Here is a 72,089-nt window from a genome sequence, read left to right on the forward strand (position 1 = left end):
CATTTTCATCTGATTACCTGGATTATCATGTTTACAGCAGCGCAGGTTTTATCCACTTTTCTCCTCTATATGGTTTCTTGAATTGGTCTATGGGTGACCTGTGGATCTGCGGCAGCTGTTGGCTCTGATGAGCTCTATATGATTTGTGCATTGTGAACGTTCGGTGAGTGCAAACTGAAATTAATCTTTGAATTTTATATCGGATAAGACCCTATTTGCGCTTTCTTTCTCCTAGAAACAGTTTATGCACCCATTTATGCAACCCTGCACGTGAAAAGCTTTCATTCTTAGTGATATGGTAACACATTATGAGACAGTAATGCTCCTACATGGGCCTATAGTTCTAATTTTTACATCTTTAAGAGGAGGAGGAGGAATAAGTAGTCGCTTCTCGTAGTCTTCAATGTCTACAGTTCATATTTAACCAAATACTTATAAAATCCTCAATACTAAGCCATTAGAACTGTGTAGAATTTTGGCAATTAAATTAATACTGTTAAGAATGTTGCCTATATAAAAGGACAGGCCCGTTATTTTTTTGCTCCAGTTGGTTATATAAGAGCATCTTTTTAATAAAATAAAAAGAGAAACAAATAAACTCACAAATAAATAAGATATATGGAAGGTGTGCTCAAGGATATGTCAAGCAATGACAATGTGTTAGTCAGTACGCCTCATTGTAAGTCAATCTGTAGGACATTAGGGACTTCTATGTTACCAATAGGCTGTAGGCCAGCATGGTGCACTGTACGTACATCTGGTCACTGGCTCCTTACACAAGCCTTATCCATTTACAGCTATAAAACTAACCACCCACCATTGTGTTAGTGGTTATTCATTAGTATTTTGTACCTGGGCTACCTCCACTTCATACATCCTGCCATATATTGGTAATGTGAGTAGGTATTGGTAAGTACTGCTGGTTTTTGGGGGGGCAATATAGTTGAACTTCTACACTGCTGGGAGCTAAATGGTCACACCGCCTATTTACATTTATTTAAATGGATTTATACTTTTTTTCCTCTAGTCTTTACTGAATGTCCCACTTTATAGGGTCTTCCTTAAGGGCAGTTCAAAACCTTCTAACTGGAAAGGTGATCACATTGCTGGAGGTTCACAAAAAATGACCCTAGTGCCTGTATTTTTTTTTTTTTTTTTTAAAGTAGGGGGAGGTGTCCGCCCACTGAAATAAATATGGGTTACGGAGATCCACAAATAGGCTGATTTCTTTGACTTTTCAGAATAATGCCACCACCAGCTCAGATATTCGATATAGCTAAACTCCACCTGTGGTTGCACATGACAGAAAAACAGTTGACAACATTATCAGACCTCAAAAAAACAAAGGCTACAGACAAGAAAAGCACACCGATTTATGAAAATCTTCTCACACACCATACTTTCAAGAGATGTTCTGTAAGAATATTTTTGAGTGGCCTCATACAAAATCTCAGACATGTTATACTGCACACTGGGGAAAATAATTATTTGATACACTGCCGATTTTGCAAGTTTCCCCACCTACAAAGAATAGAGAGGTCTGTAATTTTTATCGTAGGTACACTTCAACTGTGAGACAGAATCTAAAAATAAAAAAAGAAAATCACATTGTATGATTTTTACATAATTAATGTACATTTTATTTCATGAAATAAGTATTTGATCACCTACCAACCAGAAAGAATTCTGTGTCTCACAGACCAGTTAGTTTTTCTCTACGAAGCCCTACTCTGCACTCATTTCCTGTATTTACTGCACCTGTTTTAACTTGATACCGTATAAAAGACACCTGTTCACACAATCAATCAGTTTCCATCCTCCCCACCATGAGCAAGACCTAAGAGCTGTCTAGGGACACAAGGGACAAAATTGTAGACCTGCACAAGGCTCAGATGGGCAATAGGACACTAGGCAAGCAGCTTGGCGAGAAGGCAACAACTGTTGGCACAATATAGACAAGCAGAAGATGACTGTCAATCTTCCTTGGTCTGGGGCTCCATGCAAAATCTCACCTCGTGGGGAAAGAATGATACTGAGAAATGTCAAAAAGCCACCCAGAATTACATGGGAGGACCTGGTCAATGACCTTAAATGACCTGGAACCACAATCTTAAACATTACCGTTAGTAACACACTACGCTATCATAGACTAAAATCCTGCAGAGAATGCAAGGTCCCACTGCTCACGCCAGCACATGTCCAAGCCCGTTTGAAGTTCACCAATAACCATCTAGATGATTCAGAGGAGGCATGGGAGAAGGTCATGTGGTCAGATGAGACCAAAATAGAACTTTTTTGCATGAACTCCACCTGCCGTGTTTGGAGGAAGAAGGATGAGTACAACCCCAAGAACAATGTCCCAACCGTGAAGCGTGGGGAGGGAAACATCATACTTTGGGGATGCTTTTCTGCGAAGGGAACAGTACAACTGCACTGTATTGAAGGGAGGATGGATGGGGTCATGTATCATGAGATTTTGCCCAACAACCTCTTTCCCTCAGCAAGAGCATTGAAGATTGGTTGTGGCTGGGTGTTCTTGCATGACAATGACTGGAAACACATAGCCAAGGCAACCTAGGAGTGGCTCCGTAACAAGGTCCTGGAGTGGCCTAGTCAGTCTTCAGATCTGAACCCAACAGAAAATCTTTGGAGGGGGCAGACACTCAATGTTGCCCAAACAGCCCCGGACCATAAAAGATCTGAAGATCTGTATGGAGGAGTGGGCCAAAATCCCTGCTGCGATGTGTGCAAACTTGGACAAGAACTACAGGAAACGTCTGATCTCTGTAATTGCAAACAAAGGTTTCTGTATCAAATATTAAGTTCTGTTTTTCTATTGTAGAAAATACTTATTTCAAGCAATAATATGCTAATTAATTATGTAGAAATCATGCAATATGATTTTCTGGTTTTTATTTTTAGATTCTGTCTCACAGTTGAAGTGTACCTACGATAATAATTACAGACCTCTCCATTCTTTGTAGATGGGAAAACTTGCAAAAATCGGCAGTGTATCAAATACTTATTTTCTCCATTATGGACATACAAAGGTAAGAACACGAAAAAAAAATTAAAAAAGGTAAGACAAAAGGGAATATATTTCAGAAAAGGCAGCATGTCTTTAGAACAACCATGTGAAAAGTAGAACTCAAAAAGAATAATGAAATATTCATCTTAATATAAGACATATGAAAAATAAAGATAAAGATGGTGCAAATTCTAATGGTTAAGAGTATTGAAATATAAAGATTACAGCTGAAGAACATTATTCAGTAAGAACATTTGGGGTAAACTTATACACTGCTATTTCTAGTACAGGGCATGACAAGGTGGTACATGGCACACGAATCCTCTCTCGGACGTGTGCATCGAATTCCTGTGCCAGACATTGCCCTGGATATAACACAGGGTATTAATTTTGCCCGAATGCTCCATTAATCTACATGAACTATTGTTATAGGTGGTAACTTTTAATTATAGAATTATAATTTGATATTGGTAATTGTACATTATAAGTGTCAGGCATATCTGCTCATAAATAACAAAAGGTTCATGGGTAAATATCCTATATTAGGGGTGTCGGCGGTTGCCCCATAGTCTAAGAACCTCCGGGTTAAGTGCCCGATGCTACGACATTATAGCAACAAGTTGGTCATTACAATACTCATGTACACCACACCAGCACCACAGAAATACATATTAAATACTATGTGTCTCACATGTTATTATTTCGATCTCACTTGCCTCATTTTTCTTAATACTGTTCAGCCCAGTGGTTATTAGAATACAGAAAATGGATAGCCCGATTCTTGAAAAGGCAAATTCTAGACATAGACTTGTCTGCATTTCAGCAAGGGATATCCTATGTTAGAGCTTCAAATTTCAAAAAAAAGTCCTAAACTTTATCTGCTGTGCGAGGGCTACATTTCCAAAATAGCTTTTAAGAGTCAATTAGAGCAGTCACACAAAGACGCCAGAGAAGTGCCTCAGGGGCATACCTAAAAAAGTGTCTGGCAGGGGGCATCAACAAGACCCTACTTTAGCCAGTGTCTTCAAAAGGAAAGTCTAAGGTAAAGTGTAAAGCAAAGCCCAGCTATGGTAGGGCTTCAAGACCATCTGCAGACTGGATATTGGGGCTGTTAAAAGAGCCAATCATTAGTGATGACCTCTTGATTAAATCAATTTTTTGTGTTAAATGTATGTTTTTGAAAATCTTAGAATTTATGTATCACAATCTGTATTAAAAAAAAAATACAGCAAGCTTGCAATTTTCACACTGGCCATTGGGGCTTTTACAGAGTATGCTTCCTTTTGTTTAAGGAAACAACATATGTACATAGACACAATGGTCAGACCCCAACCCCATCTTTTGTATTGAAGTGTCCAATGAGCCAGTGCATAGGTTATTGTGAAAGGAGAAGGAACAAGGGGAGTTGAGACATCGCCTTTTGTGATTTGTGGATCTTCTATTAACACCCATTGTAATTAATATGATATGAAAGCTCTTAGAAACTCTTCCTGAAAGAACAGAAAGTAGGAGTCTAAGAAAGGCTCAGTGGCCAGTGTAAAAATTGCAAGATTACTAATTTTATTTTATTTTTTAGAAATATCATGATATAAAAACAAACAAAAAAGATGGCTATTTTTTTTTTTTATAATACATGTGACACAAAAACCTGATTCCAACAAAAGGTCATTTTGTGATGAACCCTACCCTCAATATATTATTTTAAATTTACATTATGTCTTGGCTTGTTGATACTTATTTAAGAACCACTGAAGTTAAAATAAAAAAAAATTGCATTTCTTCAATACTAAAAACAAGTTTTGCAGGTTTTGTCCCTTTGACACATTGCCGACTCCCTCTAGTTAACACGGATGTAACAGAAGGTGGAAATGGCGGTGATATGTGAGTGAAATCAAGCCAGCTTTCCTTCTGCTTTCCTTCTTTAACAAGCAGTTGCAGCTCTCGCTTTTGGAATGTATAGATTGAGTTTTTATTTTTGTAAGTGCTTGTAGAAACCGAGGAATGAAAATACCCTCATTTGTTGGCATTTTAAAACTTGAAATGCTTGAATTCGACTTGTAAAGAAATACATCTGTGTTTATAAAGTGTCATCAAACCGTTGATAGAAAAAAGAATTTCCCGCGTTGTAAACATTAGAGAAGCCATTTGCAGGACCTGGCTTTACCGGCCCTAAGAGCTGGCTGATGAGCATTTCTGCGGCTGGGATGAGCAGGAAAGCTTTGGACCATGCCAGCCAAAACATTGGGGAGGAATGGACCTCATTATTAACTGCTATTAAGATTCACATCTTGTTCACAGTAAGTTGCAGAGAACCGGATACTTCAGTGCATGTTCTGCAGAATACAATACCTCCTTCGCCTTGTCATACATTCTTTGCCAAGTCAAGTAATACTGATAGTGATATTGTTTTAATCTTCCTCATTGTGTCATACATGTCGGATCAAATCTGAAGATGGGCTTTTGTAAAGGTACTTCCAAATGGCGTAATAATGCACAGCGGCTGCAAGTGCCACAAAAAGATGCCAAATGGCATGTGCAAAAGGGATGATTCCATCACTCTTGAAGAACACCACGCCCATGCAGTAGATCAGCCCTCCCCAGGCAAGTTCTTGTAGGCCGTCTGTGTTGTTCTGTAAAGTGAGACCAAGTGTTATCAATGATCATGGACAAAATAACGATCAAAAAACCAACACCACCAATTGAACACTAAATGCCCCAACGCACATTAGCAAAAAGTCAACTGAACCTGCAGATTTCAGCAGGACCAGCCAACAACTTGATGTGTACATCCTCCTTCCCCGATAGCGTTGGTGGAGAGAAGGATACGACAGTTGGAATTTTTATCACCAGATCCTAATATGTCCTCCACCTCACAAATGCTTGGCAGAGCCGAACACAAGTGCATGGGTGGAGTCTTGGAAGATCGTTGTCGGGCTAACAGCCATCTCATGTATATGGCCAGCTTAAAGTGTAATCATTATTTTAATTTGGATTTCATAAATAGTACACCTAAAATAAACGATTCTGTAATATATCTTATCAAAGAAATATGCTTCTATCTCCTCCCAGATTGGTCTTTTACTCTACATTTAGTGGTAAAATCCGTATTCGGTAAGGACAGATTTTCCCATTCCTGAGATAGGAGATGATAGTTGGTACTCAACTTCTAGGGAGCTGCTGGAGGCAGAGACAGATTTTGCTATCAGTTCTCCTAAATAGCAATTACAGTTCTCCATAGAATATCATATTTTTTGGGTACCAATTTCCATCTTCTATCTCAGCAATGGGAAAATCTGTATTCACTGATATTATACCCGAGGAAGGCGCCAAGAAGTCGAAACCGGTTGCATTTTAGTTTGAAATAAAAATCATCCTTGAATCAGAATATCGAGTTCCATCATCATCCTTCAGGAGCGCATATTGCTGGGAGAAATATTTACAAAGTGTTATCGCCTATGAAAGCACTGTTCAGTGCGCTCATCAGTTCCCAGATCTCTGCAGCAAACTGAATGGAAAGATGAATGGAGTGATCCATGGATTGGATCTATACGCAGTATATCAAGACACCAAAAAGGTGAGTGGATTCACACTGAGTACACACCTTTGGAAACTAACTGCTACACTCAGAAGTCTGCGCTTCCCATTTCTCTCCCTATAATTCCCTCTTGTTTTATATATAATCTAAAATCGGTGAAAAATATGGATAGAACACGTAAGTGAAACATGGATGTCTTAATGAAGCCTAAAAGATCACAATAATTTATCTAATACCTGGAGATTTAATTTTTGTAATTTATTTCTACTTTAGACAGACTAGACTTTAGATGTTACAGAAATGCCGACCTCCTGTGGGTCAGCCAAATCCAAGACTGAAGCGTTAAGTAGAATCTGTTTCGTTTTATTTCGCACGACTTTCAACTCGTGAAAAATAAGAAAGAATGCATTCATTCCATGGATAATATGTATTACGACCTCCGTGCCCTGGAATGGCAAATATGTGACTCCTGCAGCAGTGTTTTTATTGCTTTCTCCTATGGGTTTCTAACTTTTCTTGCCAAATTTTCGGGGAGAAAGGGCTTAAAGATGTGTAACAAATAAAAGACAACAAAAAACAAATGCAAGTCAATGATTGAAAATTTATGTTCATGTTTCTTTTGTTCCTAAAAATATCCACCAATATTGGCCCTATTACACAGCTATATCTGTGGTGTGTGAGTCAGCCATAAAACATCAATGAAAGGGTAAATGGAACTGGTCGCGTGACAAAACGGTATTTCAGTCACAGGGGTGGCGGTGGCATGGTGTCAGTTCCGCTCTGTGTATAAAAAGCGGAGGCTGTAACTGCGCCTCGACACCCCCTCCCCCGCAGCGACTGAAAGCAAGATCAGCATTACAGCCTGCTGTCAGTCAGAGCCGCTGGGGCTCTCTATGCACAGAGCAGTGACTGAACCCCGTGACTGAACACCAAACACTGCCTGGAGGAATAAAGTCTCTTCCTCAAAGTGCACATGTCTGACTGGTTCACTACGCTATTAACCAGCAGATTAACCCAATCTGCAGGTTTATAGCGTTTTTTTCACATGACAGGTTCCATTTAAATACAATGGGCAGCTTTTGCTCCTTAAAGTGATTTTCCACATCACAATTAAAAATAATCACACTAAAAACATAGTAGATAGTGAAAACACCTGATGCCATCTTTTTATTCTTTTCTGCCACTAGTCCATTAATTCCCTATCTTCTTTTCATGTATGTAAAATGGCTGCCGGCTTCCACTATGTACACTGTCCTTTTATGTCTGAGTCACTCCCCCTGCTCTGGACTAGTCCATCTAAAGGGGGGGCAGTCTCATACTCATAACCCAGCCTGAGACACTCCCCACTTGCTCTTAGTTGGACCAGTCCAGAGTACAAGGACTGGCTCCGATTTACAAAGCATTTAAAGACACTGGCAGGCATTTTACATAGGGAAGAAAGGACAAGGAATCCGGTCTAGTAGCAGAAATTACTAAAAAGGAGGACATCCTAATTATGCATTCATTGTGAATTTTCTCATGTCAGGTAGAGCGTCGTTTTAACTAAAAAAAAAGAATAAATAAAAAAATAAACCCTAATCTGCATCACAAAGATAATGGTTCACTAGATGTGGGAGGTTTTTTTTTGTTTGTTTGTTTTTTTGATACACTACCGTATCGCTCATATTTCATTTCTATAATCACTTGTCTAAAATATTCTTATTTTTCTGACTGAAAACAGGATTTCACATGAACATAGACATTCTTACCATTGATGTCACTACTAAAGCTGGAGAAAATCCCATTGCTAGGTAGAAGAGCAATTCAACAATCTTATACCTAGAAGAATGAAATACATTCTTAATGGCTCAAATGTAAAAAAAATAAAATAAAATGCCAAATCATGAGAGCATTCACACACAAATTAACAGTGACAATACCAAACCAAGTTAGGAACCACGTGCACTCTCAAAGGTTATATGCAACCTCCGTCATGGTAAGCCTGATTTGTAGACGAGTCTAGGTACCGTTTCTGCATTCCTTTTTTATTTGGGAGACCTACTCTTTTGGGTAAATTCCAGCTCTGAGATCAGAGGCCATTCCCATGAAGCATGATCTTACTCTCCCCTTTCCTTGTCCCACTGCTTTAGCCAAACAAATATGAAGACCGGCACTAAAGCAAGTTTCAAATCATTCTGGACTTTATTCCATGGATTGTTTAATACATCAAATGAATGACGCGTTTCGGCTTCTGCCTCAAAGATCCTATTCCAATATGTAGTAGGTCTAATAATAATAATATGAGCAAATACCTCCAAATAGAAATGTAGTATAGTTCTTCAGATTCGCTATGCCTCTTTCCTCATGTGTAGATATTGCAGGACCTTAGGCATTCATGGTCGCAACCATGGATACCTAAAGGTCCTGCAATGTCTGCCCATGAGGAAAGCGACATAGCGAATCTGAAGTACTGTACTACATTTCTAATTGGAGATATTTGGTAATATTATTATTCTTACTAAACCTACTACTTATTGGGATAGGATCTTGGAGATGGGAATGCCTCTTTAATGGGTGACATACGGTATACTATTTTAGGTGAAAGTCCATTTTAAAAACCTGCCAGTGATTTAGGCTTTAGTGTGTTTCCTAGGATGCCATTACAAAGCTAAAATAAATGTAAAATACTTCATATAATAGAAAAAAACTTCCCCTATAACGTTTTACTACATTTTAGAGTGTGCAAATGCAAACTACATGCAAATTTTGCCCATGGTCAGATGTCAGAGCCTCAATGGTGTTAAAGAGGGGGTCATGGATTAACCAGGACTATTTTTTTTATTTTTATTTTTTACAATGTGTCTAAGCACTAACAGGCACATAGTTGGCAACTACCTGCTTGCTACTATCTCTGCCAGCATAGAGTGGTCACAGACTGCTCCTGCCAGCAATTTAGCGGCTCTCACTGACATCACGTTGACAGAGCAGCAGCATTTCTTCAGGTATGCTGCCGGGGCGTGACTGCCGAAGTCATGCTGATTACCAACTGCAAGAAGCCGGCTGTCAATCAGCATGACACTAGCAGCCACACCACGGCGACAGAGCAGCCTGGAAGAAGAAGAGCTGCTCTGCTGATGTGAAGCAGCTGAATCGCAGGCACAAGTGACAGCTCTGAGCCGGCACTGGGTACAAAAGGCAGGTAGTTGACTCTGTTAGCAACTACCTGACTGTTCGTTTTTAGGAAAAAAAAAAAAAAAAAAACATGGACAATCCCTTCAACTGTTGAATACTATTGACATAAAAAGAGACAGACTGGTGGAGACAAAATACATAAAACAAAGAACAGAAGAAAAGGTACAACTTACCTTTCATGGTATAAAAACACATAAATAGTTCCACCTACAGCCATCAACCATATAAACCACCTCATGTGAGAGGCCAGGGGTCCAAGCTCACGTAGATTCAACCTTAATAGATGAGGAAACATTAATGGGTTAGAATTCAGTAGACTTCCGCCAATGACCAAATAATTATAGGTTACTAAAAACAAAAGCCAATAAAGTCACAATGGAAATATTCATTCAATTATGCAGAGACTACTGTCTACAAGAAGAAATTATGATGATGATTCACCATGAAATGTAGAGAATGTAGACAGCCATTTATATAGATTATATATATATATATATATATATATATATATATATATATATATATATATATATATATATAGAGTAACTTCTAGAGCAATGTGCCAGCCGGTGTGTCATCTGTGGTGCTTCGTGACATTAATGCATAGAAAATTTTGGATCACCTTATGGAAAATACTAGCCCAAGATACTAAAATAGAGGAACATGGATATTAATCCCTATGAGTGTAGTCAGTGAACTGATGTTTTAGGGAATACACCCTCATGATCAGTTATAAGCTCCAGTGGCTGGATGTTCACGGTGAACAGAGTTGTACACCACAGCTCCATTCCTAGAATTTTAACTTCAACTCATTCTAGGATTAAATATTTGGGCACCAGTGGCGCTTGTCAGGTGATCGCGACTGTAGATAAAAGTGCAGATATCCTCCTATGGACCATCCCTGAGGAAGGAATACGTTTATTCCGAAACGCGTTGGAATTGGTCTATTGCGCTATCCATAGCCAGTCACGTGTGCCATCACGTGACCGTGACGTCACGCAAGGTCCTGCACTGTCAGTGAACCGAGCGGCTATTCCACACATCTACTCCACGCTGGTGACATCGAGTGACGGCTTTGGTGAGTTCTGCCGCCAGCCGGGGCAGCGCTTACTACCTGCACTCCCCTCGCTAACACACCTGTTCCCATATCCGGATCCATTGCACGGAGAATCATCGGAAGAGATGAGGAGTGGAGGAGCTAACAGTCACAAGAGATCTAAACTGCTGAAAGCTTAGTGGGTGTTGGAAGATTGGGAAGATCTTACTGTGCTTCATAAGGTAAGTTTTAATATAGAACCAGAAATATCCGATAGATCATACAGGAGGTGCCCCTGATTATTGTTCCACTTTAACAAGAGGGATTATTTCTAGCGCAGATATACTACTATTATTCTAGGATTAGGAGTCCAGTGGGCGGTCCTACTTACGGATTGTTATATCTCTCTGAAAATACACAGTTATACGGAGAAAGCTGATGATCCCTTACTAGACCACAAGAATGTGGCTAATGTGCAGAAACCGCTGAGCGCCCTTCGCTCCGAGAATGTAAACACTCACTTTGGGGTTAGGAGAAGTCCAGTGGGTGGTCCTAACTTACTGATTGCTAGTAGTGATGAGCGAGTATACTCGTTACTCGAGACTTCCCGAGCATGCTCGGGTGTCCTCCGAGTATTTTTTAGTGCTCGGAGATTTAGTTTTCATCACCTCAGTTGTATGATTTACATCTGTTAGCCAGCATAAGTACATGTGGGGGTTGCCTGGTTGCTAGGGAATCCCCACATGTAATCACCACATGTACTTATGCTGGCTAACAGATGTAAATCATTCAGCTGAGGTGAGAAAAACAATCTCCGAGCACTAAAAAATACTCGGAGGTCACCCGAGTGTGCTGGGGAAATCTCGAGTAACGAGTATATTCGCTCATCACTATATATACCACTGACAAGACCATAAGAAGTTTAGTTCCCACGATGAGTTTTTGACGTTGTACATTTGTTTTTTGTATTTCTTACAGTTCCACCAAAGTGGAACTTTGACACATGGCATATAAAAAGAGACAAAAATCGTCAAAAAAAGGGATAAAACCACAAAACACCTCATTTACCTAATAGGAGCAGAAAATCTGCAACATCAAAATCTCACCAAATACTCATTGAGGGAACATAGCCTAAAAGGATATATTACAAGTAATAATCTATTCCCACAGTCTTTTTGCTCCACAGTGCAGTACCTTTAAAACATTGTAAAAGGTGTTTTCACCATGGTAGCATGCATTGTGCTTATAAAAGTGGTTAGGAAAAATCATTAACATTTTAAAGGGATTAATATGCTAAGGATAATATTCCTGAATACGGCATGCAGGCGACATACTTGGCATTAACACCTGCTAATTGGAATTTCAATACCCACCATGGTGCATAGGATGCCGCAATGAAAAAGTAGATGACCATTCTGTCACACATGTGGAAACAGTGCTCTACAGTTCTGGGAAGAAGAAAAGAAAGCTTATCTGGAGGGTTGTGGAAATGATCTGCTGTCACATAAATAATGCAATACATTAGGGAAAGTGGCCAATTGTTCTTCTGCTCGGTGACAACGCTCCAGGGAGCTCATTCACAAAGTCAAATGGGAAAGAAAAAAAAAGTGTGGTGAGCTCCATAATGGTATGCCAGCTTACTAGAGCGGTGGAAAAGCGACCGACCGTATGCTATGCATCATTAATGGAGAGGACACTACAGATCTATAGTCTGGAAGAAGTGATAAACCGAGGACAAACAATAGAAGTAGGTCAGAAAAACAAATGCAACAACTGGGGCTGTTCCGTGACCTAATCTGTCACCATGGTCAAGGCCTTCATATTTGTTCTCCACCATTGGGTGAAGCCCTAATGACTCATGTAAAGTATATGTCACGTGTAACTAAGCAGTGATTAAAGCACTAATTACAGCACATCAGCGACATTCAGCTAGACGGCTACTGACGCCGTACAAAATGGCCCAGGTAGTTGTATCAAGGTCCAAGTGAAAGTTAAAACATTCTTACATCTGTCTAGACCTTCAGAAGAAAACCTAGTTGATCTCTTTATTACCCGAAAGTGATGTTCCAGTAGAGAGAAATCGCATTTATAAGTGACTGGATGAGCATTGGGGTGTCACGATGCACTTACAGCTCCTCACACTCACATCCCTGAGGCTCAGCAGCTGTAAGTGCACCTCCACAAACAGATAAATACACACAGGACAATGTCATTTCTCATTGCTGGAGCATCGCTTTAGGATCATAAAGGGATCAACCTGACTTTCTTTTAAAAGGTTACACAGGCATATAAATGGTTTAGTGGAGCAGAAGTGTCTGACAGGCTTCGTTTATTCTTTAGGGCGACAATGGACTCCTCACAGAGAGGTACATACCTAAGATGACTTTTCTTCCAGGTGACTATGTGAAACACAGTGGACACTATAAAAAGGGCACACAGGCCCATTCCATAAATCCACGCTGTTATCTTTTCCCAACGATCATCTGACATGCGGTGTAATAAAGCACTTCCCACAATAGACGGGACGATGAGGAACTGCAAAAGAGAGACATTTGTAAAGGATCATGCACGGACGAGGCATAAGGCTTTTATCACCAGACTTTCACGGTGTATATGTACTTTACTAAAACTGTAAAAGGTTAGAGAAGTCATTATAACAATCATACTATTTCCACAGATTTCCATCTTTTCTGGAAATAAAGATAGCAAGCGTCCGTCTTGCTTAAAGCAACATTGATCTACGGCAGTGAAGGGACTTAGCTGCCAGACACCATTAATGGGAAAGAGTTGGAGGATTTCTGGGAAAGGAAATTTATATATATATATATATACACATACACTCACTGGCCACTTTATTAGGTACACCTGTCCAACTTCTTGTTAACACTTAATTTCTAATCAGCCAATCACATGGCGGCAACTCAGTGCATTTAGGCATGTAGACATGGTCAAGACAATCTCCTGCAGTTCAAACCGAGCATCAGTATGGGGAAGAAAGGTGATTTGAGTGCCTTTGAACGTGGCATGGTTGTTGGTGCCAGAAGGGCTGGTCTGAGTATTTCAGAAACTGCTGATCTACTGGGATTTTCACGCACAACCATCTCTAGGGTTTACAGAGAATGGTCCGAAAAAGAAAAAAAATCCAGTGAGCGGCAGTTCTGTGGGCGGAAATGCCTTGTTGATGCCAGAGGTCAGAGGAGAATGGGCAGACTGGTTCGAGCTGATAGAAAGGCAACAGTGACTCAAATCGCCACCCGTTACAACCAAGGTAGGCCTAAGAGCATCTCTGAACGCACAGTGCGTCGAACTTTGAGGCAGATGGGCTACAGCAGCAGAAGACCACACCGGGTACCACTCCTTTCAGCTAAGAACAGGAAACTGAGGCTACAATTTGTACAAGCTCATCGAAATTGGACAGTAGAAGATTGGAAAAACGTTGCTTGGTCTGATGAGTCTCGATTTCTGCTGCGACATTCGGATGGTAGGGTCAGAATTTGGCGTAAACAACATGAAAGCATGGATCCATCCTGCCTTGTATGGAGCATCTTTGGGATGTGCAGCCGACAAATCTGCGGCAACTGTGTGATGCCATCATGTCAATATGGACCAAAATCTCTGAGGAATGCTTCCAGCACCTTGGTGAATCTATGCCACGAAGAATTGAGGCAGTTCTGAAGGCAAAAGGGGTCCAACCCGTTACTAGCATGGTGTACCTAATAAAGTGGCCGGTGAGTGTATGTGTATATGTATATATCATATATATATATATATATATATATATATATATATATATATATATATATATATATATATATATATATATATATATATATATATATATATATATATATATATATATACACACACACAATCCCTTTAATACATTTTTTAATGGGTGTATTAGTTTTGCTTCATCTTTGGTAAACTGCATGGAACTGGCCAATTCAGTTACTTAAATGGAATCTGTCGGCAAGTTTTTTGCTATGTAAAAGGAGAGCAGCATAATATAGGGCAAGGGATCTTGATTCCTGTGATATATTACTTTCTGGACCACCTGGTGCAGTTTTGATAAAATCCCTGTTTTTTTTCTGCTGTAGCACAGCCAAGTCTTCCGTTCTGTGTATAACCCCGCCCACTCCCCTGATTGGCACATAGTGCATTGTCAGCCAACAGCCAATCAGTGGTGGGGGCGGGGCTACAAAAGTCGATAAAAGACTAATTGTATTGAAACTACATCACGCAGCTTAGGCTCTATTTCCTTATATTATGCTGCTCTCCAATAAACCGCTGACAGATTCCCTTTAACATACCTCCCTCCCCCATGTATATTCCTATTTATCATAATTCCTCTACGGGAATGTCAAAGATCTATATTACCCTGATAGCATTATCAAAATATTTATCAGGTCACTTTCCCCTTGATTCTCAGTACAAACAATGCCGGAACAGAAGTGACTTCTAGGAAAGTGGCAAAGGAAAATGTTTGCTCAGCAATACAAACAATCAGCAATGTACCCTGAACAGTGGAGCTAGATAAGACTATTGCCAGATGCGGCTCACCCCAGTAGATTTGGTATGTCAGTTATGGCTGATTACAAAAGTCAGAGAATTGAGGACCTGCGACATACTGTACAATGCAAAATACATACCCCTGTCCCTTGTGGGTCCTGCACACATGAATCTTACATTATAGGTTTTAATTATTAATTTCTGGGGTATTAGAACATATCTGATACAAAATATTCATAGATTTTGATCTATTCCTTCTAGTTTTCCAAATATAATTTTTGGTGTTGCCCATTATCCCGTTTCTAGCTATCGCCTAACACTTTACGATAAATTTACCATTTACCAATTTTACTATAGAGGGGGGGAGGTAGTGCTCAGCACAGAGTGAAGAATAGAGTGATGGCACAGTACAGGGAAGGGGCAGTGAGGGGGGCCACAGTTTAAAAAGGGGGCACAGTATGGAGAACTGCCAGCGTGTGTGAGGGGATAGTGTAAAAAGGATGCACAGTATGTAGAGGGGCAGTGTGGAGGGACATAGTGTGAAGAGGGGCTAACAGAAGTGGCCAGTGTGAAGATATGGACTGCATGAAGCGAAGACAGTGTAGAGGCCACAGTTGATAAAGGAGGCCAATGTGGTGGGTATAATTCATAAGGGCGGTTGTGCAGTGGAAAGAATTCATAAAAGACGACAATGTGGCTGTTATAATTCATAAGGGAGGATGATGCTGTGGTTAAAACTCATAAGGGAAGAAGTATGGCAGCCATAATATGTAACGAGGGACGGTGTGGAGACAATATTTTATAGAAGTAGATTGTTATGGTAGATGGCCTCCACAGAGTGTGGGGGTTATGTATTCATGCACTGATGGTGGTTCTTGTGATGCATGCATGTACTAATGGTGGTTCTGATCATGTAATAATGTAGATGTAGCAAACCTTTAAATTTGACAACAGATTATTATACGGTCAGTGTGCTGTCAGCAGCAGACATGGACAACACAAAGACATGGACAACTAGGGCAGCATGAACACCAAATACGGCCCTGCAGTTGAACAATACACTGTTTTTATGGGCAACCAAATAAGCACCCATTCACTTCTCGACATTTCCGTGTTAGTAAATGCTCATATTTCTTATGAAATAATGCTCACAACTCTGGCTTGTTCCTGCCCTCTGTCACATCTACTGGAAATGTATGAATATGATGACAACTGGGGGTTCTCTTTGTCAGTGGGATGTATTCTTCATAAGAGGTTTGGTGTGGACAGTGTCAGAGTGTTTAAGGAGAATGTTTAATTGCCAATCTGTTATACACATCTCCGGGAGAAATTAACAGAGGAGCAGCACATTGCAAAGTTCGGAGACGGAAGCGAGAATTTAAAAAATTTTGGGAAATGCAGAAGTATTTACCAACATGTCACGAGGGCTGACGGGTTCTTTTAAGTGTACATTGATCCGCCTGGATGCAAATAAACCCATTGCCCAAGCCAATTTGATAAATGAAGAAATGAAGCTACTCATCAGCAGTTTACAGTCCATTAGGTAAAATCTGAGTTATTGTTTACATGACTCACATATGGTCTTATTCCACAGCAGTCTGGATAAACAGTGTGTTGGAGTAAAATGAACAATATTCATTAAGAGGCACGAGTTTCTTAAAAGGGTTTTCCCACAAAGTACATTATAATTAATATATCTTGGAAAAAAATATGTTCCACAATTGGAGGAGTTTAAAAAAAAAAAATCTTACAAATGTACCCCTGCTTTGTACTGTGTAATGGCTGTGTATGACCATGTAGAGCTGCTCTAGTTCATGGTAATCACATACCACAGCTCCTGGCCAGGGGGATACATAAGTTACTTATAAGTGTGTATACAGACAAAACAGCAGGGCCTCAGAGATGCCGCTTTCTGAGGTAACACATTTACCTTGTTTTATCACAGAGATGAGTGTTTCTGCAGCATCACCAGTCCTGGTGAGCACATCACAAGTCAAGTCAGTGACATATAAGATCTCCTACCTCACTGACCGATTTATGATGAGCTCAGAGGTCTGGAGATGTGCAGAAACACTTAATCATGTGTTGCCTCAGGCAGGAAAATGTGTTACAGCAGAAATTAGCTGCTCTGAGCACGTCTGTATACTCACTTATCATAAAGGACATACACTTCCCCCCCAGGCCAGGAGATGTGATATGTGCAAACTATAAACTTGAGCAGCTCTGAATGGTCAGGCACGGCCATTACAGTGTACATAGCAGGGACACATTTATACAATTATTACAGAAAAGGACACATTTTTTCAACACATACAATTGTGGAACTTTATATTATTCCATTGATTAAAATGTACTTTGTGGAACAACCCCCTTAATAAATTTGGTGCATCTTTGGTGTGCAGCACAGCAAGAAATGTTATTCCAGGAGGAGACTGAAGCACATTTCTGTCGTAAAGTACATCACTTTCATGGTGTAAATAATGACTAGTTTCTCTGCCACACTTGGGAAAGCCCCATCATGGATAAGCCCTGCCAGTTGGTGGAGCCGGCCAGTACTGGTGTAAAACCCCCAAAAGATGCAGGTTTTTTTGCAATTTCAAGTTGCACAAAAAATTAGCACCGTTTTATGCTAGAAAATTGCTTGATGAATTGAGGGTTGACTGGTTTCGAATATCTGTTAGCAAATACATTATTGGTGTTACTCATTTTGGATCTCAATGAACAAAACAAGAGTAGAGAACAGCAACAAAGAAAATGTACTTCTCTCTGAAGTACCCAGATCATTTGGAGATTGCACAGACAAGGAACTGAACTCATATAATACCTTACTTCTCCTGCAGGGGCACTGTAGGAAACTGAACACCAGCTGACAAGTTCCCTCTTTGATTACCACTGATCACTTAAGTTCCCAGCTGGAGGAACATTGTGTAATCATTTTAGGTTTGAGTAATCTCTTCTCGGGCTGAGGTCCCAAGTTGTGTTTGTCCAAGTCACGGCTGTTTACAAAGCCTCTTCTAAAACCCCCAGCAGTTTTCCACTGTGTCATTAATTATCAATGGGAAATAATAGCAAATTGCTTGCTTACTGGTGATAGCAACGGGGTTTCTGCAAAATCTCATAAATTGGTAACTCTTCTAGTACTGCTGTTGTCTATTATGAGGATAGTGTACAGTCTCTGGCCTCCGTCCTGGCAGTATTCATCCTTTTCCGACAGTGTGCTCAGCATAGCGCACAGTATAAGTGTGTACCTACCCCAACAGCTAACACCTCAGTTGTCATGTTTGGTCTAAATTACTGACAGAAGCAAACGATGGCCGTTTGCTGGGTGGGTACAGCAAATAAATGCGTTATCCTCTCTCTTTCTGTCTGGCTCTGTCTACTGCACACAGTCCTCTTCATGAACCTCTGGCTGTCACATCAGATAAGAGCTGATCTTTCATCTGTTTGCATTGGTAACGGCTGATGCTTGCAAATTATATTTCTTCTGATGCGCAGCATTTTTTTTTTGCAATGGTCAAACGTGACGATTTAATTCTCAGCTTAGTCAAATCTATAGGATTTAGTTCTCCGCCTGTAGCGTTGGCAAAGGCTCAAGACTACAGATAAACCTTCAACTGTGCAAGTACTTTAGCTAATGAATTTCATAAAAAGTAATTTCCTAATATTTTTTTTAATTACAGATTATTCTTTTCTCTGCCAAATCTTTCCAATAATAACCTGCAGGGAAATGTAAACTCCCTGCATTTACCCTGCGAACCGTCTCTACTAGATGCAGCTTCACTTTACAGTCCACTAGCCTATCCGATTATTCTACTGTCCCAAAACATCTAAAATGACAAAAAAAACACCTTACAATAGTTCATAATTATGGCTTTTCTTCCATTAGAAAACAGTTAGCATTGCTTTACTTTTTCATGTATTTTATAAGTAAAAAATGATGCAAAGATGAACATTCCCAAAAGTAATCTGGAAAAGGGAAAACGTAGTATCTACTCGTGGTTCATGGATTGGCCATTTGATACAATTTTCCCATCATTACAGCAGGATTCCGATCTAGAACCACGTTTATTTGATTGGGGGATGAGGGGCCACACGTTGAGGTCATCTGAAGCATTCTATTTAGGATTACAATGTATGACTGTGACTTTCCAAAGCCTGATAAGGGAAGGAGAGGATGAGCAGAACACCTCTTTATTCAATCAATAGATGAGTCATTCTGGCTTCATGGAGGCAAATGTTACTTCAGCGGTCAATCCTTCTTATTTCTATTTCTCATGGGAAATTACAATACCTGATGGATTCTTTCTTCTTCAGTTAGTCCACACTTTGCAGCATAGTCATTTTTCATGATATGCTCAAAAAGCATAGAGAAGTGTACGGGGCTCATTAGAAAGTCTATTTTTATAAGCAAAGATCAATGATGATGCAGTTTCTTAACTGATCAAGATGACCTGTCACTTGATAAAAAAAAAAAAAAAAACTGAGATAAGGTCTCTGTAAAAATCCATTAAGCTCTCCTGGTTCTGCAACTATTTACCATTTTGCTTTGTGTCGCTCCATTGCAGAGATACCCATATTTGTCTCTTCTGGAGTGCATCATGTGAAATCTCTGCTTGTAATGCAACACGACATTTCTTCAGCTTGCTTTCATCCCTCTCTCTCAGACACTGCCAATCACAGCTCAGCAGCTTATCTAATAATCCAGCAGTCTCAGATGCTGCTGAGCTGTGATTGGCAGTGTCTGGCAGGGAGGTGTGAAAGCATACAGTTGTGGCCATAAGTATTGACACCCCTGCAATTCTGTCAGATAGTACTCAGTTTCTTCCGGAAAATGATTGCAAACACAAATTCTTTGTTATTATTATCTTCATTTAATTTGTCTTAAAAGAAAAAACACAAAAAGAATTGTCCTAAAGCCAAATTGGATATAATTCCACACCAAACATAAAAAAGGGGGCGGACAAAAGTATTGGCACTGTTCGAAAAATCATGTGATGGTTCTCTAATTTGTGTAATTAACAGCACCTGTAACTTACCTGTGGCACCTAACAGGTGTTGGCAATAACTAAATCACACTTGCAGCCAGTTGACTGGATTAAAGTTGACTCAACCTCTGCCCTGTGTCTTTGTGTGTACCACATTGAGCATGGAGAAAAGAAGACCAAAGAACTGTCTGAGGACTTGAGAAACCAAATTGTGAGGAAGCATGAGCAATCTCAAGGCTACAAGTCCTTCTCCAAAGACCTGAATGTTCCTGTGTCTACCATGTGCAGTGTCATCAAGAAGTTTAAAGCTCATGGCACTGTGGCTAACCTCCCTAGATGTGGACGGAAAAGAAAAATTTACAAGAGATTTGAACGCAAGATTGTGCGGATGTTGGATAAAGAACCTCGACTAACATCCAAACAAGTTCAAGCTGCCCTGCAGTCCGAGGGTACAACAGTGTCAACCCGTACTATCCGTCGGCGTCTGAATGAAAAGGGACTGTATGGTAGGAGACCCAGGAAGACCCCACTTCTTACCCAGAGACATAAAAAAGCCAGGCTGGAGTTTGCCAAAACACCTGAAAAAGCCGAAAATGTTTTGGAAGAATGTTCTCTGGTCAGATGAGACAAAAGTAGAGCTTTTTGGGCAAAGGCATAAACATAGAGTTTACAGGAGAAAAAAAGAGGCATTCAAAGAAAAGAACACGGTCCCTACAGTCAAACATGGCGGAGGTTCCCTGATGTTTTGGGGTTGCTTTGCTGCCTCTGGCACTGGACTGCTTGACCGTGTGCATGGCATTATGAAGTCTGAAGACTACCAACAAATTTTGCAGCATAATGTAGGGCCCAGTGTGAGAAAGCTTGGTCTCCCTCAGAGGTCATGGGTCTTCCAGCAGGACCCAAAACACACTTCAAAAAGCACTAGAAAATGGTTTGAGAGAAGGCACTGGAGACTTCTAAGGTGGCCAGCAATGAGTCCAGACCTGAATCCCATAGAACACCTGTGGAGAGATCTAAAAATGGCAGTTTGGAGAAGGCACCCTTCAAATATCAGGGACCTGGAGCAGTTTGCCAAAGAAGAATGGTCTAAAATTCCAGCAGGGCATTGTAAGAAACTCATTGATGGTTACCGGAAGCGGTTGGTCGCAGTTATTTTGGCTAAAGGTTGTGCAACCAAGTATTAGGCTGAGGGTGCCAATACTTTTGTCTGGCCCATTTTTGGAGTTTTGTGTAAAATGATCAATGTTTTGCTTTTTGCTTCATTCTCTTTTGTGTTTTTTCATTTAAGACAAATTAAATGAAGATAATAATACCAAAGAATTTGTGTTTGCAATCATTTTCAGGAAGAAACTGAGTATTATCTGACAGAATTGCAGGGGTGTCAATACTTTTGGCCACAACTGTAGGCTCCCAGAGGGGACTGTGAAGAAACACCCTCTTGCATTATATGCAGAGATTTCGCATGATGCACTCCAGAAGAGACATATAGGAATCTCTCTGCAATGGGGCAACACAGGGCAAAAAGCGCAGAATCAGGGGAGCTCTGGGATTTTTACAATGTATTTTACTCAATTTTTTTCAGCAAGTGACAGGTCCTCTTGTTGCTTACAATCTAGTTTCTCTAGTAAAAGATCAGTCTACAGCTAGTCACAATCATTGGCTAAGTAGCCACTGGCAAGAAGCTGCGGTGGCGCAGTGGTTAGCACTACAGCCTTGCAAGCGCTGGAGTCCTGGGTTCTAATCCCACCCAGGACAACATCTGCAAAGAGTTTGTATGTTCTCTCCGTGTTTGCGTGGGTTTCCTCCGGGTTCTCCGGTTTCCTCCCACATTCCAAAGACATACTGATAGGGAATTTAGATTGTGAGCCCCATCGGGGACAGTGATGATAATGTGTGCAAACTGTAAAGCGCTGCGGAATATGTTAGCGCTATATAAAAATAAAGATTATTAATAATAATAATAATAATAATAATAATAATAATAATATTATTATTATTAGAGGACATCTTATCACTTTGATTCGATTCTCTCAAGCAACAATCTCTTCCAGTAGGTCAGAGATCCCCAACCTGTGGCTCCAGAGTCACAGGTCAGGAATCCACAACCTGCGGCTCTAGAGCCACATGTGGCTTGCGGGCCCGTGATGTGCGACTGGCGGCTGTCTGCCAGCTTAGCACCAGGTGTAGCAAACCGCTATTAAGAGTAGATCTCTACATGACGACTTTTTTGAGTAGTCCTGCACAGGAGAGCAGATCTGAATGGTGGCAAGATAGGAAACCCCGGAGCTTGGCATACTGCCCCGGTGTGATTTCAGTGGAACAGCTTTGGCTGTCATTATACTGGTAATGGGGGCTCTGGGTGTCACTACAGTGTGTGAGGCAGGAGTAGTATGAGGCTCGCAACCCTCTCTCAGAGCTACAGTAAATGTGGCTTTCAAGGTGAGAAAGGTTGGGAACCTCTGAATTAGGTTGTCGCACAACTTTCCTTGCCCTACATCACTGGCTGTATAACTTTGCGACCAGGGCTTCAATATGTTATAGGAGCATGCATATAGGAAACATCATTGGGTACAGTTCTGATTTTAGGATGAAATATTCCACTGTACATCATATACAGGTTGTAGGTGCAGGACATTTTATACCAAGCGCCCCCGTAGGCTGGTGCTATTTGTTACCATAAATTGGTATTGCTACACTAAATGGGCCTACATTATGCTACGGATTCTTCTCTTTATTCCCTTGCTTTCTCCATCCTATCATTACAGAGGTCTTACAAGGAAGATGGAGGAGTCATCCACGTAACTCTGAAATTTTCCTTTTGCATACTGAAATGCTGTATACGGGCAGCAAATGAGTTTGTACGCTAATTGAACGCTTTCAAGATATGAACTAAATGATGCGTGCAAGTCTTGTTCAATTATTTACAGGGAGAAGGAAACTTTTAGCAATAATAGCGAGGACTTGAAATGCTCAATGCAATTACTAAATGTTCCTGTTGGCCGTGGTGTGACCACACTAAAGATTTATGACCCTGTTTTTAATCTGGATGAAGCACAACAACAGAATATAAAATGTTGGGAAAGGCAGAACTTGCAGCCTTTTACAGTATTTAGAGATATTTTCAGTTAAGAAATCATAGAATAAATGGGAAACACCAAGCTGGTGCCTGGAAAAGGAGGCTCCCATCGCCCGCCCAAGACCTTGGGTAACTGGGTCATTTTTTATTTCTTATCAGAAACCAAATAGACAACTGTGATCTACTTGTACCCATTCACTTGTACTGGAAACTGCTGCAGAATGCATACTACAAATCTGCAGGAAATTCTGAACATGTGAACACAGCCTTACCTATATGTAGCGATTGTCATGCTAAACGCTCACTTACTACTATTCATGAACCAGTTTAAGTCCACATTATTTGAGGCAGCACTTAAAGTGGACTGGTCAAGTCAAAAGTAATCAGATTTTTCTCTTATTTTATTCTTCCTACTTCAAGAATAGAATTCCGTTTTTGTTTTTTTTTCTTTTGTCATCTGCCATATGGTTCCAGAGATATGGGACTTTTTTAGTGTTGCTTTTTTCCAAAGGGGCGTTGTGAACAGGATAATTATGCAGAGCAGCCTAAAGACACACCCAAGAGGATCCTGTGAGCCACACCCCTTTAGTAAAGACAATAGAAATTAGCAGTTAATAAAAACACCCATATCTGGAATGGTATGGCAGATTGGAAGCAGTAGGAATAAGAAATAAGAGCCACTTTAGACCTGGAGACAAGTCTCGTTTAAAGCTCCACTACATGTTAGATAAAAGTAGAACCTACTTGTTTTGGCCAACCATCTAATGTGTAGGGGTGTCTCCGGACTTTTCCCTGACAGATGATATCAATGGAGAGAAGGATCCAGACATTAGAATGCAATTTTGTTAAGAGGAGGTAAACCAGTCAGAGGAGCCTGGCTTAAGAGAACAAAAACACAGAGTTCTCATGACATTGGTCCCATTAGTCACTAGGACTGATGTAAATTACAACAATCTCTGTACACTACTAATGATATGTCAGCGTTACAAGATAAGAATATGTTGACGTTGTATAGAAGGATTCTTTTGCCCTATCTGAATGTCTAAGACACATGGAGTGAGATCTAGCTCAAAGTGTACAGTGTCTTTAAGTTGAAAAGTCAGCCATTCACTGAACCATGCCATCGCCCTTCACACAGGAATGCTTGGGAAACCTTCTGGTGAAGAGGACACACAAGAACTAAGATCTAAACAAGCAATTTTATTATTTCCTTGCAGGTCCTGGCTGGCCCCGTGCCACAGCGATAAAGTGCAGAAAAGCGTTTAGTACTCTTCACTTTTACAAGGTGACTGAAAATACTTAATTTATTTTTGTGGACAACCACCATTACAGGTCATGTACCTCCTGAAGGAACCAGTAAAACGCTACTCAATAAAATAACGGAATAAATATTTTCTAGCATCCACAGTCGTTCCAGAACTCTCCAACGTCGACAAACAGGAATGGTGCGTGAAAAAAATAAAACTCCCAAATCATAAACCTCAAGACAGCTGCCTAAACACTGATGCAAAATACTGATGTGTGAATAAGCCCTGTCCATATCACCTCAAGGAAGTGCAGTGAGAAGAGATGATCAAACATGGTGAAACAGAGAAACCAAAAGCTGTGGTACAATAGGCAGGGCCACTATCCTCTTACTGGTATATGGGGCCCGGAGAGGAGGGGTGCTCAGTCCTGGCCCCCTTCCCACAGGGCAGGATTCGGCTGTTCAGTAACAGAGGACGCATGTTCAGTTGAAACCTGTTGCCATGCAAAACCCACCTTCTGCACTGCAATAGGAGCCACCAGCCATTCAGAGGCAACAGCTAACATTGGAGCGCACGTCGCTGGCGCATGACGTCACAGTCATGCGCCGGCATGTCAGCGCCTCAAAAGGTTGAGGAAGAGGACACAGTTGGACCGCAGACAGGTAAGGAGAAACTTTTTTTTGCTTTTGCACTGAAATCCGCAATATGGGAGGGCAGGAATGAGACACACGGCGGCCAGGAATGAGACACATGGCAGCCAGGATGGGGGAAGTTATTACAGGAAGGTGCCAGGATGTATTTTATTTTTGAGGAAAGTTTTCACTGTGGGGTGTGGAGGTTTTGCTACTGTTACGGGGCGACGGGTCGCTTTTTTCTTCATATGGCGTAGTGTAGAAGTTGGGGAAAAATTGGGGAATGTGCTCTAGATAACGGTGTTATTTTCTGCAGAGATGAGTCCTGACTGGAAGAAGTGAAGGCGGTCTGCACTGGATGAAAACCATAGCAAGGATGGATATCTTCGACTAGAGATGTCACTGGGAAGTCAATGTTACTTGTATACTTACACTATATAGTATATACAGAGCCCCTGTGTATAATGTCACTGGTGATCCCTGTATTATCTGTACACTGACACTATATACAAAGCTCGTGTGTATAATGTCACTGGTGATCACTGTATTAAAATGTCACCGGTGATCCCTTTACTGCCTGAACACGGATACTATATATAGGGCTCCTGTGTATAGAGTCACTATACACTGCATACTATGTACAAAGTCCCTGTGCATTATGGCACTTATGGTAATATTAGTATTCTGTTTTAATTATTAATGATCAGTATTGTAGTATCCAGTCACTATGTGGTAGTAATATGTGGTCTGACCATGGTGTGGTGATATTTGTCCCTTGTATGGGGTATTATTGGTCATTTAAAAAAAATGTATGTGACACATTCCCATGAAGAAAAAACAAGAAAAATATACCTAAAAAGAGAGTATTGGGCATGTTAACAAATGTTTAATAGGGTAGAGTAGAGTAGAGCCCTGCCAGAAGAGTCTACTAGGTCGCTTAAAAAAATATGTTGGTCAAAACAAAAGCTGATGGCTATGTGTGTGGCTTGGTGTGCGATAGGAACTGTTCGTGTGATTGGTGAGGACGTGGTGCAGAAGTGGAGGGTCCCCCCCCCCCCCCCCCCCAAGAGTGGTAGGTGGGACTGTGGAAGGTTTGCGAGGTAGAGGCGGAGCTGGGGTGGAGTCTCAAGGGGGCACGATAATTTTTCCAATATGGGGACCCGAAACTCCTGGTGGCAGCCCTGATACTAGGTTCTTTCTAGATTGGGCCTTAAACTAGGTGACAACAACCATGATGGTCATATGGATAATGGATGGAGGCAGTAGAACATTTAGCTTGGTTGAAAATCCAGCAAGTTGAGGAGCTGGAGAATTCGGATTGCAGATCGAGAAGATACATCAAAGCAATTTATTAATATTTTTAGGTGGAAATATACTTTTCTAAGATATATCATGGGACAGATTAGGAAGTGATCGTAATGTAGTTTGTCCAGCTTACATTTACTACAAGATTCCCATAGATTTAATGACAATGTCCACTTACTGCATGTGTGTAGCAGTTGGCAGCATGTTCGTAGCAGGTCGGCTTATAGCGGCTGTTTGCCGGGGCTCTGTGGTTCATGAACCTGGGAAGAAAGGAGGAAGTCATTTACAATCAAGTTTGCAGGAATCAGGAGAGCTGCGTTTTCTCTTCAAATCAATTACATTACTCTTATAGGACAGAAAGTGATGGCATCAATCTCAGCACCACATGACGCGGTTATATCGCTTCTATTTTTGTGCAAAAATCAACATAAATCAAAGTGACTTTAGTCAATTTTGAGTCAATGCTTTATTTTAGGCTTGCTCCTAGTGGTCCTTCACATTCCAAGTATAATCCAGAATACCTGGTGTTTATCCAGCAATGGTCACAGACACCATATGGATGACATACAGTACAGACCAAAAGTTTGGACACACCTTCTCATTCAAATATTTTTATGTATTTTCATGACTATGAAAATTGTACATTCACACTGAAGGCATCAAAACTATGAAGTAACACATGTAGAATTATATACTTAACAAAAAAGTGTGAAACAACTGAAATTATGTCTTATATTCTAGGTTCTTCAAAGTAGCCACCTTTTGCTTTGATTACTGCTCTGCACACTCTTGGCATTCTCTTGATGAGCTTCAAGAGGTAGTCACCGGAAATGCTTTTCACTTCACAGGTGTGCCCTGTCAGGTTTAATAAGTGGGATTTCTTGCCTTATAAATGGGGTTGGGACCATCAGTTGTGTTGTGCAGAAGTCTGGTGGATACACAGCTGATAGTCCTACTGAATAGACTGTTAGAATTTGTATTATGGCAAGAAAAAAGCAGCTAAGTAAAAAAAAACGAGTGGCCATCATTACTTTAAGAAATGAAGGTCAGTCAGTCCGAAAAATTGGGAAAACTTTGAAAGTGTCCCCAAGTGCAGTTGCAAAAACCATCAAGCGCTACAAAGAAACTGGCTCACATGAGGACCGCCCCAGGAAAGGAAGACCAAGAGTCACCTCTGCTTCTGAGGATAAGTTTATCCGAGTCACCAGCCTCAGAAATTGCAGGTTAACAGCAGCTCAGATTAGAGACCAGGTCAATGCCACACAGAGTTCTAGCAGCAGACATCTCTACAACAACTGTTAAGAGGAGACTTTGTGCAGCAGGCCTTAATGGTAAAATAGCTGCTAGGAAACCACTGCTAAGGACAGGCAACAAGCAGAAGAGACTTGTTTGGGCTAAAGAACACAAGGAATGGACATTAGACCAGTGGAAATCTGTCCTTTGGTCTGATGAGTCCATATTTGAGATCTTTGGTTCCAACGACCGTGCCTTTGTGTGACGCAGAAAAGGTGAACGGATGGACTCTACATGCCTGGTTCCCACCGTGAAGCATGAAGGAGGAGGTGTGATGGTGTGGGGGTGCTTTGCTGGTGACACTGTTGGGGATTTATTCAAAATTGAAGGCATACTGAACCAGCATGGCTACCACAGCATCTTGCAGCGGCATGCTATTCCACCCGGTTTGCGTTTAGTTGGATCATCATTTATATTTCAACAGGACAATGACCCCAAACACCTCCAGGCTGTGTAAGGGCTATTTGACCAAGAAGGAGAGTGATGGGGTGCTACGCCAGATGACCTGGCCTCCACAGTCACCAGACCTGAACCCAATCGAGATGGTTTGGGGGTGAGCTGGACCGCAGACTGAAGGCAAAAGGGCCAACAAGTGCTAAGTATCTCTGGGAACTCCTTTAAGACTGTTGGAAGACCATTCCCGGTGACTACCTCTTGAAGCTTATCAAGAGAATGCCAAGAGTATGCAAAGCAGTCATCAAAGCAAAAGGTGGCTACTTTGAAGAACCTAGAATATAAAACATGTTTTCAGTTGTTTCACACTTTTTTGTTAAGTATATAATTCCACATGTGTTAATTCATAGTTTTGATGCCTTCAGTGTGAATGTACAATTTTCATAGTTATAAAAATACAGAAAAATCTTTGAATGAGAAGGTGTGTCCAAACTTTTGGTCTGTACTGTATATACATCTCACTTTTAGAAATATAAAGTACGGTAAGTTGACACATTGCTACCATGGGAATTATGATGCTAAAAAAAAAAAGAAATCAATTTTTACTTGTTGCTATGACAACGTATAGCTACACAGGCAATGACTGTAATTTTGGTCCTTTCAGTGCTGAAGCACACCATAACATTTAGTACGAGGCATAATGTCCTCTTCTAAATTTAGGCAGCACAATCCATTATCCAAGATGTTATTTTCCAGGATCCATTATCCGAGCCGGCAGCAAGTAAACAGACGCGCAGACCCTCGGAGACTATGTGCGCCGCCAGTGTCTGCTGGTAACCTACGAATTCCAGAGGCACTGAAAATAAATTTAGGAGGCACTGGGAAGAAACATCATCTTCCTTATACATACATTAGGTGCAGTGACAAAAGCAAAAAAACACCCTGAACTTCAAAAACAAAATGCTGCTGAAATTAGAATCAGTGTGGTCTGAGCGCTGTGTAAAGCCTTGTTCAGACGTCCGTAAGCAAAAACCGGTCCGGGCATCAGCAGTGTTCTGGATCTCAGCGCCGGCAGTGTTTGGCCAGTGTCAGTTTTTACCATCAGTGTTTCATCAGTGATATATATAAAGAACTAAATGACAAAGCTTCTCCTATCCATGACATTGTTAATTGCGGACAGCACATGGATGCCATCTGTGTGCTGCCCGTGATTTTCACGAACCATAGACTAGTAGTGATGAGCGAATATACTCGTTGCTCAGGTTTTCCCGAGTATTTGTTAGTGCTCGGAGATTTAGTTTTCATCGCCTCAGCTGAATGATTTACAGCTAGTAGCCAGGCTGAGTACATGTGGGGGTTGCCTGGTTGTTAGGGAATCCTCACATGTAATCAAGCTGGCTAATAGCTGTAAATCATTCAGCTGCCGCAATGAAAACTAAATCTCCGAGCACTAACAAATACTCAGAGGTCACCAGAGCAACGAGTATATTCGCTCATCACTATAGACTAGTATTGGTAAATCTGATCCGTCACGGACATGTCTCCATGATTTTTTTGTAGATATGAAAACTGGACACTGAATTGTAGTGAAAAGAACTACCGTAATTTTATTCTGATAAATGCCATCCAGAATGAGAAAACGTTTTGGTCCAATAACCAGACCTTCAGCAGTTCACAGATTGACCAGAAGAAAAAGGCTTGGTTGAAGGTAGCGCTGTGGAGTATCTGCGGTATTTATCAGGGTGAGGGATGGAGAGTGGAGAGGCCAAGTGATAACTTTTCATATCTACATCATTACGGGTTAGGTTCCTACTTGAGCCCCTACAGTCCAGAAGTGCCGCATTCTGCATTATCCATTTTTTTGGACACACTGACGTGTCAATGACTACACTGGGTATGTGTTGTAACCACGAAAAGCTGGATAGGACACGTATGTGACTCTCTGACGTCTGAACGAGACCTAATAATTAATATGGCTGTCCATTAAATCACTCACAGGTGTTGTCACCAAGTTTACCAGAAAGTTATAAACTGCAAATCGGCCCAATTAACCACTTGCATAGGAGCAGTCTCCTTCGTACTTAATGAAGTACCATTATGTCATGGGTCTGGCATGGGCTCTCACAAGCTGAACCTGCTCTATACAAGGCAGATACCGGATATGTTACCAGCCAGCATCTGCCTCTCACAGCAGTGACCGGAGCTAGATCGTATCTCTGCTGTTAACCCCTTAAACAACACTGACAATCTCTGAAAGCATATTGTTATATGTACTATACTTTGTAAGGCTTTACGCACTCATCAGTATTTCTGGATCTCATCAATATTTGTATTCCTAAACCAGAGTTGACTGCAAAACACAGAACAGATGACAATCATTCAAATTATAGTTTTCCTCTAAAAGTTCCACATCTGGTTTTGGTATTCAAACACGGATGCAAAATATTGGCCAAAAACGGAAGTGTGAATAAAGCCCTAACACAGATGGAACGATTGTGGGACTGTAGTATGCAGTATATAGATAACGTGGGAGAGACATTTCGCAGCACCGCATCTGTACAAGTCTGATCTATCAATCAAAATACAACTGTTTAACCTGTATTGAAAATAGAGTAAAAACACATTTTTAAAAAGATTGCGTTATTTTGGTCAGTGCACCACCCACTCCTCCCAGTCATGTGACTTCAGCAGCCAATGACTGTGTCCAGCTGCTCTGCCGCTGTAGATGGCATAAGCCACTAAGCCCAGTGATTGGCCGCAGCGGTCACATATGCAATATACGATCAGCAGAAGTAGCATCGGAGATTGGGCATCAAATATTTTTAAACAATAACAGGCCAATAAGCTTTAAAACTTATAAATAGGAAACCTCTTTAATTCTGCAACGAGCTGTATACTCTGAAGCTAAACAATTTAACGTTTTCAATTAAATTCAATTGCAAAAGTATATAAGATCTACGGTAACGGACCCGAGGTGCGTTTTTTTCAAATCCGCAGCATGTCAATTTCTCCTACAAAAAACATGGGTATTATTTGCGCATTTTCTCCATAGACTTAAATGAGATAAGAAAAATCAAGAGAAAAATATCGCATATGCATTTGTAGCGGAAAAGCACAAGTAATCCACACATGACTGTATGAATAAAATTTTGTCAAAGCCAAAAAACGGGAAATTTTCAAAAAGTGGTTAAAAAAAAACCATCCTAAAGAGACAAATACTGCAGGAGAAAAAAAACAAACACGATAATGCTTACATAATAATAATTATTAAAAAAAAAAAAATCCTATGAACCAGCAGCGCTCGCACATGTATATTTAGCTGTATGTGTCTTTTGGATAAGAACTATTTGCATAAATCATCCTAAAGGCACAGCCTGAGGTCTACATTACCTACAATTGAATGAGTGCTGCACAGGAAGGCAGGTGCAGACAGATCACTCAGTGATCCAAAGACTGCAGGGATGCACCAAAAAACTGGTCTAGACAATTACTAGTCCTGAAGACGTCGTCTGCTGTTGTATAAGGGTTTCTTCCATTCCACGCAGTGTGGGCGATTATATAAAGGCATGAGTACACAAGCCCAAAAATGTTCCATTACCTACTGTTATCCTATGGATGTACTTACAGATAGAAGATGTACTGAGCACCTTTTAAAGGCAAAATCTTTTACCTTCATTGAATTGGAGCCATTTTGCAAAAAACAACTATGTGAAAAACATTCCTTATTATCATAATCGCTATTCTTTTTTCAAGTTTATTAGTGCTTGTGTGGTGTACAGGAAAGGCTTTTCACAATAATACATTTGGAGAAACCTAGTCCCTATACAGAAATGATAGGGGCCGATACAGCTAAGTGTTTACGCCTACAAACTGGCGTAAAACGCATTTGAAAAGCTGTGCAAAAATTTGGCGCCTTTTGAAATTTTCACGCCTGTCCAGGCCAATTTTGTCAAAGTGGTAGAGCATGGGTGGGATGGCGGTGTATCAGCGCCTACCCAATTCATGAAGACTTTAGTGGTAACTCACGCCAAAAAATTATATTCAGTCCCCAACTGGAGTAACATTTCTGTCGAGGTGTACAGAGGTGCACGCTACTGAAAAGATGCACCAAAATCATTGAGTAGAATGCGACTATTCATGGATTTGGTACATTCTACTCCAAAACACCGCTTCATTAAGCCTGGCATGTACGTAGGGCCCCTAAGCCTTTAATCAAAAAAGAAGCCATGTAAACACTAATCAATTTCTAAGTAAAACCTTAAACCGCACATTAACTCTCAATCAATCAACAAAAGGTTGAAGTTGAAAATCTTTACTAATATAAATTTGGTAGTTTGCTGATGGTATCTCGCCCGACTGTGAATGCTCCCGATGAGATGGCGGATGGTATCCTATCCAAGAATGTAAAAAGATGGACCCGCCATGTAATGAAAATGGCAGCCCGTGCTAGTCACGTGTCAGAATGAGCTGCAGTCTGAAGAAATACAGCTCTTAACACTTGTATCTCGGCTGGAGGTGGCCAAAACTGGAACAAAAACCTTACGTTGCACAAAGATTTTGTGACTTTTCAAAAAGTGTTTCACGCTAAATTTCTGGAAGTAAACACTTTCATGAATTGGTGCCTTTGTGCTCAGTCAGTCAAGATTTACCATATTTTTTTCTGATGTTGCAGCCCTTTTCCTTAGCTCATGGAGGTATGTGTGTTTACTATACTGGTCTTCTGTCAGTTGAGACAGAAGGCCTCAGCAGCAGAGGTTCTTCAGACAGAAGGCCTCAGGAGCAGAGGTTCTTCAGACAGAAGGCCTCAGGAGCAGAGGTTCTTCAGACAGAAGGCCTCAGCAGCAGAGGTTCTTCAGACAGAAGGCCTCAGCAGCAGAGGTTCTTCAGACAGAAGGCCTCAGGAGCAGAGGTTCTTCAGACAGAAGGCCTCAGGAGCAGAGGTTCTTCAGACAGAAGGCCTCAGGAGCAGAGGTTCTTCAGACAGAAGGCCTCAGGAGCAGAGGTTCTTCAGACAGAAGGCCTCAGGAGCAGAGGTTCTTCAGACAGAAGGCCTCAGGAGCAGAGGTTCTTCAGACAGAAGGCCTCAGGAGCAGAGGTTCTTCAGACAGAAGGCCTCAGGAGCAGAGGTTCTTCAGACAGAAGGCCTCAGGAGCAGAGGTTCTTCAGACAGAAGGCCTCAGGAGCAGAGGTTCTTCAGACAGAAGGCCTCAGGAGCAGAGGTTCTTCAGACAGAAGGCCTCAGGAGCAGAGGTTCTTCAGACAGAAGGCCTCAGGAGCAGAGGTTCTTCAGACAGAAGGCCTCAGGAGCAGAGGTTCTTCAGACAGAAGGCCTCAGGAGCAGAGGTTCTTCAGACAGAAGGCCTCAGGAGCAGAGGTTCTTCAGACAGAAGCCTGACACATGAGTGGGGTAAGGCTGTTGTTTGAAAAAGAACCTGTCAGCAAGATTGTACTCAGTAAACTACAGACTCTGCCAGGCTGGCGCTGTTATACTAATTAAAACGTAACTGGGTTCATGAAATACGTCTTGTGGTTGTGGTTTAATTTGTATTTGTAGTTTTCAGTTAATTTGATTCTTGCGCTCCAGTGTGGGTCTTTATGTGGCGCTATGTTCACATATTCATCCTTATGGGCTTATGACAGGTCACTGATCCTTCACTGTCCTGCCCCCTATTTTACACACTGCATATACTACAGTGGGGTTAGAAAAAAAATAACTTCATCAAAATTGTGCTGAAGGAGAACCCTGTGCTGTAGCGTGATACATGCTCATACACCTTTATGCTTTATGCCTATACTATTGTGGGGGTAAAAAAAAATAAAAAAAAAATTATTGTCTTCACTAAAATGGTGGCGGCGCAGTAGCATCTATCACATTCCGATAAATGCTGCTGTGCAAACGCCACAGCCATTTTGATGCAGACAAATTTTGTTTCTCCAGCAAAATGGCGCCGGCAGCTGGGCTTGCGCAGTAGCATCTATTGAAACGCGATAGATGATACTGCACAGGTGCCATTTTGATGAAGATAGTTATTTTTCTACCCCTCAATAGTATAGGCATAAAGCATATAGGCATGTATAGGCATAAAGCATAAATGCATACAGGCATATATCATGCTACAGCGCAGGGGCTGTAGCTGGCACAATTTTGCTCGCAGCAGTTCAGTCACCAGTTGTTCTCAGCCTGGACGGTCGCATCTTGGCACTGTCCAGGTTGAATACTGTTTATCCCCAGATATGGATTATGGCGTAAGACTGAACGATATTGTTATTTCTTTATATTTGTTTCTTCTTACAGGAGACGAGGGATTTAATGGAATGTGCGTTAGGTGAGTATAACTGTTTGTTATTTTTAAATAAAAAAAGTAAAAGTGTGTTTTGTTTTATTTCAAATAAAAGACTTTATTCTCGATGTCTTTATTTACCATGTAACTATAGGATTAGTAACGGATATGTGTCTTATAGACGCCTCTCCATTACTAATCCGTGGGCTTGATGTCACCTGACAATACAAAGGTGACATCAACACCACAAATATGAACCACACTTGACACCGCTACAGGGCAAGTGGGAAGAGGCGAGCAAAGCGCCAGAATTGGTGCATCTAATAGATGTGCCTTTTCAGGGCGGCTGCTGGCTGTTGTTTTTAAGCTGGGGAGGGGGCAATATCCATGGCCCCTTAACAGCCTGAAAATACCAGACCCCAGCTGTCTGCTTTAGCAAGGGTAGTTAAAAATGGGGGGACCCCATGATTTAAATGATTTAATTAAATAATTAAAAAAACCGTTGTGGGTTCCCATCTATGCTTGATAACCAGCCTTGCTGAAGCTCACAGCTGAGGGTTGCAGCCCCCAGCTGTGAGTTTTGCCAGGATGGTTATCAAAAATACAGGGGAACACACTTTTTTTTTTTTTATTACTGTATATACTCGAGTATAAGCCGACCCCCCTAATTTTGCCGCAAAAAACTGGGAAAACTTAATGACTCGAGTATAAGCCTAGGGTGGGAAATGCAGCAGCTACTGGTAAATTTCAAAAATAAAAATAGATACCAATAAAAGTAAAATTAATTGAGACATCAGTAGGTTAAGTGTTTTTGAATATCCATATTGAATCAGGAACCCCATATAATGCTCCATGCAGTTCATTATGGGCCCCATAAGATGCGCCATACAAAATACGCCCCATATAATGCTCCATACAATTCATTATAGCCCCATAAGATGCTCCATATAAAACTGTGCCACATATAATGCTGCATGTCAAGTTGATTATGGCCCCATAAGATGCTCTATATAACAATGTGCCCCATGTAATGCTGCTGCAATAAAAAAAAAAAAAAAATATGACATACTCACCTCTCTTGCTGCCCGATGCTCCTCAGCGTCCCGTCTCTCCGCAGTGACTGTTCAGGCAGAGGGCGGCACGCACACTAATACGTCATCGCGCCCTCTGACCTGAACAGTCACTGCAGAGGACGCGGAAGACTGGGCCCGTCGGTGGAACGCGGACAGGTGAATATGAAATACTCACCTGCTCCGGGCGCGGTCCCTGGCAGCTTCTCCCGGACAGATGATCTCCGGCGCCCGCAGCTCTGCCTCTGTTCAGCGGTCACTGGTACCGCTCATTACATAATAAATAAACGGCTCCACCACTATGGGAGTGGAGTCCATATTCATTACTTTAATGAGCGGTACCACGTGACCGCTGAACAGAGGAAGAGCTGCGGGCGCACGGAGACCATGGGACGTGCAGGGACAGCGCCAGGAGCAGGTGAGTATGTGACAGTCGTCGATCCCCCTCACCTGCCGACGACCATGACTCGAGTATAAGCCGAGAGGGGAACTTTCAGCCCAAAAAATTGGGCCGAAAATCTCGGCTTATACTTGAGTATATACGGTATTCATTTACAGCGCGGGAGCCGGCTAATAAATACTCCCATCATCCGCTCCTGCTCTCGCTGTTATTAGCGGCAGCAGGCGTCAGATGATGGAAGCAGTAGTCCCATTAGCTGACACTAGTAACTAGGAGGTAAACTTTATACCTCTGATCACTGCTGCACACTCACGCTGTCTTGACAGCGTGGGAACCGCGGCTCTGACGGGCGGGGATGATTTGACCGCCGATCAGAAGCGGCGTTTGCTGTGCTGTCATGCACATGAGAGTGCGGCAAACACTGGATGTTCAGGCCCCCATTCAAGTGAATGGGGTCCAGGTACTGTTCTGGTACCCAAACTTTTTGTAACTGTTCTGCTGAACTCGAACATCCAGGTGTATGCCCATCTCTACACACAGTACATCCACAGTACATCCACAGTATTCCCATTGTTCAACAGGTAGCAAGGTTCACATTCAAATGATGTGAATGCAAAAGCATGGCAGCTAACTGGACTTTACCTTATTTTCTGGAAATGCAAACTCGAGATGCTATGAACGGATTTACAATCGGCACACCCTGCAGCTTTACTTCCCCATCAGTGGGTATGCCATTCAAAGTACTGGTTCTGGATGAGAAGTAGGCTGCAAAAAAGCTCATAAAGCTTGGAAAAGTAGATGGACCATGTGTGTAGACTGTATTTTACAGAAGGTATAATGTCCCGGCAGCCATATCTGTGGGGACATTATCCGCTGACAAGGATTCACTTGTCATTTCATTAGTAAATGTCCAGGAGGAATAGTAGAGGAACAATACTACTCGGGGTACTAAAAATACTATTAACGATGTAGCAAACCGTAATTTGACATCGTTGGGCCATCGGTTCCTCTAAGCCTAGCAGTCTGTGTCCTGCTGAAAGGGCCTCAGCACGTTTTCATGGCTTGTTGCCCATTATTCTTTTACACTAGCCCAACGTCACGTCCACCTGGAGATATTCCTTGTCCCCAACCTTTTCAGGAATGGTCCACACTTTACTACTGAATTCAAGAAGGATTATTATGGACATAGAAAACAATTCAGTGGCCGCAGATCGATTTAATAGAAAACAATTGTGGAAATTCTACAAAGAGGACTTTGGAGATCACATTTACAAAAAATAAAAACCCAAAACTGATAGATTTAGGAAAGCTTGACTGACCCCCCAAACAGGTGACAAGCTGCCTAAAAAGGAAAAAAAAAGGAAAAATGGAGCCACACCAGTGAAACTGTAATGCATGAGTGGGAGTAATCCCTCACTGAGGAACGATAGGGAATATTTGGTGTAATCCTATTTATCTTTAAACACTGCTTTAGCTTAGCTTGTTTTTCGCCCAGCCAAGTAACTTGCTATATAATTATCTTCCTTGCTACTCCATGAGCCCTGCGTGCGTGTGTGTGGGTTACATCCCTGCGGCATAAAATGTTCCTATTTGACGTAGGCTTGCATAAGTGGGATGACTATACCTAAAGAGGACCCTCTGTTCTCCCGGCGGGTGCCGCAGTATTACATCTGCAGCTTCGTTTCTTAAGATGTCTGCTTCTGATGCTCCCCTTGGAAATGTAGGAGTAGATTGACAACTGGATGTACTAGCACCTCCTTTTTTGAAAAATACTCCTAAAGATTTAGAATATAATCATTTTATTTCTATAGCGCCATCATATTCCACAGCACTATACAATTAAGAGGGGACATGGACAGACAATAAAGACATCACAAAGTAACTCATCGTTCAGCTTCTAGGGGTCTATCAACCGGTTTACGGTACTGGTCAGACATGTGGACCTGGCACTGTACTTTTCCTTTTCCACTGCAAGCCATTTACAACATATAAGGGAGTTTATTGTAAAAACCTATTTATTCGGACAGCGCTGTAATAGGCCTTTGTTTTTTTCTGTGACAATGAGCAGCTAATTTGAGTCTGAACTTGGCATTAATTAACCTGAACGAAATCCCAAATCATTATGTGAATCCACATAAAACAACTTAAAGGGTTATTCAAACCATCAATCTTCAAGAGCGCACTGCTCCCCAGCCTCTCGGCTTCCTGAGGGGAGCAGTGCGCTCTTAAATTATTGGTCCAACACATTGGTTGTGGTGATGGTCTGAACTGTGTGCTGTCTAATGCTTCAAGCAGAATTAGAGGAGCACTGTGACAATGAAGACCTGGCCAGCTTCAGAGAAGTACTTACAAGCTCAACTGAAAAGAGCCGGTAGGAGATGCACCCCTTGCCTGGTAAACAGACCACCTCTGAGACTGCAAGGGTGGCCAGTAACCTAGACAAGGGGCAGAAAAGAATACAATTAAAAATCCCTCAATTTAAGTAAGTAGATTGCACATTACTTGTAAAAAACAAGCAACTATGCTATTTTAACCATTTCTATGGTTTGCCAGTTTAAAAAAAAAAACAACAACATTCTTTTCGACAACCTACTGGATTTTGATGGGTCTCATTCTTCTGCTGTGGTACTATAGGGAAACTGAATACTGATGGTCCTTCTACAGCAGTGCTCCCCAACTTTGGTCCTCAAGAGCCACCAACAGGTCATGTTTTCAGGATTTCCTTAGTATTACCAAGGTGATGGCATTACTGCCTGTGCTTGTGATGGAATTATCACCTGGGCAATACTAAAGAAATCCTGAAAACACGACCTGTTGGTGGCTCTTGAGGACCAAAGTTGGAAAACTGGTTCTACAGGTTCTATCTAGTAATCTCAGCAGTTGAGCACCAGTAAACCCTTCTGGAAAGAAAAGAAAAGCCTGTGCAAAGCACTAATGTACAATAACTTGTCAAGAATCTGGCAGTCAGCAAAAGGCATCAAAAGCAAGAAAGAAAACAAAAGAGAGCAGGAGATTTTCGAACAATATGTCTGCTGGACTCCCTAATCTGCGGTCACATTACTCAGGGACACGTCATTTCAACAGTTCTAGAAAAAAAATTTTAATAAACCATTCAGACAAACAGTCCACATATTCAGAAGAGAAATAAAAGAAGATCCATCAACAGCAGCTTGTTGACAGCTTTCTGGTATCAAGAGTATATTGGTCTCCCTCAAACAGAATGACAAACAAGGTAAGATGCTAGATTAGATGAGTACAAAGCCAATGGGAAGATGAAGCCTTACATAAAAATCATAAGTCTTTTATAAAGGGAAAAAGTCATGCACTTCAGATCATGCAAATCACAGAGGAATACAGAAGTTCTCTTACAAGAGCTGAATCCTGTGTCAGGTCTCAGTGATCCAAGTGTGCTAAAGGTTACTTGAGGTTGCCACGAGCCCTGGAGACGTCAGCTAATAGCTCTCCAGACACAAGAAACTGCTTCTCTAACACACATACCCGGCTTCCAACTGAGATGCCATTGCTGTACACAAGACATAAGCGCTAACTAAAAGCTCAAAAGAACGAACACATGTAAAACTACGTGCTGGTCACATGTTCAGGGTCTTCCTGCGCTTTAGAAGATGCCAAGTGATCGAGCAGACCATTCTTCAGGTGTTTTCAGCTCTGAAGATGCTCTGTACTCTGTTGCTTGAAAATCCATTAATTTCTTCATTGTCTGTCAGCAGATTTTTGCTACATAATCTGAGAGCAGCACAGTGTAGGGGTGGAGAGTCAAATTCCAGTGATGGGTCACTTACTTGACTGTGTGTTGCTGTCTCAATAAAATAAGTGTTTTATCAGCAGAAGGTTATCACTAGAGGACTAGTTGTCTCATGCCTCCTAGTCCAATGCCGCCCCCACCACTGATTTGCATATGCAGTGTACAGAGCTGCCAATCAGACCTGTGGGCGGGGTTATACGGAGCTCCGCATTTGTGTGCTGCGAGGTCTGCAGCAAAGAAAACAGTGATTGTATTAAAATGACAGAATGCAAGCCAGCAAATGACATCTCTGGAATCAGGGTCTCTGCCCCTACATCATGCTGCTTTCAGATTACATAGTAAATACATTGTGACAGATTCCCCTTTAAAGAAGAAAAAAAATACATAAGACGCCAGTTACAAAAAAAAAAAAAAAACAATGCTGGAAAATTACTAAAACAATCCCACCAACAGTAAAAAAAAAAAGCTCTCAGGAAATAACCAAAATATGCAAAAATTTAAAAATGAAAAAAAAAAACAAAAAACAACCCCCCCCCCCCACATTTCAGGTGTGTGGGGGGGGGGAAATGGAGACATTTCCTTAAAGGGAACCTGTCACCCCCAAAATCGAAGGTGAGCTAAGCCCACCAGCATCAGGGGCTTATCTACAATCCCTGACAGAAGTTATGTCGCTTATCCATGTTATGCAAATAAAAGCTTATAACATGATGTTAAATTCATCCATTGGTTGTATAAATTATTCTTTTGAAAGCTGAAACCCTCCTAAATGTGGTTTAGGTTAAGAAAATAAATTGACATCAATGCAGAAATATTGATCAGTTAATGGACACAGAATGGTCAGATTTTGGCAAGACAAAAGTTGTGTCACCTGGTCATATAATGCACTCAATCCTATTTACATCCTCACCTGTGCTCAGTAAATGATCGGTTAATTCGTGTGTGTGTGTATAAAAATAAACCCAGCACCACAAACATTCACTTGAACTGCAACTTGAGCTCTGACAACATGCCAAAAATCCACCCTACGACCAAAGCCTGGATTATCAAGAGGCTGAAGACCAGATCCACTGCAGAGGTGGCTGGCACCTTTAATGTGTCTCAGCGTCAAGTACAAAGAATTAAAAAATGATTTCAAGAGACTGGAGATGTGTTTGACAAGCCCAGGTCCGGCAGACCCCACAAGACAACTCCTCAGGAGGAATGTTTGTTGGTTAGAAAATCCAAAGGAAGCCCCTCTTCCACTGCAGCAGAGCTCCAACAGGCCTGGTCACCTAAAGTCCCTGTGTCAACTAGAACAGTTTGTAGGATTATGTCTCGAAATGGCCTCCATGGTCGAATCAGTGCCCAGAAGCCAGCACTAAACAAAAGGCAAATAAAAAAAGTGTGACATTTGCAAAGTCCCACAGCCTGCTAAATGGATGGACGCTGGAAAAGTGGCAGAAGGTGGATTTTTCTGATGAATCTTCAGTAGAATTAAACCACAGCCGCCGCAAATGCTGCAGGAGACCTACTGGGGCCCGTATGGATCCAAAATACACCCAGAAAACAGTTAAATTTGGTGGTAGAAAGATCATGGTCTGGGGTTACATTCAGTATGGGGGTGTGCAAAACATTTGCAAGGTGGAAGGCAATATCAATAGCCTAAAATATCAAGAAGTATTAGCTACCTCTTATATTCCAAATCATAAAAGGGGTCAATTCTGCAGCAGGATGGTGCTCCATCTCATACATCCATCTCTACAACAAAGTTCCTCCAGGCAAAAAAGATCAAGGTGCTCAAGGACTGGCCAGCCCAGTCACCAGACATGAACATCATTGAGCATGTTTGGGGAAGGATGAAAGAGGAAGCTTGGAAGACAAAACCAAAGAATCTAGATGAACTCTGGGAGGCATGTAAGACTGCATTCTTTGCTATTCCTGATGACTTCACTAATAAATTGTATGAATCATTGTTGAACCGCATGGATGCAGTCCTTCAAGCTCATGGAAGTCACACAAAATATTAAATATGACTCTAATAGCACCACAACTTCATTCACCAATGTTATGCAACATATATTTGTTAATTATTTGTTTGAATATCACATTACTTTCTGTGGGCGACAAAACTTTTGTCTTGCCAAAATCTGACCATTCTGTGTCCATTAACTGATCAATATTTCTGCATTGATGCCAATTTATTTTCTTAACCTAAACCACATTTCGGAGGGTTTCAGCTTTCAAAAGAATAATTTATACAACCAATGGATGAATTTAACGTCAGGTTATAAGCTTTTATTTACATAACATGGATAAGCGACATAACTTCTGTCAGGGAGTGTACAACATTCTGTAATGCTGTAGATAAGCCCCCGATGTATCCTGAAAGATGAGAAAAAGAGGCTAGATTATACTTACCCAAGGGCGGTCCCGGTACGATTCTGGTCTGATGGGCATCACGGTCCGGTCCAGCACCTCCCATCTTCTTACGATGACGTCCTCTTCTTATCTTCACGCTGCAGCTTCGGCGCAGGCGTACTTTGTCTGCCCTGTTGAGGGCAGAGCAAAGTACTGCAGTGCGTAGGCGCTGGGCCTCTCTGACCTTTCCCGGCGCCTGCGCACTGCAGTACTTTGCTCACACCTCAACAGGGCAAAGTATGCCTGCGCCGAAGCCGCGATGTGAATATAAGAAGAGGACGTCATTGTAAGAAGATGGGAGGCCCCGGACCGGTCCGCGACGCCCATCGGACCAGAACTGGACCGGAACCGCCCCTGGGTGAGTATAATCTAACCTCTTTTTCTCATCTTTCAGGATACATCGGGGGCTTATCTACAGCATTCTGTAATGCTGTAGATAAGCCCCTGATGCTGGAGGGCTTAGCTCACCTTCGATTTTGGGGGTGACAGGTTCCCTTTAAGCGTCTTCCTCTTGAAAAGCATGGCAGGTTCACCTTCCAGACAAAAACATGTGCACATCTAAGTCTGACAGATGCCATAACACACAACTCCTGCAATGATTAGCAGAAAGCAGGATAACGCACAAAGGAAAAGATCGCTTTTTCTTCTCTAGATATCACAGAGAAACGTAATAATTAGTGGGCAAATTATAACTGGTCCAAATTAATAAAGGGTTTGGCCCAGCTGCACTGGGGTATTTGTGTTTGGAGGGGGAGGTTGTCTCAGGTGTCTCATGCAGAAGTATTCCATTTTACTAATCCCTCCTTAAGAATATTCCAGGTACAGATGCCAGCTATTGCTCTCTAATCAGCAGCGTCGGGCATCTGCCAACAAGTCTCATTAATCTTCAAGTATTCAACCCGAATCAGACGCAAGGCGAGCTAATTGGGAGATTGCTTAGTCCAGCTAGTCATCACTTGGCACTTCATCAGATGTTCTGTAGAAAGCCAAACATGTACATTTACTAGAGTAGAACAGCCCTTGGAGGACTGCAAGCTGAGTGATGTTCAGATAATGTGAGAACGTCTATTATTTTTTGGTAGAGGCACACAATCTAGTAACAGGGGCTTAGTCCTTCTACAGAGCACCCTGGGGTGGGGAATATCTACAACAAATGTTATTTTCCTCATCTTCATAACATATATACTAGAGTATAAATCGACCCAAGTATAAGCCAAGGTACCTAATTTTACCTCAAAATCAGGAAAACTTATTGACTCGAGTATATGCCGAGGATTTAGGCAACACCGCATGATGTGGCTGGCCACGCAGCCAAAACTAAGCCTACTCGCCCTTTGTGGTCAAACCATAAAGTCACAGTCAAACATTCAGTATTTGGTCAGTATTTTACCTCAGTATTTGTAAGCCAAAACCAGGAGTGGGTGAGAAATACAGAAGTGGTGACAGTAACAGATTCCCCTAACAAACTCGATAAACTACAGTGTAGAATACAAAGCTCTATAAATAAGAAAATTCCAGCCACGTATCAGTATACAGGTCGGCTCGATCTCAGATGATCACCTCCATTTACCACAATATCTGCAAGGGAGACCTTCAAAGACCATTCATAGAAGTATAAGGAGTGGAACATTTACATTCTGTATAGAACGTGCACCCCATCTGAATTCACCATGTATTTCTATGTCTAGTATCCATTTTCCAGTGCAGATCTGCTCACACCTGTGCTAGGTCCTGTTTTTGATCAGGTTATCTTTTTTGGGGGAATGTAACTAGTAAAAATTAATAAAATAAAACGGAATCCTTATTACTATCATTGAAAGTTAAGCATCCATGAGATTCCAAAAGATACTGAGAAAATTAAATTTTTAGCCTCATCAAGACTTGGAGGACCACCAAGATTGTCTCTAAAAAGTTCTTAACCCTGCTATTCTCCTGGTTACCACTATACACTTGTTATCTTCCGGTCATTTTTGACCGGACCTAATAAAGTCTTGATTTTTAGCTAATTTAAGTGTTTTAATTGAATATTTTTTGCAGTATTATATTGTATGTGAACCTGGTTGTTTATAAACAAATGAAAAATGGAAAGAAAAACTTACTTTTTATTTTTTTTTGTCAAAACATTTAACATGGCTTTATTGGAATATTTATGCATATTGCATATTTGCACATACAAAAATGATGATTCATCCAACTGTAAACTATAACTACCGTATATACTCGAGTATAAGCCGAGATTTTCAGCCCAAATTTTGGGGCTGAAATTGCCCCTCTCGGCTGATACTCGAGTCATGATCGGCGGTGGGGTCCACACGCCGGGCGCCGCTCTGTCTTCCCATCCTCTTGCTCTGACTGTTCAGGTCAGAGGGCGCGATGACGTACTAGTGTGCGCGCCACCCTCTGCCTGAACAGTCAGTGCGAGTGCGGAGAGACGCCGAGACGGGACGCTGAGGAGCTGCGGGCAGCAAGAGAGGGGAGTATGTCATTTTTTTTTATTGCAGCAGCATTATATATTGCACAGCTTTATGTGGAGCACTCATGGGGCCATACTGAACGGTGCAGAGCATTCTATATGGCACAGCTTTATATGGAGCATCTATGGGGCCATAATGACCGGTGCAGAGCTTTATGTGGAGCATCTATGGGACCATAATGACCGGTGCAGAGCAATATATATGGCACAGCTTTCTGTGGAGCATCTATGGGGCCATACTGAACGGTGCAGAGCATTATATATGGGGCAGCTTTATGTGGAGCATCTATGGGGCCATAATGAATGGTATGGAGCATCTATTTTTATTTTTGAAATTCACTGGTAGCTGCTGCATTTTCCACCCTAGGCTTATACTCGAGTCATTAAGTTTTCCCAGTTTTTTGTGGCAAAGTTAGGGGGGGTCGGCTTATACTCGGGTCGGCTTATACTCGAGTATATACAGTAATAACAATAAATGTATGTGTAAATCTGCATGGACCAAAAGGACCTAAATAAATTGATAAATAGTAGTAGATGTAATATATAGTCCAAAATGAGATTATAGCTCCTTTATTTTACTCATAAAATGGCTGGAGATCACTATAAAAGGCTATCGGTCATTTTTGACCAAAGAGTACAAGTGTATAAAAAAAATTGTGGAGCAAAAAGTAAACAAAAAAAAAAATACCGTATTTTACGCTTTGTAAGACGCTCCGGATTATAAGACGCACCCCAAATTTTGAGGAGAAAAATAGGAAAAAACGTTTTTTTAATAAATTGGTGGGGCGTCTTATAATCCATGCGTCTTATTACTTACCAGGGGTTGTGGCTGTGGTGGATCAGGGTCCCAGGGTCGTTGCTGGAGGCAGGAGTGGAGCATTGCTGCAGGCTGGGATGAGGGGGTCTGCAGGGGGCTTCTGTGCTGCAGGGGGGCTCCTGTGCTGCAAGCTGGGATGAGGGGTCTGCAGGGGGGCTCCTGTGCTGCAGGCTGGGATGAGGGGTCTGCAGGGGGCTCCTGTGTGGCAGGGCTGTGTCCGATGCTGCAGGGCTGTCTCCGGTGCTGCGGGGGGCTCTGGCGACATTTTGTGAAAGGCCAGAGCCCCCGGCAGTTCGTCCATGCATTCCTGTATGACTGACTCCGGGAAAATGGCCGCCGGAATCTCGAGAGATGAGATCTCAGCGCTGAAATCTCATCTCCCGAGATTTCGGCGGCCATTTTCCCGGAGTCAGCCATACTGGAACTAACTCTGGGAAAATGGCCGCCGGAATCTCGAGAGATGAGATCTCAGCACTGAAATCTCATCTCCCGAGATTCCGGCGGCCATTTTCCCGGAATTAGTCATACTGGAACGCATGGACGAACTGCCGGGGGGCTCTGGTCTTTCACAAAATGTCGCCAGAGCCCCCCGCAGCACCGGAGCCTCCAGCATCACCCGGGGAAGCAGCGGACAACCCCGGCAGCGGCGGCGGACGACAGCGGCGGCGGGCGGTAGCGGCGGCGGACACCCCCCTGTAATGGTAAGCGGTATATCCGCTTTGTTAGACGCACCCACATTTCCCCCCACAAATTTGGGGGAAATAAAGTGCGTCTTACAAAGCGTAAAATACGGTATATATATAAAAATATGCATAGTAAGAACCCCTCAAATGAGGAAAAGTCAATCAACCACAAGTTTCAGAACCGCATCTTGAATTTTTTAAAAAATATTAAAGTTCAAAATCGGTCGTTTTTGACCGAAGACAACAGCAGGGTTAAAGCAGTTATGTCCTAACACTAATTAATAGGGGTCCAACTTTCCTCGCCCCCAATGATCAGCTGTTGTCACCAGAAAAGTCCTGGCTCCTAGGTAGCGATAGAGTATTTCAAGACAATCATTAAAATGAATGGTTGTCTATTAGGCTGCCGTCACACTAGCAGCATTTGGTCAGTATTTTACATCAGTATTTGTGAGCCAAAACCAGGAGTGGAACAATTAGCGTAAAAGTATAATAGAAACATATGCTCCACTTCTGTATTTATCACCCACTCCTGGTTTTGGCTTACACATACTGATGTAAAATACTGACCAAATACTGCTAGTGTGAGTTGATCCTGGTCAAGCTAGATAGCTAGTATTCTATGGCTATCCTCCTCTTATCTGCCGTCATCCCCATCACCTCTCCGAATTGGTAGACCTGGGGTAATGTTTTGCCGAGAAGATGATGTTGCATCAGACCTAATAATTAGAACAATAGCCAGAGATGCCTGTTAGTAGGATGTTTGGAGACTTCTAGTCCAGAGGCCACGAACTAACAATGACGACTTGACCCGGGTCAAGCAAATTATTTTTCTCACCTCTACTGTCCATGTAATGCAAGGGTTTCCATAAAAGCTGACCAGTCTGGCACATGGGAAGCCAAGGTGGTTGTTCAAGTCCTAAATGGGCATATGGACAAGAGTTTTTTCTGAGACAACTTGGTCAATGTTGGCACGTTGGGGATATAGGAAAAAAATCCAACTCCACTAGTGCATCAGACATTAAATAAATCCTTTCAGTGTGACTAGACAACTCAATGCTATGGGTCTAAACCGAAACGTAGTTGTTAAAATGAGGTTTCTTAGGGAATCGGAAAAAAAGAACTATTAGAATGGAAACCAGAGACATCACCTATAAGCTAATGACGTACATCTTAGTTTTATGGGGGTAACAAAAGGCAGGAGGCAAAGCAGTAAAGTCATTCTTCAAACTTGGTGAAACTGGCCAGGTTTGAGGATGTACAAGAATATCTAGATTTTGTTTTTTGATTGATGGCATTATCACATGTAGAGCTGGAGTGATACATGTTGGCGATCAGTGCTCTAGACTATGGAATATACACGTAAAAAACACTTGTATTTTCTCTACAGTTTTACACATAAATGACATCTCTTGATTTCTGTAGAAACCTATTACTCATCACATGGTCCTTAATAAGTCATCCTACAGCAGATGGATGGTGGGATCTCAACCAGTGTTTAAAACTGCCAGAATGTTCTGAAGGAGGAGATGAAAAATGCTGAATGTTAGAAAATGAACCATCTGCCTACTGTCAATGTCATTTTAGACCATAATAAGAGAAGGCAGGGAGCAGAAAACTTCATTAGATGGTTCCGCAAAGAGGCAGATATATGTTATCAATAATGTTCTAGAGGTCATTGATGGAGAGCAACAAGATAGCAAGTGAACTTTGGTTAGACAACCGACAGTCTCATTCCACAGGCACCTAACAGATAACAGGCATCTGTATCAAGGTGACCGAACACAAGTAAGGGCAGATTTCCGAACCAAAATGCACCAGAATCCTGCGTTTTGGTGTATAGTGCTGCCATGGGCCTCATTTATTAGGTTTTTTGCACAATACTAGAAAGTGTAGAGACGAGATAGTCGAAGAGAACGCACCAGGTTTACTTTCCGAGACTCTGTGATACACGTGCTGCATTTTATCACTGTCTACTTTCATGCAATCTACCTATAATACTCAACAGTAAATCTGTGCTAACTAAAATAAGACAAACTATAATAATATTATTAAAAATAAATATAGACAATGTGCTCTTGAATCTTCGATACAATGATACATTTTTAACTAATCTCTTCAGGCTGACTAACATTGTATCACACTATAGAATACTTAAAGGTCATTTTCACCTTTTGAATCAAAGTTGAATGCAGTAATTAATATTAAAAAAGAAAATTGAGATTCTGTAATACTAATATTTGCCATTCTTAAGAGAGTTAAGGAAAAGCTTTACACCAAAGAACAATCTACAGGTTTCATATCAGAAAGAGGTTAAAATAAACAAGACAGACTCACAAATTACACACAAAAATATAAATACACATCTAAACATAAATATATTATATAATAATAAAATATATACATATATTATAAAGTATATATAAATAAATATAAATATAAGAGTCTATCCTTCTAACCAGGACCAAAAAATATTCACAAGTGCTAAATAAATGAGGCTACCTTCCTACGGTGAACATGATGAGATGAATGGCCAGAGACAATCCTGAAGTCCAAAGAAAGAATCATTCAAGGCTTAAAGATCTCAATCCAAGTCTCCTCTCCATAGAGGCTAGTGCACCAATGAGGAGGTCTGGACCCAACCTGCCACTGATGGAGCTGCCTTGTCAATAGAGAAGCCAATCGATGAGAACACCAGCACCTCTACCCTCCTCCTCACAATGAAGTAATCTGTCTATTCTCATGTTGGTATTCAGCTCTGCCCACCAGACTGAAACAAGTGATATCCAACTTGGATTTTTGCTACAGCCACCCTACAAGATTTCCTAGGCGCTAAGTCAATAAGAGCTACTGACCCTATGTCAGGGTGCTTGTCAGAAATCCCAATCTAGTCTTCTAGTCAACAAATCTAATAAAACACATACACTACGTAAGGATCTAATGAAACAATACAAAATCCATAGCAAAAAAATTAAGGAAGATGAAATATTGCAAAGTCATGAAAACATTTATGGGTTAAAGTGCCTAAATATGATCAGTAAAAAGATACACAGAGCTTTGATGGGTTCCTTTAATAAAATGGCTAGCCTGGTTATAAGAGGAATGAGCTATACTATATACACAGTTTATGAGACCCTACCTAATGGGATTAGTCACTGTATGTACTGACGAGAAGAGGTCCAGGCTAAGCACCAAAGTGATGACCTACAGGGTATATAGTGTGGGAAGATCACAACCTGTGAGTCAGTAGCATATGTACAGGAATTGTACACATATATACAGTAGCTATATGGATATATACAGCAATCACTGTAAATAGGAGACAAGGCTAGAATAATGCCTACACTAAGTGTTAGTACATTGCGATTATGAACTCCACAATGGATGTACACATCAAAAATGTAAGGTACTTAGTTTACATTTTTGGATTAAGAAATTAAGCTATCCAACCACATCAAGGTGTACCTTCATATTGGATGGTCCCTAATGACTCCCCTCTCAGTGTGCCCCAACAGAGGTCATGTGAACTAGGGAAGAGATGGGATCCAGGATTAGCTCTTCATTCTAGTCACTTAACTCACTTAACATTCATTTTATACTAAAAGGTGTGCAAGCCCTTTTTTTATTTTTTTGTAATATGCTTTGGGGGAAGGGATTGACCCCCACCAAGACTCAGCACCCTGATCCACCCATCTTTCCTGGAAAAGTTTTAAGAAAGATAAAAACCTGGATCCCACCTCTTCTACTTTTCACATGAGACCTGGGTGCATGGAGCGTCGTGTCATTACAGTTGGGGACCATCCAAAATGAAGGTACACTTTGACGTGGCTGGATGGATTTTTCATTTCTTGATCAAAAAATGTTAACCAAGTACCTTATGTTTTTAACGTATACAGCAGTTTGGGAATTCATGTACGGTATTCATTAGCCGAAGTGTTAACCCCTTCATGACCGTGGGATTTTTCGTTTTTCAGTGTTCGTTTTTCACTCCTCTCCTTCCCAGAGCCATAACTTTTTTATTTTTCCGTCAATTTGGCCATGTGAGGGCTTATTTTTTGCGGGACGAGTTGTACTTTTGAACGACATCATTGGTTTTACCATGTCGTGTACTAGAAAACGGGAAAAAAATTCCAAGTGCGGTGAAATTGCAATAAAGTGCAGTCCCACACTTGTTTTTTGCTTGGCTTTTTTGCTAAGTTCACTAAATGCTAAAACTGACCTGCCATTATGATTCTCCAGGTCATTACGAATTCATAGACACCTAACATGACTAGGTTATTTTTTACGTGTGGTGAAAAAAAATTCCAAACTTTGCTAAAAAAAAATAAAAAAAATAAATTGCGCCATTTTCCGATACTCGTAGCGTCTCCATTTTTCATGATCTGGGGTTGGCTGAGGGCTTATTTTTTGCGTGCCGAGCTGGCGTTTTTAATGGTTCCAATTCGGTGCAGATACGTTCTTTTGATCGCCCATTATTGCATTTTAATGCAATGTCGCGGCGACCAAAAAAACGTAATTCTGGCGTTTCGATTTTTTTTCTCATTACGCCGTTTAGCGATCAGGTTAATGATTTTTTTTTTATTGATAGATCGGGCGATTCTGAACGTGGCGATACCAAATATGTGTAGATTTGAATTTTTTTTATTGATTTATTTTGATTGGGGCGAAAGGGGGGTGATTTAAACTTTTATATTTTTTTTTACTTTTTTTTTTTTTTTTTACTTTTGCCATGCTTCAATAGCCTCCATGGGAGGCTAGAAGCTGGCACAACGCGATTGGCTCTGCTACATAGCAGCGATCTGATGTTTGCTGCTATGTAGCAGAAAATCAGGTGTGCCGTGAACGCCGACCACAGGGTGGCGCTCACAGCTGCCGGGGATCAGTAACCATAGAGGTCTCAAGGACATCTATGGTTACAATGGAGAAGCATCGCCGACCTCCGATCATGTGACGGGGGTCGGCGATGCCGTCATTTCCGGCCGCCCGGCCGGATGCGGTAGTTAAATGCCGCTGTCTGCGTTTGACAGCGGCATTTAACTAGTTAATAGCGGCGGGTGAATCGCGATTTCACCCGCCGCTATTGCGGGCACATGTCAGCTGTTCAAAACAGCTGACATGTCCCGGCTTTGATGCGGGCTCCCCACGGAGCCCTGCATCAAAGCGGGGGTTCTGACCTCGGACGTACTATCCCGTCCGATGTCAGTAAGGGGTTAATATATATAGGCCACATAGCGAACTTGTGCATCTGTACATTAATATATACACACACATACAGTATACACAGACTGTATGTAATAGGGACACAATGATAGGACATCTAGGCTGTGTGCACACGATGCGGATTTAGTGTGGATCCGCAGCGGATTTTTCTGAGCAGAAACGCTGCAGATCCGCACTGTGATTTACAGTACAATGTAAAAAAAAAAGAAAGCTGTGCAGATGGTGCGGAAAAATCAGTGCGGAAATGCTGCAGATTTAAAAGAAGTGCTGCACCCCTCCATAATAGAAATCCGCAGTGGGAAAAACTGCAGAAAATCCGCACAAAATCCGCGGCAAATCCGCAGCTGCGGATTCTGCCAGGAGATGCGGATTTTGTGCAGAAAATTCTGCACCCCATTCCCTACGTGTGCACATAGCCTTATGGATATAATACATAGGAGACATGATAGGAACACTTGTGGACCGGTACAGGATGTAGTGTAGGAGACATTATTATAGAACCAGGCTAGGCATTGGTAGCATGAGCTATACCCTAAAAATATCTAATACTTGATTTATAAAGGTTTTTCACATTTACAGGAAACTATGGTCCCCTGCCATAATTCAGAATAAGGCCAATTTATCAATCTGATTTTTGCTTGCCCTCCCAGGTCCAGCACTGTGTCTCCACCGCTGACTCGGTCTCTGCCTGGAGCGCCAATGCCACATTGACTGAGCTGTGGCATGTTCTATATATATGATCATATTATATGGCGTTTAAGGTGAGAGGACCATCCTGAGCAATGTATATGATGACGTGTTGTACATGTAGAGAGGACCAGCCCAAGCACCTGTGCCATGAACCTGTACTGTATATGGTGAGGTGTTGTACATGGAGAGAAGACTAGTCTGGGCACCAGTGCCATGGATAAATTGTAGACATGATGTAAGGACCCATTTGGCCAACAGTGCAATTTTTCTGTATATGTTACTAAATAATATTAATGATGCGAGGACCAGTCTGGGCACTAGTGCCATGACCTACACAGTATAAGATGATAACTGGTATACATGGAGAACGGGAAGTCTGGGCACTAGTGCCAGGCTCTACTGTATACACGATGTGTGTTCCACACGGAGAGGGGTCTAGTCTGGGCACTAGTGCCAGGCTCTACTGTATACACGATGTGTGTTCTACACGGAGAGAGGTCTAGTCTGGGCACTAGTGCCATGCTCTACTGTATACACGATGTGTGTTCCACACGGAGAGGGGTCTAGTCTGGGCACTAGTGCCAGGCTCTACTGTATACACGATGTGTGTTCTACACGGAGAGGGGTCTAGTCTGGGCACTAGTGCCATGCTCTACTGTATACATGATGTGTGTTCTACACGGAGAGGGGTCTAGTCTGGGCACTAGTGCCATGCTCTACTGTATACACGATGTGTGTTCCACATGAGAGGGGTCTAGTCTGGGCACTAGTGCCATGCTCTACTGTATACACGATGTGTGTTCTACACGGAGAGGGGTCTACTCTGGGCACTAGTGCCATGACCTACACCGTATAAGATGATAACTGGTATACATGGAGAACGGGAAGTCTGGGCACTAGTGCCATGCTCTACTGTATACACGATGTGTGTTCCACACGGAGAGGGGTCTAGTCTGGGCACTAGTGCCAGGCTCTACTGTATACACGATGTGTGTTCTACACGGAGAGGGGTCTAGTCTGGGCACTAGTGCCATGCTCTACTGTATACATGATGTGTGTTCTACACGGAGAGGGGTCTAGTCTGGGCACTAGTGCCATGCTCTACTGTATACACGATGTGTGTTCCACATGAGAGGGGTCTAGTCTGGGCACTAGTGCCATGCTCTACTGTATACACGATGTGTGTTCCACACGGAGAGGGGTCTAGTCTGGGCACTAGTGTCATGCTCTACTGTATACACGATGTGTGATCCACATGAGAGGGGTCTAGTCTGGGCACTAGTGCCATGCTCTACTGTATACACGATGTGTGTTCTACACGGAGAGGGGTCTAGTCTGGGCACTAGTGCCATGACCTACACCGTATAAGATGATAACTGGTATACATGGAGAACGGGAAGTCTGGGCACTAGTGCCATGCTCTACTGTATACACGATGTGTGATCCACATGAGAGGGGTCTAGTCTGGGCACTAGAGCCATGCTCTAGTGTATACACGATGTGTGTTCTACACGGACAGGGGTCTAGTCTGGGCACTAGTGCCATGACCTACACCGTGTAAGATGATAACTGGTATACATGGAGATCGGGAAGTCTGGGCACTAGTGCCATGACCTACACCGTGTAAGATGATAACTGGTATACATGGAGATCGGGAAGTCTGGGCACTAGTGCCATGCTCTACTGTATACACAATGTATGTTCTACACGGAGAGGGGTCTAGTCTGGGCACTAGTGCCACGCTCTACTGTATACACGATGTGTGTTCCACATGGAGAGGGGTCTGGTCTGGGCATTAGTGCCATGTTCTACTGTATACACGATGTGTGTTCCACATGGAGCGAGGTCTAGTCTGGGCACTAAGTGCCATGCTCTATTGTATGCACGATGTGTGTTCTACATGGAGAGAGGTCTAGTCTGGGCACCAGTGCCATGCTCTACTGTATACATGATGAGTGCTATACATTTTGTAACTGATGAGTGTTGTACATGGACAGGAGACCAGTCTAGATATAGTGCCATGCTGTAAGCCGAATCCTTTCTGGAATGACACAGAACTATGTGAGATCAGATTACTTTGTTGAATTTAAATTACAGTTTAGTAGTGAACAAAAGTTGTGAGACTGACACAAATTTTGGTCTTCACAAAATTTGCTGCTTTAGTGTTTTTAGCTCTTTTTGTCAGATGTTTCTATGGTGGCATCACTTGAGAAAATAGCTTTGAAGGACAGCGATTTGACTGCAAAGGACTGGAGTAAAGTTATACTCTCTGAAGGGACATGTGGCAGAATGATTGGAGAAGGAAAGTTGATTGCTACCATGAGTCCTGTGTCATTCATGTATTTGGCTGTCCTTCATCCAAGGGAGTGGGCTCACTCAACTCTGCCTAAGAACACCGCAATGAATACAGAAAGGCATCTAAACATCCTCCAAGAGCAACTTCTCCCAACAATCCAAGCGCAATTTGAAGAACAATGATTTTTCCATCATAATAGAGTAAGGTGTCAGAAGACAAAAGTGTTTCAGTGAAAAAAAAATTGACATTTTCGGTTCAAGTTAGGAAAAACACAAAGTCTATATCCCATTGAGAACCTGAGGTTGATCCTCAAAAAGCAGGTGGACAAACAAAAACACAAAAATTGTGATAAACCAAAAGCACCAATTAGAGAAACATCTGACTAAAAGAGAAAAAAAAAAACACTCAAGTGGCATACTTTGTGAAAACCAAAACATTGCCAGTCTCAAAATTTTTGACCGTGACTGTATGTGATGTACCGCATATGCAAATACCCTCTACAGAGAGGACTAGAACTCTAGTGTCACCTATTAGAAGTAGCAATCCTAAAAGTCAAGGAGACTTGCCACATGACTTCGGGTGAAACCCAAACCAGACAGTCAAGGTATGGGTTATTTGCCCCTCACCAGTACAAATCAGGAGGACTGATATTTAGATTATTAAATTCCTTACGCCGGGTATTGACACTCTCCATAAGACCACTTGCCGGTTAAACTGTACATAATGATACGTGGTAAGGGGACCCAGTCTGGGCCCCAGGGTCTATTCTGCATACGATGACACATGATATACATGATCAGAGGCAATATATATCTCATTGCCCAGGAAAACACACTCGTCCTTTGATCACATACAGCTCTGGCAAAAATATTTTATATTTAAAAAAAAAAAACCAAACCCCAGTGCTTTCAGACCTCAAATAATGCAAAGAAAACACGTTCATAATCATTTAGAAACAACAATACTAATGTTTTAACTCAAGAAGAGTTCAGAAATCAGTATTGTGTGGAATAACCATGATTTTTAATCACAGCTTTCATGTGTCTTGGCATGCTTTCCACCAGTCTTTCACACTGCTTCTGGTGCAAAAATGTAAGCAGTTCTTCTTTGTTTGATGGCTTGTGACTATCCATCATCCTCTTGATTACATTCCAGAGGTTTTCAATGGGACTCAGGTCTGGAGATTGGGCTGCCCATGACAGGGTTGAGATGTGGTGGTCTCTTAATTTTTGCCAGAGCTGTATACCAGGTGTCAAGGACCAGTTTATGCACCAGTGCCATGCTCTATTTTGTATATGATGAGTGGGATACATAGTAAAAGGACCAGTCTGGGTACCAATGCCTTGCTCTACACTGTATAAAATGGGTGGTATACATGGCGAGAGGATCAGTTTGACACCAGTGCCATGCTCTATTCTGTATGATAAGTTGTATACACAGGAGAGAACCAGTGTGAGCACCAGTGCCATGTTCTATCCTGTATAAGATGAGTGTAATACAAAGGATGGAACCATTCGCAGCACCAGTGCCATGCTCTACCCTGTATATGATGGGTGGTATACATAGAGAGGACCTGTCGGGGAACTAGTGCCATCCTCTACCGTGTATAAGATGGGTGATATACATAGAGGGCACCAGTGCCACGCTCTACCCTGTATACGGTGGGTGGTATACAGAAGTGACCTGTCGGGGCACCAGTGCCATGCTCTACCCTGTATACAGTGGGTGGTATATAGAAAGGACCTGTCTGGGCAACGATGCCATACTCTACCCTGTATACGGTGGGTGGCATACAGAGAGGACCTGTCCGGGCAACGATGCCATGCTCTACCCTGTATAAGATGGGTGGTATAGAGGACCTGTCGGGGCACTAGTGCCATGCTCTACCCTGTATACAGTGGGTGGTATACATAGAGAGGACCTGTCGGGGCACGGGTGCCATGCTCTACCCTGTATAAGATGGGTGGTATACAGAGAGGACCTGTCTGTGTACCGGTACCATGCTCTACCTTGTATAAGATGGGTGATACACAGAGAGGACCTGTCGGGGCACTAGTGCCATGCTCTACCCTGCATACGGTGGGTGGTATACATAGAGAGGACCTGTCTGGGCACCAGTGCCATGCTCTACCCTGTATATGATGGGTGGTATACAGAGAGGACCTCTCTGGGCAACGATGCCATGCTCTACCCTGTATATGGTGGATGGTATACATAGAGAGGACTTGTCTGGGCACCAGTGCCATGCTCTACCCTGTATATGATGGGTGGTATACATAGAGAGGACCTGTCAGGGCACCAGTGCCATGCTCTACCCTGTATGTGATGGGTGGTATACATTGAGAGGACCTTTCGGGGCACCAGTGCCATGCTCTACCCTGTATATGGTGGGTGGTATACAGTGAGGACCTGTCTGGGCACCGGTGCCATGCTCTACCCTGTATACGGTGGGTGGTATACATAGAGAGGACCTGTCAGGGCACCAGTGCCATGCTCTACTCTGTATATGGTGGGTGGTATACAGAGAGAACCTGTCGGGGCACTAGTGCCATGCTCTACCCTGTATACAGTGGGTGGTATACATAGAGAGGACCTGTCGGGGCACCAGTGTCATGCTCTACCCTGTATAAGGTGGGTGGTATACAGAGAGGACCTGTCTGGGCAATGATGCCATGCTCTACCCTGTATATGGTGGGTGGTATACATAGAGAGGACCTGTCGGGGCACCAGTGCCATGCTCTACCCTGTATATGATGGGTGGTATACATAGAGAGGACCTGTCGGGGCACCAGTGCCATGTTCTACCCTGTATATGGTGGGTGGTACACAGAGAGGACCTGTCTGGGCACCGGTGCCATGCTCTACCCTATATATGATGGGTGGTATACAGAGAGGACCTGTGTGGGCACCAATGCCATGCTCTACCCTGTATATGGTGGGTGGTATACAGAGAGAACCTGTCGGGGCACTAATGGCATGCTCTACCCTGTATAAGATGGATGGTATACAGAGAGGACCTGTAGGGGCACTAGTGCCATGCTCTACCCTGTATACAGTGGGTGGTATACATAGAGAGGACCTGTCGGGGCACCGGTGCATGCTCTACCTTGTATAAGGTGGGTGGTATACAGAGAGGACCTGTCGGGGCACTAGTGCCATGCTCTACCCTGCATATGGTGGGTGGTATACAGAGAGCGGACCCCTCTGGGAATCACCCTCCTGGACAGGGCATGAGCAGCACATCTCCCACTAAGGCAATGAGTGGGGGGCACAGCCATGGTGGCAGGGTGGGCTTCATCTGTGCAGCCTGTGAATGAATGAACAGGGCTGTGCTGCACAGTGTGCTGGCTGGGGGCGGCCATGGAGGGGAGGCAGCATGCTGCCAGTGGAGTATACAGCCCCCTCCTCCCATCCACAGCCGGGGAAGCCGTGCGCCCCTCCGCTGAGCCCCTCTCTCCATCACTCACCGTTTGAAGTCCTTAGCCACCATTTCCGAGCCACTCCGGGGCAGCTGACAGGCAGTGGTAGCCGGAGAGATGGAGCCCACATCGGCCAGGAGGCAGGCAGAGCCCGGACACTGGCACCGCCGAGCGCCCCACTCTCCAGTCAGCCGGGCGCTCACCCCGCCCCCTGCTCCGTCCACAGCACAGATCCCCGCCCCTCACAGTGACGTCACCCTTCTCACGCCAATCATTGGCACACACACCCGATGAAAGCCGGCTGTGTGATTGACAGCCCCCCTCATCCCGCCCCTTTCCAGTTTAACCGGTTCATCGCTTCTGAGACAAGCGAGAAAAAATAAAGACAGGACAGTGACGGTGGCGGGCGCTCCCCCATCTGCGGGCGCTCCCCCATCTGCGGGCGCTCAGTGGTTTATTCCTAATATTTCCATTGTATTTATGCTAGGATAGAGCCTATGATAAAAGCTCAGTCTGGGGGTGGACGTGAGCTCTGCGCTAAACAGCCCCAAACATTGCTGCCATCTGACCCCACGAAGCACCGCAGCCAGTGCGGCAGCCAGTGATGCGCGGGGCCGTCTGTGGCCGCTACACCTGGCTGTGTGTGAGGGCGCAGGGGCGGACACAGGGGGCTTCTCATGTCCCCCACGCGCTGTGTGTCTATACCGGCTGTGGTGCGAACACAAACAACTGATGTTTCCTATAGAGAATCCTCCGCGTTATACAGAAAGCGAGCAGGGGACTGGAAACGCATCAACGTGGTGCGGAAAGTACGAGGCGCTAGCGGCAATGTGCGTCATTATCTACTGACTGAGCGACAGCAGAAACCGCAGCACTACAGCAACAAGGTGTCATACAGGAGGGCAGAGCTTCAGCTAGAAGTTTACCTATCTACCATCTATCTATCTATCAATTATATCTATCTATTATCTATCTATCGATCTATGAATCTATTGCAGCGCCCCAGAGTCCTGGTCGTTGCAGTACTGTGGCTCCGCCACTATGGGGAGCTATGGTGCGTCTGATGGCACTGAAGGAGTTCATCTGATCAGGTATCACAGACAGCAATACATTTCACAGCCGGGCCTCCAGGGGGGAGCTAAGGGTTCTATTCACTAGGCCACTCCCCACCATTGTGGGTAAACTGGGGGTCAGGCAGGAAGTTAGATCAGAAAGCTGACTGGGTTGGAACCAGGCAACACCTTGTGGCAGAGGGTGTTGTGGGGGGAAGATTCGGTAGGGTCCCTGTCAGGGGTGGGATCCTGACAGAGGCTTGGCAACTTGAGCGAACGTAACGGGACCGTGCCTGCTCAGTATAGCGGCGGTACCCAAGGAGGGACTGGAAGCGAGATAGATTGTGCTGAGAAATGAGATCAAAGCAAGAAGGAGATTACCAGTAGGAGTCGTGCTGTGAGACCGAGGCAACATCCTACTGAGGCGCAAACAACCGGCAGCCGGAACGCCGAGGGAGTATTACAATATTCAGCTTCAAGCAATACTCTAAACAGCGGCAGGACAGTCAGTCTAAGGCGGGCTGTCTCACCTAAATCACCTATGCAGTCTTGGGGGGCAACTTGTGGAGAGGGGCGACTCTAGGGTCCCGGAAGAGCTCCGAGCCTACCCGTCATACGGGTGCCGTTCCAACCGTAACATCAGGGAGGGACGGAGGATTAGCAGAACATCATCTAATCGAGTTGTGAGGGAACTTAAGAAACGGACACAACAGTTGTGGGGACTTTCCGTAAGCACAGCAGGGAAGGACCACAACACATAGCGCTAGCAGGAAGGCGCAGATTTCCACCTGTTAAGAGAACTCTGGAGGTGCCATTGGACCGGCCGGACTTGCGCAGCCTGGTTATCCGGACTGAGGACCCAGAGATCTTCAGTAAAGAGGTAAAGAGACTGCAACTTGGTGTCCTCGTTATTTACTGCACCGCACCACTACAGCATCACCACCACCATCATCTACCCACATCTATTACTGTACGCCCCTCAGCAGGGTCACGGACCGGGTCTAGCCACCGTGACAATCCCAGAGCAGAGACTCAGAGGCCCGGTACCGGGTAACCCTCCGCCCTGCGGTAGTGGGGGCGCTACACTATCTATCTCATATCTATCCCATATCTATCTATCTCATATCTATCTATCTATCTATCTATCTATCTATCTATCTATCTATCTATCTATCCATCTATCTATTATCTATCTATCTATCTATCTATCTATCTATCTATCTATCTATTATCTATCTATCCCATACCTATCTATGAATCTATCTATCTTTATCTATCTTTCAATCTATCTACCTATCTATTGTCATGCTGTGACTGTACATAAATAGGGAAAGGGGCCATGTACTGTCCCTAGGACTGAGACCTTAACTGTCCCTGCTTCCAAAGGTACCTCCAGGGCCGGACTGGCCATCTGGTAATTCTGGCAAATGCCAGAAGGGCCTGTCTGGTCGTGGGCTGCCTTGTCTGATATGTTGTTAACAGAATCAGTGTTCTCAAGATACCCATACTGTTAAGAGTTGTGATGGAGCACAAAGTTGCTGACTCCATCACTTACCCCAGCAGGCCACGGGTATCATTAGAAATATTTGTCTTTTAGTAAATCTTCCTTTCCTCCATCCAGGGTAATATTAGTAATATATCCCATCTAGTGCTTGGGGACGGGGACAGCATGGGCCTGTGTGATTTCAAATGCCAGGGCTAAATTTCAGCCCCAGTCCATACCTGGGTACCTCTAAAGGTGAGAAGGTTTGGGCCTCCAGCCTTACTGTTCTCCTGTTATACCCTAAGCTGTCCCCTTCCCCTCCCCAGAAGGCCTGGGACAGAAATGCTAGTGTATTAACTCGAGTCGTAAGACAAACCAAATGGGAATAGGACAATGGGGAAAGCATACACCCCAAAACAGTGCAACAATCTCCGGCAGCAACAACGCTCTCCATCTAAGCTCAGCGACTCCAAGGATTTTGGAAGTAAAACTTTCACTGGGGAGGAAGAGAAGGTCTGGCAGATTTTATAGGGGGAGGAAATTACTAGGTCAGGAACAACTGTGAGATTGGACTGCAAGATTCTAATCAGCATAGGAAGGGTCGATAACCTCTTCAGCACCAAAGGAAAGAAAATCCATTTAATATGAAACACAAACACCCAGGCTAAATGGAAGATCTATGATTCTCTATACATAGTGATTTTGTAACCCCAGATCGGGGCGTGACCCACTTGTGACAGTAACCCCCCCCTTCTATGAGGGGCCACAGAACCCCCGAGGCCGGGTTTATCCAGATGGGCCAAATGAAAGGACCCTATCAACCTACCGGCATTAGCCTCAGATGCCAGCACCCACATCCTCTCCTCCAGACCATACGGGAATCAACGATTTTCACTACCTGAAATTCTAAATTGCCATAATAACCGACGGCAGTGGTAAAAGTAACGGTTCCACAGAGGCAACAAATTTTTTGAACAAAGATCTGTGACAAATATTTTGAACCTTGAGTGTTGGAGGGAGTTTGAGACAAAAAGCTACAGTGTTGATTACGACGACCACCTTATAAGGACCAATAAGCCTAGGAACTAATTTCCAAGAAGAAACTTTCAGTTTAAAGGGAACCTGTCACCCCAAAAATCGAAGATGAACTGCGGCCACCAGCATCAGGGGCTTATCTACAGCATTCTGTAATGCTGTAGATAAGCCCCCAATGTATCCTGAAAGACATTTCAGGTCCTGAATGCCTAATTCTGCATTCAGGACCTGAAAATTACGTCACGGCTTGCTGTGATTGGTCGCGTCGCGGTCACATGGGCGGCACGCAACCAATCACAAGCCGTGACGTAATTTTAAAATGCGCGCGTTTCCTGCCTCCCGTGACGTCACGGCTTGTGATTGGTCGCGTCACCCATGTGACCGCGATGCGACCAATCACAAGCCGGAACGTAATTTTAAAATCCTGAATGCCTAGAATTAGGCATTGAGGACCTGAAAATTACGTCACGGCTTGCTGTGATTGGTCGCGTCGCGGCCACATGGGCGGCACGCGACCAATCACAAGCCGTGACGTCACGGAAGGAAGTAAACGCGCGCATTTTAATCAAAGAACGCTGCCGGTTCCCTCGGTGAGGTCCAGGCTGCGTCGGAGAGGTGAGTATAGCAATATTTTTTATTTTAATTCTTTATTTTACACATTAATATGGATCCCAGGGCCTGAAGGAGAGTTTCCTCTCCTTCAGACCCTGGGAACCATCAGGGATACCGTCCGATACTTGAGTCCCATTGACTTGTATTGGTATCGGGTATCGGTATCGGATTAGATCCGATACTTTGCCGGTATCGGCCGATACTTTCCGATACCGATACTTTCAAGTATCGGACGGTATCGCTCAACACTACTGGCTACCCAAAATGTGGATGATCTCACCTTCATTAAAATGAACCACTCCTGGATTTCAAATTATTTTGCCCCACCTTTCCCGGCTGACACCTAGCTTTCCTATAAAAAGGTCTTGCTTGTGGACTGGTCTTACTGAGTGTTCAAATCTCTTAATTTGCAGCAGCTGTTTGACCAGCATACGACATGTTTACACCTCCCCCAATGGGAAAACTCCCCCCACGGGGCCGTTGTCTCACTCTCGACACTTGGCGCAAGCACCCGTTAGTTACAGTGCTGTTTGTCAGAAGAGGTGGGTGTGCTCGCTTTTGGTCGACGGCACTGCCACTGGGTCCCTCATAGTACAATGTAGTGTCTCTGGCGGTGGTGGTGCGCACCCAACGTCAGACACACCATTGTAACATGAGGGGCCCTGGGGCGGTACCGCCGGCCACAAGAGAGTTCCCCCCCCCAGCTCAAACAGTGCTCTACCACGTGCAAAATTATCTCGCACAGCTCCAACAATGTTTAGTCTATGCGCTGACATCATTCAATGCCTGGCACTGACAAACAATACCAATTTGTTGACATCTATGATGCTAGTTAAAGTAGTCTGGGTCAGTGTCCTATATTGACACCAGTAAATACTAATTTACTGCCAAATTACTTTGTCACAAAACTCTGCAGATGAGCCCACCCCTGTACATAAGCATGCCACCCTTTTATTTATTTATAGCTGTTTTGCGAGACATTAACATCTATTTATTTTTTGGGAGTACTAACTGTGTCAGACACTTCTTGCAATACTCCTCCACTCACCACCTGTGTATCCATGTAACCGATTTAAAACTGCCATGCCTGCCTATTGTTTGTTTTTTTAGGCCTTTGATAGCCTGTCTGCGGCCCCTGTTATGGTTCTCAATGGCAAGAGAACATAGCCCAGCAAACATACGAACTAGCTCTTGGAAGGATGGAAACTAAACTGACCATGAACTAAACCTGCCGCACAACTAACAGTAGCCGGGTAGCGTAGCCTGCGTTTTATCCCTAGACGCCCAGCGCCGGCCGGAGGACTAACTAATCCTGGCAGAGGAAAATATAGTCCTGGCTCACCTCTAGAGAAATTTCCCCGAAAGGCAGACAGAGGCCCCCACAAATATTGGCGGTGATTTTAGATGAAATGACAAACGTAGTATGAAAATAGGTTTAGCAAAATTGAGGTCCGCTTACTAGATAGCAGGAAGACAGAAAGGGCACTTTCATGGTCAGCTGAAAACCCTATCAAAATACCATCCTGAAATTACTTTAAGACTCTAGTATTAACTCATAACATCAGAGTGGCAATTTCAGATCACAAGAGCTTTCCAGACACAGAAATGAAACTACAGCTGTGAACTGGAACAAAATGCAAAAACAAACAAGGACTAAGTCCAACTTAGCTGGGAGTTGTCTAGCAGCAGGAACATGCACAGAAAGGCTTCTGATTACAATGTTGACCGGCATGGAAGTGACAGAGGAGCAAGGCTAAATAGCGACTCCCACATCCTGATGGAAACAGGTGAACAGAGAGGATGATGCACACCAGTTCAATTCCACCAGTGGCCACCGGGGGAGCCCAAAATCCAATTTCACAACAGTACCCCCCCTCAAGGAGGGGGCACCGAACCCTCACCAGAACCACCAGGGCGATCAGGATGAGCCCTATGAAAGGCACGGACCAAATCGGAGGCATGAACATCAGAGGCAGTCACCCAAGAATTATCCTCCTGACCGTATCCCTTCCATTTGACCAGATACTGGAGTTTCCGTCTGGAAACACGGGAGTCCAAGATTTTTTCCACAACGTACTCCAACTCGCCCTCAACCAACACCGGAGCAGGAGGCTCAACGGAAGGCACAACCGGTACCTCATACCTGCGCAATAATGACCGATGAAAAACATTATGAATAGAAAAAGATGCAGGGAGGTCCAAACGGAAGGACACAGGGTTAAGAATCTCCAATATCTTGTACGGGCCGATGAACCGAGGCTTAAACTTGGGAGAAGAAACCCTCACACACAAGGAATTAGACCGCAAAACCTGAAAAACCCTCCTGACCTGCTGGACATGAGAGTCCCAGTCATCCGAAAAAATCAAAATATCATCCAGATACACAATCATAAATTTATCCAAATAATCACGGAAAATGTCATGCATAAAGGACTGAAAGACTGAAGGGGCATTTGAAAGACCAAAAGGCATCACCAAATACTCAAAGTGGCCCTCGGGCGTATTAAATGCGGTTTTCCACTCATCCCCCTGCTTAATTCGCACCAAATTATACGCCCCACGAAGATCTATCTTAGAGAACCACTTGGCCCCCTTTATGCGAGCAAACAAATCAGTCAGCAGTGGCAACGGATATTGATATTTAACCGTGATTTTATTCAAAAGCCGATAATCAATGCACGGCCTCAAAGAGCCATCTTTCTTAGCCACAAAGAAAAAACCGGCTCCTAAGGGAGATGACGAAGGACGAATATGTCCCTTTTCCAAGGACTCCTTTATATATTCTCGCATAGCAGCATGTTCAGGCACAGACAGATTAAATAAACGACCCTTAGGGTATTTACTACCCGGAATCAAATCTATGGCACAATCGCACTCCCGGTGCGGAGGTAATGAACCAAGCTTAGGTTCTTCAAAAACGTCACGATATTCAGTCAAGAATTCAGGAATCTCAGAGGGAATAGATGATGAAATGGAAACCACAGGTACGTCCCCATGCGTCCCCTTACATCCCCAGCTTAACACAGACATAGCTTTCCAGTCAAGGACTGGGTTATGAGATTGCAGCCATGGCAATCCAAGCACCAACACATCATGTAGGTTATACAGCACAAGAAAGCGAATAATCTCCTGGTGATCCGGATTAATCCGCATAGTTACTTGTGTCCAGTATTGTGGTTTATTGCTAGCCAATGGGGTGGAGTCAATCCCCTTCAGGGGTATAGGAGTTTCAAGAGGCTCCAAATCATACCCACAGCGTTTGGCAAAGGACCAATCCATAAGACTCAAAGCGGCGCCAGAGTTGACATAGGCATCCGCGGTAATAGATGATAAAGAACAAATCAGGGTCACAGATAGAATAAACTTAGACTGTAAAGTGCCAATTGAAACAGACTTATCAAGCTTCTTAGTACGCTTAGAGCATGCTGATATAACATGAGTTGAATCACCGCAATAGAAGCACAACCCATTTTTTCGTCTAAAATTCTGCCGTTCACTTCTGGACAGAATTCTATCACATTGCATATTCTCTGGCGTCTTCTCAGTAGACACCGCCAAATGGTGCACAGGTTTGCGCTCCCGCAGACGCCTATCGATCTGGATAGCCATTGTCATGGACTCATTCAGACCCGCAGGCACAGGGAACCCCACCATAACATCCTTAATGGCATCAGAGAGACCCTCTCTGAAATTCGCCGCCAGGGCGCACTCATTCCACTGAGTAAGCACAGCCCATTTACGGAATTTCTGGCAGTATATTTCAGCTTCGTCTTGCCCCTGAGATAGGGACATCAAGGCCTTTTCCGCCTGAAGTTCTAACTGAGGTTCCTCATAAAGCAACCCCAAGGCCAGAAAAAACGCATCCACATTGAGCAACGCAGGATCCCCTGGAGCCAATGCAAAAGCCCAATCCTGAGGGTCGCCCCGGAGCAAAGAAATCACAATCCTGACCTGCTGAGCAGGATCTCCAGCAGAGCGAGATTTCAGGGACAAAAACAACTTGCAATTATTTTTGAAATTTTGAAAGCAAGATCTATTCCCCGAGAAAAATTCAGGCAAAGGAATTCTAGGTTCAGATATAGGAACATGAACAACAAAATCTTGTAAGTTTTGAACTTTCGTGGTGAGATTATTCAAACCTGCAGCTAAACTCTGAATATCCATTTTAAACAGGTGAACACAGAGCCATTCCAGGATTAGAAGGAGAGAGAGAGAGAGAGGCTGCAATATAGGCAGACTTGCAAGAGATTCAATTACAAGCACACTCAGAACTGAGAAAAAAAAAAAAAAATCTTCAGCAGACTTCTCTTTTCTCTCCTTTCTCTGTCAATTAATTTAACCCTTTATGGCCGGTCAAACTGTTATGGTTCTCAATGGCAAGAGAACATAGCCCAGCAAACATACGAACTAGCTCTTGGAAGGATGGAAACTAAACTGACCATGAACTAAACCTGCCGCACAACTAACAGTAGCCGGGTAGCGTAGCCTGCGTTTTATCCCTAGACGCCCAGCGCCGGCCGGAGGACTAACTAATCCTGGCAGAGGAAAATATAGTCCTGGCTCACCTCTAGAGAAATTTCCCCGAAAGGCAGACAGAGGCCCCCACAAATATTGGCGGTGATTTTAGATGAAATGACAAACGTAGTATGAAAATAGGTTTAGCAAAATTGAGGTCCGCTTACTAGATAGCAGGAAGACAGAAAGGGCACTTTCATGGTCAGCTGAAAACCCTATCAAAATACCATCCTGAAATTACTTTAAGACTCTAGTATTAACTCATAACATCAGAGTGGCAATTTCAGATCACAAGAGCTTTCCAGACACAGAAACGAAACTACAGCTGTGAACTGGAACAAAATGCAAAAACAAACAAGGACTAAGTCCAACTTAGCTGGGAGTTGTCTAGCAGCAGGAACATGCACAGAAAGGCTTCTGATTACAATGTTGACCGGCATGGAAGTGACAGAGGAGCAAGGCTAAATAGCGACTCCCACATCCTGATGGAAACAGGTGAACACTGAGGATGATGCACACCAGTTCAATTCCACCAGTGGCCACCGGGGGAGCCCAAAATCCAATTTCACAACAGGCCCCTACTTGCAATACTCCTCCACTGACCACAATGCTGCCTGCCTGTGTATCCATGTAACCGATTTAAAACTGCCATGCCTGACTATTGTTTGTTATTTTAGGCCTTTGTTAGCCTGTCTGCGGCCCCTACTTGCAATACTCCTCCACTGACCACAATGCTGCCTGCCTGTGTATCCATGTAACCGATTTAAAACTGCCATGCCTGACTATTGTTTGTTATTTTAGGCCTTTGTTAGCCTGTCTGCGGCCCCTACTTGCAATACTCCTCCACTGACCACAATGCTGCCTGCCTGTGTATACATGTAACCGATTTAAAACTGCCATGCCTGACTATTGTTTGTTATTTTAGGCCTTTGTTAGCCTGTCTGCGGCCCCTACTTGCAATACTCCTCCACTGACCACAATGCTGCCTGCCTGTGTATCCATGTAACCGATTTAAAACTGCCATGCCTGCCTATTGTTTGTTATTGTAGGCCTTTGATAGCCTGTCTGCGGCCCCTACTTGCAATACTCCTCCACTGACCACAATGCTGCCTGGAGTGCCAGCCTGTGTATCCATGTAACCGATTTAAAACTGCCATGCCTGCCTATTGTTTGTTATTTTAGGCCTTTGATAGCCTGTCTGCGGCCCCTACTTGCAATACTCCTCCACTGACCACAATGCTGCCTGGAGTGCCTGCCTGTGTATCCATGTAACCGATTTAAAACTGCCATGCCTGCCTATTGTTTGTTATTTAAGGCCTTTGATAGCCTGTCTGCGGCCCCTACTTGCAATACTCCTCCACTGACCACAATGCTGCCTGCCTGTGTATCCATGTAACCGATTTAAAACTGCCATGCCTGACTATTGTTTGTTATTTTAGGCCTTTGTTAGCCTGTCTGCGGCCCCTACTTGCAATACTCCTCCACTGACCACAATGCTGCCTGCCTGTGTATCCATGTAACCGATTTAAAACTGCCATGCCTGCCTATTGTTTGTTATTTTAGGCCTTTGATAGCCTGTCTGCGGCCCCTACTTGCAATACTCCTCCACTGACCACAATGCTGCATGCCTGTGTATCCATGTAACCGATTTAAAACTGCCATGCCTGACTATTGTTTGTTATTTTAGGCCTTTGTTAGCCTGTCTGCGGCCCCTACTTGCAATACTCCTCCACTGACCACAATGCTGCCTGCCTGTGTATCCATGCAACCGATTTAAAACTGCCATGTCTGCCTATTGTTTGTTATTTTAGGCCTTTGATAGCCTGTCTGCGGCCCCTACTTGCAATACTCCTCCACTGACCACACCAATGCTACCCGTGTACCCCTGGAACCTATTTAAAAGTTCATAGAGCCTAGTAATATATTTTATTTACTATTAATAAGGCCATGATGGACTACGCTGTACCACGCTACAAGCTAACCAGTCGACACTTCTTTTGCGAGAAAAGCCATCCCAACCCTCCACCAGCATGTAAAAGACCGCATTGTCCATGCACTCTGGCAATCTGTGAGTACAAAGGTGCACCTGACAACAGACGCATGGACCTGTAGGCATGGCCACGGAAGATTACGTGTCCATTACGGCGCAATGGGTTAATGCATGGTCCACAGGGGACAGCCTACTAAGTCTGTCTGCAGTCCCTAATTCAAATTGTCCTCCACTGTCTAAATCGGAGCTTCCACCTTCTGGCTTTCGGCCTATAGTATCAGAAATTAAACTGCATTTGGCCTTCAACTTTGGTTACGGCCTACTAACGGTGTCTGCCCCTGCCTGGTGTTTGCCCTCAACTGAATAAAGCTGAGCTTCCACCTTCTGGCTTTCGGCCTATAGTATCAGATATTAAACTGCATTTGGCCTTCAACTTTGGTTACGGCCTACTAACGGTGTCTGCCCCTGCCTGGTGTTTGCCCTCAACTGAATAAAGCTGAGCTTCCACCTTCTGGCTCTAATTTTTTATTTTTTTTTTTAAGTGCTGGTTGGGGCATAATACCTCTGTTTGCTGCTCCCTGGTGTTGACCTCAACTGAATAAAGCTGAGCTTCCACCTTCTGGCTTTCGGCATATAGTATCAGATATTAAACTGCATTTGGCCTTCAACTTTGGTTACGGCCTACTAACGGTGTCTGCCCCTGCCTGGTGTTTTTCCTCAACTGAATAAAGCTGAGCTTCAACCTTCTGGCTCTCATTAAGTGCTATGTTTTAAAAAATTGGTGGTTAGGGCCTACTAACGGTGTCTGCCCCTCCCTGGTGTTTGCCCTCAACTGAATAAAGCTGAGCTTCCACCTTCTGGCTTTCGGCCTATAGTATCAGATATTAAACTGCATTTGGCCTTCAACTTTGGTTACGGCCTACTAACGGTGTCTTCCCCTCCCTGGTGTTTGTCCTCAACTGAATAAAGCTGAGCTTCAACCTTCTGGCTCTCATTAAGTGCTGTGTTTTTAAAAATTGGTGGTTAGGGCCTACTAACAGTGTCTGCCCCTCCCTGGTGTTTGCCCTCAACTGAATAAAGCTGAGCTTCCACCTTCTGGCTTTCGGCCTATAGTATCAGATATTAAACTGCATTTGGCCTTCAACTTTGGTTACGGCCTACTAACGGTGTCTGCCCCTGCCTGGTGTTTTTCCTCAACTGAATAAAGCTGAGCTTCAACCTTCTGGCTCTCATTAAGTACTGTGTTTTAAAAAATTGGTGGTTAGGACCTACTAACGGTGTCTGCCCCTCCCTGGTGTTTGCCCTCAACTGAATAAAGCTGAGCTTCCACCTTCTGGCTTTCGGCCTATAGTATCAGATATTAAACTGCATTTGGCCTTCAACTTTGGTTACGGCCTACTAACGGTGTCTGCCCCTGCCTGGTGTTTTTCCTCAACTGAATAAAGCTGAGCTTCAACCTTCTGGCTCTCATTAAGTACTGTGTTTTAAAAAATTGGTGGTTAGGACCTACTAACGGTGTCTGCCCCTCCCTGGTGTTTGCCCTCAACTGAATAAAGCTGAGCTTCCACCTTCTGGCTTTCGGCCTATAGTATCAGATATTAAACTGCATTTGGCCTTCAACTTTGGTTATGGCCTACTAACGGTGTCTGCCCCTCCCTGGTGTTTGCCCTCAACTGAATAAAGCTGAGCTTCAGTCTTTAGGCTTTTGGCCTAAAGTATCAGATATTAAACTGCATTTGGCCTATTAGTGTGTTTGGGCCCTTAAAACAGTGTCTGCTGCTCCTGGGTTTGCTACTCCACTGAACAAAGCAATGCCGCCTGTTTAGTCCTGTTACCAATTTTGAACTGCATTTAGCCTACTTTATTCTTTGGCCCTATATCTGTTTCCTCCTCATCCTGCCCATTGCCCAGCCACTGCTAGATGAGTCTGCTGGTACATTGACCTAGACCACTACATTCCCCTTGCACTCTACACAGCCAGAATCTGACCCTGCTGAAAGTAAGGTTCCCCTTCCCGCATGTTATACCACCTTACACAGGGACAAAGAGGAAGGTGCAGATGAAAATGCAGGTTCCTTCATCAGGTGGGGGGGGGGCATACTAGTTGGCGACGTCACTGGCACAGGGCCCCTCAGAGTACGCAAAAGTGTCACTGCTGGTGGGAGGCGCCCCCGCCGTGCAAACACACCGCTGTACTTTGAGGGGCCCTGTGCCAGTGCCAATGCGAACGAGTGTGCCCCCCTGCTTGCTCAGGATCACAGCACTTGCAACGTTGAAATACTTACCTCTCCCTGCTCCACCGCCGTGACGTAGTCCACGATTCCTGGGCCCACTAAAACCTTGAACCAGCCCTACCCCCCACAACTTTTGCCAAATGACCCCCAAGTTCCATTGAACAACTATTATTATAAAGTTAATTAAGATTGACAAGCTTCAGAAACAAGAATGGATGTTTTTGGCATTAAAATGGGCACTGTAGGTGTTTTCCTGGCCTCCACTCACTGCCGACTATGCTTCCCCATTGACTTGCATTGGGTTTCGTGTTTCGGTCGATCCCCGACTTTTGGCGATAATCGGACGATTTCACTCGACTCGACTCTGGACAAAGTCGGGTTTCACAAAACCCGACTCGATCTTTAAAAAATGAAAGTCGCTCAACCCTAATCCAGACTCTTTTGGTTGCTCCTAAATCCTGAATCCAAAATCCAATTAACTCAAAACTCCCTCAGTGACCTAGTGTTACTGGTACACATTTTACACTACAAAGGCCAACCACCTCGGTGACACATCTGCCATCCAGGACCTTAAATCCTGCTTTCTTACAATATTTTAATTGTCTAAATCTGTTTTGTCTATGACAAATCTAGTGTTGAAACCGTATGCTAATGAGCCACAAATACTTCTGTGTGGGATGTTGAACTTGCAGTTCTCCTGCTGTCCCTCCTTAGTATCCGTCCACCACCTACATGCTGTGTCTGATAGGTCACTCCTCTTTCTGTGACTTGCCTCCCCAAAACTGTCAAAAACAGGAGGCAAGCATCAGGGGACAGGCAGAAAAGAAGGAGGGAGAGCAGGAGAGCCGCAAGTGCAATGTTCCACTCGGAACCACTTGCAACTCATTTGCATAAGATTTCAACACTGTACATAAATGCCTTTAGTTTGAGGTATAAAATCTTTACAACAGGTACCCTTTAAAGGGAACCTGTCACCAGTTTTTTTGCCTATCAACTAAAAATATCATCTAATAGAGTGTGAGCTACACATTCCCCAACTACTTGTGAAACCCCCCGACTCCCCATGAATCCCCCATAAGAACCTTTTATATTGCTCCCGCGCTGTATGGAAATATCCGATGGGCATTGGTTCTGGCCTCTCTCCCCACCCCAAATCGGCGTGCCGTACGCATTCCGTTCTGTGAATAGCGTTGTTCGTGTACAGGTCCCGCTCGTGCACCTTCAAATTGCCTTCTGCGCATGTGCAGTATGCTTTGCCCAACTGCGGGCAAAGCCGAAAAGCATTACTGCGCATGTGCTATCCCTGTGAACTGCTTCAGTTTTGTGCTATCCCATGGGCAGCTTGAGCGCTATGCTATCACTATGGACAACTTGAGTCCTGCGCTATTCCCATGGATAGCTTGAGCCCTGTGCTATCCCCATGGACAGCTTACCATAAGCCCTGTGCTATCC

The 72,089-nt window shown here is 43.3% G+C and overlaps 1 protein-coding gene across 2 annotated transcripts; it reads right to left on the reverse strand.

Annotated features, from left to right (window-relative positions):
• Nucleotides 1-938: 938 nt before the first annotated feature.
• MMD (monocyte to macrophage differentiation associated) lies at nt 939-57,982 on the reverse strand. Of its 2 annotated transcripts, none has more exons than XM_077251420.1 (7): nt 57,765-57,982; nt 26,703-26,784; nt 13,145-13,305; nt 12,144-12,218; nt 9,908-10,009; nt 8,312-8,381; nt 939-5,658 (listed from the first exon to the last, which is right to left on the reverse strand). In XM_077251420.1, exons 1-7 carry the CDS (start codon nt 57,785-57,787, stop codon nt 5,455-5,457), a joined length of 717 nt encoding a protein of 238 aa, XP_077107535.1. In that variant the 5' UTR covers nt 57,788-57,982; the 3' UTR covers nt 939-5,454. The 2 variants fall into 2 exon arrangements, with proteins under 2 accessions (XP_077107535.1, XP_077107536.1); XM_077251421.1 differs by lacking the exon at nt 57,765-57,982 and adding an exon at nt 48,594-48,810 and having other exon boundaries at nt 5,418-5,658.
• Nucleotides 57,983-72,089: the final 14,107 nt, after the last annotated feature.

This window comes from Ranitomeya variabilis, chromosome 4 (genome assembly GCF_051348905.1).
Source record: "Ranitomeya variabilis isolate aRanVar5 chromosome 4, aRanVar5.hap1, whole genome shotgun sequence".
NCBI classification, from domain to species: domain Eukaryota; kingdom Metazoa; phylum Chordata; class Amphibia; order Anura; family Dendrobatidae; genus Ranitomeya; species Ranitomeya variabilis.

What these genes read in the sequence shown, in the direction of transcription:
- MMD (XM_077251420.1), bottom strand. Translation starts at nt 57,787, where the DNA reads ATGGTGGCTAAGGACTTCAAACG. An exon ending in GTGTTTTTATACCATGAAAG is followed by an intron (nt 8,382 to 9,907) that starts GTAAGTTGTACC and finishes TCATTCTTCTAG; the next exon opens with GTATAAGATTGTTGAATTGC. An exon ending in CTTTAGTAGTGACATCAATG is followed by an intron (nt 5,659 to 8,311) that starts GTAAGAATGTCT and finishes CTCACTTTACAG; the next exon opens with AACAACACAGACGGCCTACA.